Below are 72,089 nucleotides of genomic sequence, written 5' to 3'. Positions count from 1 at the left end.
GGGGGCATTGAACAGGTATTTCTCGATAATTTCCAGAGTCTCCTGACATTCACTATTCCATACCTCAGGATTATTCTTCTTAAGCAATTTGAACACCGAATTGCACTTATCGATCAACTGATAAATGAATTATGATATATAATTTAGTCTTCCCATGAACCCTCGAACTTCTTTCTGTGTGTGAGGTACTGGAAGGTCTTGAATTGCCTTGACCTTATCTGGATCAATCTCGATTCCTTTATGGCTCACCACGAAGCCCATTAGTTCCCCTGATTTTACTCTGAACGTGTATTTGGCTCGATGGAGCTTTAGTTTGTAGTTCTTTAATATTTGGAACAATTTTCTCAAATTCTTTACATGCTCTTCTTCCGTTCAGAACTTGGCAATCATGTCATCTATGTATACTTCAATTTCCTTGTGAATCGTGTCATGGAAAAGAATCACTATGGTTCTCTGATAGGTTGCCCCAGTATTTTTCAAACCAAATGGCATCACTTTATAGAAGAAAGTTCCCCACACGCTTATAAATATAATTTTGTCCATCTCCTCAGTGTTCACTTTGATCTGATTATACCCTGAGAAGCCATCCATGAAGGAAAACCAAGAATGGCCCCGAAGTATTATCTACCAGAGTGTCTATATATAAAGTAAGGAAAAATTGTCTTTTGGGCTAGCCATGTTAAGGTCTTGATAATCCACGCACATGCAGACCTTTTCATCCTTCTTAGGTACCAGAACTATATTGGCTACCCATTCGGGATATTTTGCTTTCTGAAGAAAACCTGCATCGATCTATTTTGTTTCTTCCTTTCCAATCTTTAATAACATCTCTGGTTTCATTTTTCTAGGTTTTTGTTGAACTGGCTTGCATTCTGGTTTAATATGCAATGTGTGGACTACTATATCAGTGCTCAGTCTACGAATATCTTGATACGACCATGCGAAGATGTCTTTAAACTCTTGGAGAAAACTTATCAAATCTAGCCTTATTTATGTGGATAGAGTAGTTCCAATTTTTTATTTTTCTCTTTACTTCCATTGTTCCCAAATTCACGAGCTCTGTGTCTTCTTTGTAGGGTAGAATCTGTTTTCCTCTTTTTCCACCAATCTTAATAGCTCATAAGGAACTTTATAGTCTTCCTCATCTTCGCACTCATTGACTTCTTCCAGAAACAATGGTCGCTCAAAATCTATCTTGTAACTGGCCTCAGGAACATTTATGCTAGTATTATTGTGACATATGCATAAAATTTGGCTCAGATATATTGGAGTGTAAAGAATAAAGAATATAGAATAAGGAATATGATGCAAAGACTGTAATGCAAAAATGCAAAAAATTAAAGTGATTGTCATTTGAGAAGAAAAGTATCTTTCATCAATTGACTTGATAATCATTGAATTTTACAAAAAGTTCCATTAGAAACATTCAAGATGCTAAACACAAATTATTTATAGGCATTAATATGGGTTGACCGTAAAAACTATGGGGAGGTCTTCGGCTGTCCAGTTGTCGAGCTTTTCACCAGGAAAGCAAAGACAAATTCCAGCTAGAAACTTTCCAAGTCGGTTGCCTCTGGTAATCATGTTGATTGATAGTCCTTTCAGAGCTTCTCATATCCATTCTTCTTCTTTTGTCAGCCCCTCGATCCTGATAGTACTGGCCAACTGTTTCTCTACGTTGTACACTCATCTGAATTTGAAAGAGTTCTTTCTAAGAGTGTAGGACATGCATTTTTCAGGGATGTCATCTCCTTTTAACCTGGCTTTTCTCGCTTCAACCTTTTTCTTTAGCTCTTGGCCATGCTGCTAGAAGGTGGGCTTAAACCTAACCCCAAAATGATTTGTCTTCCGTTAAATAGCTATTGGTCGTACTAACCCTTGCAAATCCTTTCCCAGTCCCTTGTCGGTCCTTTCTCCACTTCCCAATGTAACACACATTTCTTGGATGCATTTCCGTACACAAGTCACAGGTGTCACATAACTTTTAAAAACATTTTCTTATTTGTAAACCCATAAAAATTTGTTTCGAAAATAAAACAAAACATTTTTAACAGGATAATAATAAAGCGTTCGTTGTAACATATTACAAAAATTATAACTTTAATACATTCCAGAGCATTTTCTTTAGTCCAAATACATGCCAAATAATTATCAAAATAGACATAAATATCCTACAGTTATTGATGAGGCAACATTTGATTGATGATGTCCACTACACTCATTCATTTCCTACATGCGAAATCAACACATGCTAAGTATTTACTTAGTGAGGCATAATAATACAAAATGAATTGTACTTAAATATAAGCATATCATAAACTATCAAAAAATGAATGAAAATCGTATAAATCATATTAATACAAAACTGGCTTGGCGAACCAAGTTTCATTCACATAGTCTGATAAACTATATTTAGTATGCCCAACATACCTATCAATCAGTATTTTCCAATTTATCCTTTATTTTCCCAATATATGCCAAATGAGATTGCAAGGTACATGCATTGCACCGAAGTGCCGAAATGGAAATTCGCAAACTTATTATGAATTCCATGGATTCACATATAATGCCAAAAGTACACACAATACTGATACAAAAATGCATCGTTATGCATTAAACAAAATCAATCGATAACTTTTGTATACATGTGTATATCGAAATGGTGATTCATAAACTCATTATAAATACCATGATTGCATATTTAGTTTCGAAAGTGCACATACAATGTGTATGTCAAAATGCACCTATGACTCTCAATGCACATACAATGGGCTATTAAATCAACTTAACATATTACACAACATAAACGTTCATCTATTCATTTTAGAGAAGTTTATACTCTACCATTACTCTGGTATCAATTCCATAAACATTATGAAAACATATCGAAATACTGTAAAACATACTTTAAGTCAAACATTCGAAGTTGACACATCGCAAGTCATCCTCATCTCATATAAGTACAATAAATGCACTCAACTGGTATGCCTCACTATTAAGCCTTACTGATGTCCAACTATTTGACAACTTTATACTTGCCCTTTTGCTTGTTGGATTAAGGAGCTTGTTTACGATCTTTGTTATGGGGCTCCGGACGTGAGGAATAAGAAGGAGAAGAGAACACTTCAGACTTATCCCTTATTTCTCCTATTCCTTTTTATTTAATATCCCAACTGAAATGAATATTAAATTCATTCATTTAAAAGGACTAATTGCCCCTCCATTCTTACATTCTTAATATTTAGTCTTAAACACAACTTCCTAAATCATTCCTTATGCTTATCAATTTACTCAATTTAACCCAACAAATTTTAAATCCTTTCATTATGGTCACCGATCTAATATTTGGGGTATTACACCTAGGGTTTTCCTTACTGTCGTCTTGGTAAAAACTGATAGTGCGGGGTGCAAAATCTTGCTTTCTTCAGCCACATATGTCGTGTTAATAAATTATAAAGCCCTGAAATAGAATTCCAAGGCATCCTCGTTGACGTCAATGTAAGGGGTAACATACGTTACAGAAGCAATGATTTATTGTTTAGCTTCGATGCTGACCAACCTCCTATCAAGTACAAATTTCAACTTATGATGTAGGGATGAAGAAATTGCCCCTGCAGCGTGGATCCAGGGTCTCCCTAGTAAGAAGTATATATAGGGTGGATGTCTATTATCACGAAGTCAATGTTGTAGATGGTAGGCCCAATTAACAAGGGTATTTCCATATTCCCCATTACGCCCTTTTGGGTTCCATCGAATACCCTGATGACATTATGATAAGCTCTAATGTGTGAGCTTTCTACGGGCATCCTTTACAGTATAGCCAAAGGCATTACGTTTAATGAAGATTCGTTATCTATTAAAATCCCCGACAAGACATAGTTGTGGCAGTGTGTCGTGATATTTAAAGCCTTGATGGACCCCATTCCTCTTTCTGGGATCTCATCATCAGTGAATGTGATATAGTTATTTGTAGCTATATGTCTCATGATTCAGTCCAACTTATGTGTCGAAATAGCCTCAGGGACGAATCTTTGGTTGAGTACTTTCAGTAAGGTGTTTAATGTTCTTCTGAGTTGATCAACAGATCCATTATTGAGATTTTGGCCCATGGCTTATGTAACTGCTCCACTATGATGTATTCACTGTGCTTTAGGAAACTCTGGAATTCGTGACTCAGAGCTTAAATCACTGGCTCGTTAATGATAGGTGTGTTAGAGTATGCACAAAGACCAATCATATGATGATTGTAATAATACTTTTATTCACTGATTTTATTGAATAAAGGCATTGCCATTATTATTTTCAGTTATATGTATGTTTTTAACATAAACTGAAAGGTAATAAAGTCCATATAATAACATTATTAAAAGATCCATAGTCAAGTATTATTATGGGCATAGACAATAATAATACGCTTAAGACTAACGTGTTATTGATTGATGACAAGGAGTTGTCATTGACAAAGGGATGCCAGAATTGATACATGATTATATTGTTAGAGAACAATGTATTGGATTGACCCGTCATGAGCATATGTCTTGGACTATTATGTAACAGTCATAACATTGCTCATGGTGATGACTATATGTATGATCCTCATACTTTAGATCAATGTCATCCCAACATATATTGTTGTATTTTTTGATACAGTTAAACATGCTCCGTAACTAGTTGCACTATAAAGACTGTTATTGAATATATCTCGATATATGTAGTGGGGTGTATATAGTTAAGATAGGATTTGTCCTTCCTACATAATAGGAAATATATCATGGGCCACTAGATTGAGTGAGACTAGAAATGTATGGCCATGCTCGAATAAGTTGATATGTGATATCATAAATTATTCGTTAATTATAGTCTACTCTAGATGTTAAGAAACAATAGATGGGCTATACAAGTGTGACTATTCTAAGACTCGTGCCTATTCTAGATATAAAGGACAAAAGGATGTAATACATAAAAGAGTTAATCACGAAGATGATATCTCAAATCATAATTTCTTGTAACTTAGCTTACAATGATATATTGCTAGATGTCACTCATCGTATGTAATATTAGAATTGTTCTAATAATTACTACTAACGTTACAAGAACCTACATGGTCACACCCTAGGATTGAAATGAGCAAAAATGTACAATTTGCTGTATGTTACTAAATTATATCTAGAGTTAAGATACGTATATTTGATATACATATAATTTTAATTATCCCAAATATATAGTAAATAAGCATTAAAAGAATGTAATTTAGATTACAACTCTTTTAATTGGTTTATATAATTTGAAATAATTAAATAAGTTATTTAAATAAATATTAAAGATTATAATTCAAATTATAAGTCTTTAATGTATAATTAAATAATATTTTATTAATTAATTCAAAATAACTTTAAAAAAACCCTAAGATGTTAGGGTAATGGATATAAAAGGGTGTGTTAGGTCGAGCAACCATTTTAACACACAAAAAACCTTTAGCCGTTTTCTCTCAAAATAGTTTTGGGAAAAAAAAGATTGCTTTCAATCGAATGAACTAAGTAGAGGCCGAGACGTGATTTTGTAGAGGCTTACGATTTGAACCGATCTACACCACCAGTATTCACTGTTGTCCATGCTATTTTTCAAGGAACCCGCTGTAAGTATTCGCATCCCTTCCTCCCGATTTTGGTTTTTCGTACTTGGATCGCTGGTGAGACCGTCGAGTTTTGTTTCCACTGCGCTATGGGATGCGCCGACGGTCCCAACAGTGGCATCAGAGCCACTTGTACGATCTGAATTCGGGTTAAATTCTTGTTGATGCGATATGTATGAGATGCATTTTCTAGTTTTATCGATTTCGGTAAATATGCTGATATCATTGTTCGAATTAATAACCGCAACGATTAATATGTTAATTTGTTAATATGTTTTTCAATCGATTTGTTGCTGGATGATCCGTGGGAGTGCGATAGTAGATCGCGTTTGGAAGTGGAACAATGGTTGTTCCAATGCAGAAAACCTTCAGGATTAAAAATCCCAAAAACATGATTCTGTTGATAAATGTTATCAAATCGTGATATTTTTCTGTAGAAACGTAAGTACTATTTTTCAACAAAAAATAGCCCCTTGACCCCTCATCAGTAGTACAAATTGAAGGCCCATATTAAATTTTATTTTAAACAAAGTCGTAAGAACGTGTATATATATATATGATATGTTTTTTTGTATGGTGTTTGACATGCATGGTTATAGCCCTTGTTCACTTTATAATGGTTTAATTTGAAATACGGTATACGAGCCATGCCTTTCTATATCTCTGTTATATTTCTCTTTTCATCTTACTTTCTCGTATGTAAAATGAGTTTCTTTTAAAATTGTAAACCTATGAAGATTCACAAGGAGCAGAAGAATGGAGAGAAGATACCTAGAGAGCAGTCTTAGGCTTTAGGGTTCTTAGTTCTCCCATTGGCTTGGGATGGGCCACCATAGTTATTATTTTGGGCTATAACCATTATATCTTATTTATTGCTATATTTGTTATGTATGCAATGCATCAAATGATAAAATAAGAATGAATATTGATGAGATCAATAAGGGTCTAATATTAAAACGAATAATGATGAGATAATTACGCAAATCCCTCTTTATAATCTAAGTTAACTTAACCGTCCAATATTTACCCTCGTTAAGGCTTCAATCGATATTGTGTGGGCTTTGCCAAAGCATTGGCACATAAATCTATCTTGGTTAAATTAGAAAAATAATCAAGTGATATTCACCGGTTGAAATATTGGTAATAACTTAGTTAGGTTATTTTAATAGGATTAGAAACCTAGAGGTTAAATATTTGGATAAGTCATGAGATGACTTGAACAAAAGTTGTTCACCAAAATGATGAGTTACATGAGATGTAACTAGTAAAGTGTTACTTACCTAAATAATCACTATCCTAAAAGAAAAGCCAAAGTTGATTTAAGAAATTGATGTATTATGGATCCAGACCCACTAGAAAAAAATTTCTAATGTTCTTTTCTGAAATTAAAACAGAGAGGGTTTTTAATTTTGAATAAAATAGTGGGAGTAATTTGTAAATAAAGTCTTATTTATAAATTTTAATTCGGTAAATTTACTTACTTTAATATTTTCATTGTTGTAGACTTAATGTAAAACAACACTTTATTATTGCGATCACTCTTTGAGAATGATAAACTTAATGGCATAAACTTCCTTGACTGGTTTCATAATTTGAGAATTGTTCTCAAACAGGAAAGGAAGGAATATGTCATTGAGGAACTTATTCCTGATGAACCGACAACTAATGCTTCAAGAGCTGACAAAGACAAATTCAAGAAACATATGGATGATATGTTATATGTTGGATGTCTAATGCTTGCCACCATGACTCCCGAGCTTCAGAAGCAACATGAGGACATGGTTACATATGAGATGATTCAAAATCTCAAAAAAAATATATGAAGGGCAAGCACGTCAAGAGAGATATGAGACCTATAAAGCTCTATTTCAATGCAAAATGGCAGAGGGAACTGCTATAGGAGATCATGTCATCAAGATGATGGGCTACATCCAAACGTTGGAAAAGTTAGGATTTCCTCTCAAAGATTAATTGGCTACCGATGTTATCCTGCAATTGTTGCTAGATAGCTTTAGCCAATTTGTACTTAATTTCAACATGAATGAAATTAACAAGACTTTGCCACAGTTACTTGGCATGTTACGAACTTCTGAAAGTAACATGAAAAAGGTTGGACCTAAGCCCATTATGATGATCCAGAAGGACAAAGGAAAGGGAAAGAATAATGTAGTGGAAAAGTCTAAGGGAAATGGTAAGACCAAACCAAAAGGGAAGAATGCATTGAAACCTAAAGGGGGAGTTAGCAAGGAAGTAAAATGTTTCCATTATGATAGGACCAGACACTGGAAGAGAAACTGCCTTGTTTACCTTGAAGATGTCAAGAAGGCAAAAACTAACGGAACGTTTGTTTCAGGTATTTATGTTATTGATGTTAATTTGTCAACATCTACTTCTTGGGTATTAGATACCGATTGTGGTTCTCATATTTGTACTTCTGTACAGGGACTGCAAAAGAGAAGGAATCTGGCTAAAGGAGATGTGGACCTAGGAGTGGGAAATGGAGCAAGAGTTGTTGTATTAGCTATATGGACATATGTTTTATCTTTGCCTAGTGGACTTGATTTAAATTTAGAGGATTGTTATTATGTGCCTAGTTTGACTATGAACATTATTTCTATTTCTTCTTTGGACAAGATTGGTTTTGAGATTATTATTAAGAATAATTGTTTTTCTTTTTATCTCAATAGTGTTTTTTATTGTTCGACACAATTGGTTAATGGTCTCTATATTTTGGATCCAGAAAACACCATTTATAACATAAATACTAAGAGATCAAAAACAAATGACTCGAATCAAACTTATCTTTGGCATTGTCGTTTAGGCCATATAAGTGAGAAACGCATATCAAAACTCCATAAAAAGGATTCTTAGATTCATTTGTTTTCGAACAATATGTTGTATGCGAATCTTGCTTGTTGGGAAAAATGACTAAAGCTCCTTTTAATAGTGAAAGTGAGCGAGCTAGTGATTTATTGGGGTTAATACATACTGATGTATATGGACCAATGAATACACAAGCCAGAGGTGAATTCCATTACTTCATTACTTTCACCGATGACTTCAGTCGGTATGGGTATATTTATCTTATGCACCATAAATCTGAAACCCTTAAAAAGTTTAAGGAATTTAAAAATAAAGTACAAAATCAACTAGGCAAGTGTATTAAGGCACTTCGATCAGATCGAGGTGGAGAATACCTAAGCATAGAGTTTGATGAACTCCTAAAAGAATGTGAGATTATCTTACAGCTTATACCACCTGGTACACCACAGTGGAATGAAGTTTCTGAAAGAAGGAATCGAACACTGTTAGACATGGTTCGATCGATGATGAGTCATAATGATCTTCTGACTTCTTTTTGGGGACATACACTTGAAACAACCACTTTCACACTAAATCATGTTCCATCTAAATCGGTTCAAAAGACACCATACGAGATATGGACTAGAAAACATCCTAGTGTGTCTTTTATGAAGATTTAGGGTGTGAAGCTTATATAAAACATCAGCTGTCTACAAAGCTCGAACCTAAATCTCATAAGTGTATATTTGTTGGATATCCTAAAGAAACTAAGGGATACTATTTCTTCAACCCTAATGAGAACAAAGTGTTTGTTGCTCGAACAGGAGTTTTTCTCGAAAGAGAATTTTTCTCAAAGAAAGGGAAGGGTATAAATATTGAATTTGGAGAAGTTCAAGAAAAATAGTTAAATGAACCTGAAGTTGAGCATGTTTCACAATTTTTTTAGCAGCATTCAATAGATTTAGAAACACAACCAATGTGTAGATCCACAAGAGAACGTCGTGCACCTGAGAGATTTGTATTTCTCATTACAACACATGGAGATATTCTTCTTATGGATCAAGATGAGCCCAATACTTATCAAGAGAAAGTGTCTAGCTCAAACTCTGAGAAATAGCTTGAAGCCATGAGATCTGAGATTGATTACATGTCAGTAAACTAAGTATGCACTTTGGTTGAACCACCTGAAGGGGTCAAACCTATAGGGTGTAAATGGGTTTTCAAGAAAAAAAACCCGACATGGATGGTAATGTACAAACATACAAGGGGCGATTAGTCGCTAAAGGTTTTTGACAAGTTCATGGTGTAGACTATGATAAAACATTCTCCCCTGTAGCTATGTTTAAGTCCATCCAGATCTTGCTCGCTATAGCTGCATTCCATGATTATGAAATCTAGCAAATGGATGTCCAAACCACATTCCTTAATAGAAAACTTGAAGAGGATGTGTATAGGACACAACCAGAAGGTTTTGACATTCCAGGAAATACTGGAAAGGTTTGTAAGCTATAGAGGTCTATTTATGGACTAAAGCAAGCTTCTAGAAGCTGGAATCTTCGTTTCAATAATGCAATCAAAGAGTTTGGTTTTATCAGAAATGAATATGAGCCTTGTGTTTACAAGAAGACTAGTGGGAGCATTGTTTCTTTCCTAATCTTGTATATAGATGACATACTCATCATAGGAAATGATATACCTACTTTACAGTCTATTAAGACTTGGTTAAGTAGTTGTTTTTCTATGAAAGATTTGGGTGAGGCAGCGTATATCTTAGGAGTTAAGATATATAGAGATAGATCAAGATGACTTCTAGGTCTAATTCAGATTACATATATAGATAAAGTGCTGAAAAGGTTCAGTATGAAAGAATCCAAGAAAGGATTTTTGCCTGTGAGACATGGCATTTCTCTTTCGAAGGAAATGTGTCCTTCAACTCCACAAGAAAGAGAACGGATGAATAAGATTCCATATGCTTCGGCTATTGGTTCTATCATGAATGCCATGATATGTACTCGACCAGATGTATCGTATGCTTTAAGCATGTCGAGTCGGTATCAAGCAAATCCTGGTGAAAGTCATTGGGTTGCGGTTAAAAATATCCTTAAGTACTTAAGAAGAACTAAGGATAAATTTTTTGTCTATGGAGGGGAGGAAGAGCTTTGTATAAAAGGTTATACTAATGTCAGCTTCCAATCTGACAAGGATGACTCACGATCGCAATCGGTTTTTGTGTTTTGTCTTAATGGAGGTGTTGTGAGCTGGAAAAGTTCGAAGCAAGACACAATAGCTGATTCTACAACAGAGGTTGAATACATTGCAGCCAGTGAAGTAGAAAAAGAGGTTGTTTGGATCAAAAAGTTCATAATGGAATTAGGGTTGTTCCCAGTATATCATATGTTGTAGAACTCTGTTGTGATAATAATGGAGTCATTGCACAAGAAAAGGAACTCAGATCTCATCAACGATCCAAACATATTCTTAGGCGCTTTCATCTCATTCGAGAGATCATATATCGAGGAGATGTGGAAATATGCAGAGTACACATGGATGACAACATTGTTTATCCCTTAACGAAGCCTCTTAAACAACAGACGCATGATCGTCACACTGAGTCACTCGGTATTAAATATGTGAGTGATTAGTCTTAGTGCTAGTGGGAGATTATTAGAGTATGCCCAAAAACCAATCATATGATGATTGTAATAATACTTTTATTTACCGATTTTATTGAATAAAGGCATTGCCGCTATTATTTTCAGTTATGTGTCTGTGTTTAACATAAACTAAAAGATAATAAAGTCCATATAATAACATTATTAAAAGATCCATAGTCAAGTATTATTATGGGCATGGACAATAACAATACGCTTAAGACTAACGTGTTATTGATTTATGACAAGGAGTTTTCATTGACATAGAGATGTCAGAATTGATACATGATTATATTGTTAGAGAACAATGTATTGGATTGACCCGTCATGAGCATATGTCTTGGATTATTATGTAACGGTTATAACATTGCTCATGGTGATGACTATATGTATGATCCTCATACGTTAGATCAATGTCATCCCAACATATATTGTTGTACAGTTAAACATTCTCCGTAACTGGTTGCACTATAAAGAATGTTATTGAATATATCTCAATATATGTAGTGGGGTGTATATGGTTAATATAGGATCTATCCTTCCTACATAATAGGAAATATATCATAGGCCACTTGATTGAGTGAGACTAGAAATGCATGGCCATGCTCGAATAAGTTGATATGTGATATCATAAATTATTCGTTAATTATAGTCTACTCTAGATATCAAGAAATAATAGATGGGCTATACAAGTGTGACTATTCTAAGACTTGTGCCTATTCTAGATATAAAGGACAAAAGGATGTAATACATAAAAGAGTTAATCACGAAGATGATATGTCGAATCATAATTTCTTGTAACTTAGATTACAATGATATATTACTAGATGTCACTCATTGTATAATATTAGAATTGTTCTAATAATTACTACTAACGTTACAAGAACCTACAGGGTCACACCCCTAGGATTGAAATGAGCAAAAATGTACAATTTGTTGTATGTTACTAAATTATATCTAGAGTTAAGATATGTATATTTGATATACAGATAATTTTAATTATCCCAAATATATAGTAAGTAAGCATTAAAAGAATGTAATTTTGATTACAACTCTTTTAATTGGTTTATATAATTTGGAATAACTAAATAAGTTATTTAAATAAATATTAAAGATTATAATTCAGATTATAAGTCATTAATGTATAATTAAATAATATTTTATTAATAAATTAAAAATAACTTTAAAAACCCTAATATGTTAGGGTAATGGATATAAAAGGGTGTGTTAGGTCTAGCAGCCGTTTAACACACACAAAAAACCTTCAGCCGTTTTCTCTCAAACCAGTTTTGGGGAAAACAAAATAATACTCTCAATCGGGTGAACTAAGTATAGACTGAGACGTGATTTCGTGGAGGCTTACAATTTGAACCGATTTACACCACCAGTATTCACTGTTGTCCTTGCTGTTTTTCAAGGAACCTGCTGTAAGTATTTGCATCCCTTCATCCCGATTTCAGTTTTTCGTACTTGGATCGCTGGTAAGACCGTCGAGTTTTGTTTTTGCTGCGCCATGGGGTGCGCCGACGGTCCCAACAAGGTGGAGGTTCTTCGTTGAAAATATTTGGTACTACCACCGCCTTGGCTTTGGCTTCTGCCTTATCTGCCTCTGTGGACATCTCACGGGATTAGCATCTTCCACTCCTTATGAAGTGGCCAACCTCACTTACTTCTTCTGTGAGTGACTTCTTTTCCTTACTTATCTTTTCAGAAGTAGTTGACCCTTCTGGTATGGATACACTAGTTGCGTAACTCCAAGAAAATTGTCATGTGTCCTTAAATGGAAAGGGAGATGGAGTTGTAATCACAACTTTAGGAGTTGTTGACAATGAACTCTATTTTCTTTGTCTAACTATGATGATCATCGATTTCCTCATTCCCGGTATCTTGTTAGAGCAATCAGTCATACAAACATCTATCTTTCATGGGTTCTTCTCTTCATTAAAGAATTCCACTTCACCATTGTTCATTATCTTCTGAAGTAATCCTCAGAATTCGTGGCAATATTAGATGTCGTTGTCCTCCTTTTGGTGATATTCACAGTATGTTTCACATCCCATTGGTTTCATCTTGGGATCACCCCTGATTATTCATAATGTACATAGATATCTGAACACCCAGCTAAGAGGAGATTTGAATTATGATATATCCATATTTATCCTCTTATTCTCCCTTTTATTAATCATATTGACTCCCTGCCCCCATGATTGGGTAGGGGTGAGTGTTCAGAGCTAGTGTTTTGAATTCTTGGTCTCTGGTGTTGATGAGATTTTGTACAATCTTCTTAAATGTCAAGAAGTTCTCAATGTCATGCCCGACGATCCCTACTTGGTACTTGTAGTGGGTGTTGGCGTTTTACTAGTGAGGGTAAGGCGACTGTAGCGGAGTCAACTTATAAGGGCATATTAAATCTACTTTCAAGAGCGAGGCATAGATTTCTGAATACAACACTAGCATAGCTGGGAAAGTTAGTCTCGTAATATCCCTCTGGCCCTCTATTCTCTTGGGTATTTATTTTCTCTTCCCTGGGCTGGGTGATTGTAACACTAGCCGTGACGTTTTTATGGTAAATGTTTGCATGATTCACCTTGCTTTCCTTTCTTTTGAAATAGGGCTTCTTTGACCCTTTTCCTATCTCAATCTTGCCACTCCTAATGGTATTTTCAATCAGTTATCCAGAAATGACCAGGTCATCAAAGTTCTTAGTAACATTTCCTAACAGATGCCCAAGATACGGTGCTTTCAAGGTATTTATGAAAATGATAGTAGCCTCATTCTCCAGTAATGGGGGTTGCACTTGTGCTGCCACATCACACCATCTTTGGGCGTACTACCTAAAGGTTTCACTATGTCGTTTCTCCATATTTTGTAGTGTCCATCTATTAGGTACCAAGCCAGTGACATGATGGTACTACTCTAAAAATGCCCTGGGAAAATCCCTCCATGATTTGACGTGGGATTTGGTTAGCTGGTTGTAGCATTTTGCAGTCGATCCGGTCAAATAATCCTAGAAAAAATGTATCAATAGCTGCTCATTCTCGGTATAACTCGCCATTATTCTACAATACACAATGAGGTAAGCAGATAGACAAATGGCCCCGTCGTATTTTTTGAAGTTCGATGCTTTGAACTTCGAGGGAAGTATAAGATCATGAACTAAGTTTAACACCCTTGCATCCATCTCATAAAAAGGCTCTACTTCTACAGACCTCACTCTTTCCTATAGACTTTTCATCTGTTGAGTTATCTCACTATTAACCTTTTTCTTTTCTGCTAATTTATTAAAGTCAGGTGATAACTCTTCTGTGCCTGATTCGATAGGCCTTACCCTAGCAGCGGGTATGATGTTGTTGATTGGCCACGTAGATTCCAAGGCGAGTCTCCTGTAGAGTTAGAGATCAAACAGAAACGTGCACAGGCGTAAAACCAGAATGATGCATACCCAGCTGGGTGCGACAATCCTGGTCCAAAACCTGGGGGATGTGAGGGCTCTTGATCGGTCGACACTAGTTGGTCAACATGACTTTTTCGGCCGTCGAATGCTTCTTAATATCTTCAATTTTTTTAGTAGATTGAGCTATGAGTTTTCCATTTCTACTTCCATTTTACTCATTCTTTCTCTCATTTTCTCTTGTACGTCCCTGTGTTTTTGTTCGATTCGGGCTAGTCTCTCTTCTATTTTTTGGTCGACATACTAGTACTATAAGGGTGTGGGTGTATGCCAGGATCACTATAAATGAATGGAAATCATATTTATTATTTTTGTCTTATTAAATGAATGAATTGTTGTAATGCAAATATAAAGATTTAAACATTATAAAAACATGAAAATACAAATGCAAACGATATTGATTCCAAAATAACTAGTTCATACAAAAAGTTCTCAACAACACACAATGTCTAAGCACTTAGGCAAATAAAGTACATCCATAAGGAACTAAATATAATGTCTAGCCCTATCTCCTAACATCTCAAAATTTATCATCATCTCTATAATGCTCCTGATCCATTGCTTCATGTTGCCTCTAAATTGTATCATTAGTCTGCCGAAGTGCAATTTCCAGTTCTTGATTAGTCAATAGTCGGCTTTCTTCGAGCTGTTGGATTCATTGATGGAATCTTTGTACTATTGCTTCTAACTCAACAATCTTAACTTTTAAGGCTTTATTTTTCTGCCGTGCGGATGAGTAAATCAACTCTCCCCCTTCAACTCAGTTATCCTCTTCTTCAATGTCTCATTCTTTCTTCGAAGAAAGATTTCGGTACTAATATAAGGGTTTTGAAAAGCCTCTTCTAAGCTAATCAGTTGTGTTTTGAGCTTCTCAATTTTTCCTCGCCTCTGCTCTAACTCTTGATTAGCCTCATCCCTTTTTTACCTCAATCCCTGGGCATGCTACATGGCTCATTTCTATTCCTCATGGCTTCCTCTCACGCTTCTCTCTACTTCATCGAGCTTCATCTTTAAGGAATTAGCAGTATGATATATACCTTTTTTATATTCTTCTCCAAGTCTCTGAAATCCTGATCCATAGCATTAAAACTTTCTTGGACCTTCTCTTTTTCCTTAGCTAACTGTATTATCACCCCCTCTTTCTTAATCAACTTCAGTTCCCACATTGTATTTTCATCTGATAAGCTTCTTTGTTCTTTCTCTCTTTCAAGATTCATCAACCAGATTTATTCTCTCAAAAAGTTTAGCCTCAATCAGTAGCCTTCTTAATCACTCCTCCATGGTTAACCCGTCCTCCAAATTTGGCTTTGAGGTGTTATCATTGATTCTCTCTGACCTCTAAATCTCATACGCTGGCATGAATGCTGGCTCTATCATCTTGAAGCTCATAAAATAGGGACTTTTCCAGGCATTGTAAATCTTCAAGATCCACTCTCGGTAACCTGGGTAGAGAAAAAAATTATGCCTCTTCCATCCCATGAGTAACTGGTATGAATTATCGGGTATTGAACTATCAAAGTGCTATTAAGGTAGTATAACCAACTGCTCCCCACATTTCATGCAACATCACAAAGCTATCATTTTCGCATATGTACAATATGTCTTCTTTGGGCAACCAGTAAGCTTTCTAAACTATCTCGGTGTCTTTCATGTTCTGGAGGGCCTCAACCCAATCTTTTCTTTTACGATGCTCTGGGATTTGGCACTTGTTGAGGAAATCCACTAGAGGAGAGAAATTTGATTGATTCTTTTGATCCTAACCCTTTTCAACTATCCAGGAATAACTCCACCATTATACCAGTAACAGTGATGCACAACCGGTAAACTGACCTCCCCCTGATCGCCTACACTTGTTTAAAGCCAAGAAAGTTTATTCTAGGATGATCAGTACATGATTCGTTTTTCTATCAATGACTTCGAAAGAATCAATCACGGCAATGTCGAAATGATCCTACTTCCTCGGAAAAATCAGCAAGCCATATACGGCTATCACAAAATGATCTCTCTCTTCTTGGATGGCATTTTCTCGTAAATTAAGCTTTTCAACTGAGCCCAAGAGATCACATCATCTTGTATGTACTCTTTGACCCATTATTTAGTCTTTCCTGTCAGAGTAACCATCTTGGTTGTGAACCCCTTGGGTCGGATCACATTGGTGTAAAGGGAGTGTCTTTTGACATTTGGGATGTTTAGTCGAACCGTATATTCTTCCAGGGTAGGGGTCATGTCAACTTTTCTAAAAGTGAAGCAACGATAAGGCAGATTCCAGTATTCAGTCAAAGCTCAAACTACCGCTATATCTATCGGTACCCTCAGTAACTCGATGATGTCGCCATATACTTCTCTAAATAGTATCTTTTTGGTCTCATCCCAACTAGCCCAAATCCTCGATAACTCAGACCAATGTGCTTGCTTGGCACTGGTGATCACCTTCTCTGGTAACACTAATTCTTCAAAAACTGTAATATTATCCCCAAACTGTGCTTGCCCATAGTTTGACCAGGTCTGAACATTTATCACATTCTCAGTCCTATCAAAAGACATTGCTTCCTTAAGCTCTTTTTACAGTAACTAGGCAATCCAGGAATTAATATCTTCTATGCAATGATATGACATAAAAATGCAAATAACACATGCAATCAAGAAACAAAGAGACTGGTCAGTAATATTAGATTAATTCATAGAAATCAAAGAATAATTAGCAAAAATTTAAAAATTTGGATGTAAAATACACGAAAGAAAATTAAAATCCTAACAGCATGCGCTCTAGTACAACTAGGTTATCCACATCGCTCTAGCGGGGTAGGTTTACTAAATTCTCTACACGTGGCTGGGTTCTAGCAAAGGTTCCCGAGCCATCTTTACAACCTGCTAAGGTTGACTCTGATTCTGGCCCATTACAGACTTGCGAATCGGATTCAGCCCAAGGGATCACACGGCTAAAAGAGTGTATCATAACTGATATCCGGACAGACAACTTAGGATGCTTTCTACAGATACTATATTGGACCTACACAAGGAAGCCCAATGCTCCTCATGAGGTGTGAAGTTTCTCCCTACTTAGTTAAATCGAGATTAAGCTTGGATTTAAAGCTATGATATGCAACAGTCCTAAATAATTTCACGGAAGTGTAAGCATTAACCAGAAAGAAAATCTCTTTTTTCTTTTGAAATAACATAATGAATCATAAATTAAATAAGACCGAAGTCATAATTTCCATAACCTAAATATAAGGTAACCAACTCGTGCCTCGACTCTCAAGTTGTTTAAAAAACAAAACGTCCCCAGTGGAGTTGCCAAGCTATCGACACCGTTTTCGCCCGGGTGGGGTGAGATCAATATCGACTTGGGGGTTTTTCTTTGAAAAGAATTTTGAAATGTGAGGAGTCACCACCAATCAATTAAGGTGTGATTAGGACACCATAAAAATCAGGTATTTTAATAAAACATTTTATTTTTATCAAAATACCATGTTTTAAGGTTTGAAAAAATCCAGAAATTAGGTTCGGGAGTCAGTTACGCAAAGGGAAGGATTAGCACCCCCGCAAGCGCCCAAAAATTGGTACCTAGTTGATTACCCTATATTTAGAATCAAAAATTTTGAGTTCAAAGTTTCTTTAATTAAAAAATCATTACGGATGCAAAGTTAAAAAGCGTATTCATTTATTAAGATCGATAGCATTATCCCCTAGCATAAATACGAGAGATCAACTATTATGCCCGATAACCGAATATTGCCTCGATATTTTAGAAATCAAGATGCGATTTTGAAAAGATTGTCGACCTATTTCGGGAATCACCAATAGTCACCCCCTGAGCATACTTGCGGGAGATATACCATTAATTCCCTAATAAATAAACATTTCTTTAAATTTAAAAATAAAATGCAATCAAACAAATTTTTATTCATCTTATTTAAGCTAAGGGTAAATTAAGGTTTTTTCTAGCTTAAAGTGTTGAATTATGAAAATTAAAGAACCTAAAGTCAAACCTAGAACTGTAAGTTCTAATATTAACCCTATTTGATTTTTAAATAAATTATTGAATCGAATAAACGAGATGGTCCCTTGAGCATTTAAGCGATGTTGACTCGAATTATTCCCTAAATTAAGAGGGTTGTATTCAAATCTAGCTAAAAGTGGAGGCTCTATGTAACATATTTGATTATGTTAATCTTAAAGGTCTAATCGAAGTTTAGGGACTAAAAAGTTAAAGATCTAAAATACCGAGTTCTAAAAGACTAGAAGTTTAAGGACCTAAATCAATAATTTCTAAAGTTTACGGACTAATTAATAAACCAAAATTCTAAGTATTATCTATATTAACCTCTTAAAAGGAATTAAGTCTAAAGTGTTCTTTTTAGAAAATATTGATGATTAATACATTTTAAAAGGTCGAGTAATCGATTCGAGTAATCAATTCGAGTAATCGGGCATTTTATGCGAAAACACAACTCGAATTGCTCCCTAATTAAAAAATAGGGTGTCGTCCTAATTTCTAAGTCCGATTTGAGTGTTAACCTAATCTAAGAGCGAAATCTAAAGATTAAAACTATGAAGTGTCGAAACGTTTAATAAACCTAATTAAAATAAATAAAAAAAGGAAACACAACATAAAAATAAAATAAAATAAGCATAAATACAAGGACCAAAGTGCATGAATATCGAGTTACTAAGCTAAAAAAGAATAAATTATTAGACATACAATAGGGCTAAATTAAAACAAATTGAAATTAAATGGCTAAATCTAAACAAAAAAAAAAATAGTTTTGGGACTAAAATGTAAAAATATGCCTAAAATAATAGTTTAGGGGCTAAATTAAAAAAATTGAAATTAAATGAGGAAACTACAGGGACCTAAAGATAAATATCCATTTTATTTAAGCCTAAAATAACCTAATAAACTAAAAAAGGGAAAAATCAGTCCACACGAATTAAAATAAAATTAAAAGGTCACTACATATGAGTAAAGTGTAAAAACATGCCTAACTAACATGGACTAAACAGAGAATAACCTAAAAAATAAAAATAAATAAAAACATGCAAGAAAGGGAAAATTACAATTTTAAACCCTACAGTTGACCAGAATACAAAACGAGCTAAAGTTAAAACGACTAAAACACAAATAAAAAAAAAATTAAAGGCACGCAAAGAAAAGGGAAAATAGCAGTTTTGGTCCCTACAAGTGACAAAACTGTAAAAACATGCTAAACCTAAGGGGACCTAAGCGTGATTATACCTTAAATTTCTCTTATATATATCAAATTTTTTTTTTATTTCATTTTCAAACCAAAACTAAAATGATCTCCATTTTCCCTCGGCTAGCCTACTACTGGCCGCCTCGAACCCCCTCCGATCATCGTCTGACTACCACACACGATGGTCGAAAAATCCAAAACACCCAAAAACTCTACAAAATTGTATATCTACCCATCTATAGCCTATCTTAGGGCTTAAAACCACCGAAACGCCGTTAAACTACCTGAAACCGACCTAAACTCCTCAAGTTTCTCAGACTCCGGTGACACCTTTCCAAATCTTGTAATACTCTGATCTGTTATTTTATTTTTATTTTAGTGATTTTACTATAAAATGGTTAGCTGTGGTTATTAGCCTAAAAAGATTTCATTTTTTAATGTTATTCAAAAATAAAAAGAGCTTCCACTGCATTGTTACCCCTTTTTTAAAACGTAACTAAGAAAACATTGTTCAGTCAAAAACTAAATAAAACCTTTTTTATTTACGGAGGTTCGAAACTAATAACATAGAGAAAAACAAAAAAACTACTTGAAATTAAAGAAAGGAAAAATAGTAACCTTGAATACAGTTTATTGATTTGAAAGAACCAGAGTTACAATATTTTTTCAGACCCTTTTTTAGTCTTTAATGATTTGGTTTTATATCCATTTACACTAGAAATACAAATTATTGTTTCTTGTTTCTTCTTGGTTGTTTTTTATGTAGGGTTACGTGGAGTGTTGGGGATTCCAGCGTGCGTGGGTGGCTTTGTTGACATTGGGATAGATAAAGGTGGCCACCGGTTAGGGGAATTGGGAGGCTACCTTAGGGTTAAGGTTAGACTCGGGTCAGGTCTAGTTTGAGCCCCAAGTCAGGTTTGTTATTTAGGCATTTGGGTCAGGTTTTGGGTTCTAGTTGGGTTTTATGTTTTGGTTGGGTTTTGGGTCTGGGCTTGAGGCTCGGTTGTATTTTATATAGGGTTTGATTTTTATTTTGGGGGTTTGGTTTGGTTTGGACTTGAGGCTTGGTTGTAAAATAAGAAACAAAAAATGGCGATTACAGATAATTAGTGTGGAGCGAAGTTCCAGCTTGATATTGTGGTGGGTTCTCAGTGGTGAAGAACATTTAAAGTCAAGATTCCTGGTGTACAGGGGTATCCACAGTAATGTGATTGAGTGTAGAACCCGAAGGATGTATAGTGTTTTGGCTAGGCGATGTAGGGGTTTCAGCAGGAACTTTCTCAACACTAGTGTGTTTCTTGAATATATATTCTTTAGTATATCGAGTTGTGAGTTTGTAATGTCGATCTTGATCTTAGCTAACTACTTCTCATGTCCTCTTCAATACCCTTTTGTTATGGCTCAACTTTCTTTAGTCAGTCTACCATTTCCTTAGTCATCTTCCTTTTATTGTGAGGGCATGAAGTATTCTTGCTACTAGCAAGGTTCGGGATCATTATGATCAGAAACATCTCCTTATTATTCGATGTTTTATTAAATGCATGAATGTTATAATGCTTTTATATATTTAGTTGCATATAGTGTTGATCCCAACGATGAATATCATAGAAAATGTCTCAATGGAGATAAAAGTCTTTACTTTACAAGGTAGTCCATTTTACAAATATGTCTTTGGTTGGGCTCTTGATCTAAAGTGTGTCGATTCTATATCTTGGTCCTTCATCCTTAGAAACTCGATATCTCAAGTGTTATATTCCCATGATCTTATGTAGAGGTTCCTTCAATACCATCCAATCTTGGATGTCATTCTATCCATCAACATTGACGCCTAGTTCTTCCAACGAGCTTCCTCTTTGTAATCTCATCAGTATATGTTTGTGTATACGACTACATGATTAAAAACTTCTTTATCCCTTTGAAACATTTTCACTTAGATATTCAGTTGCGGATCAACACATTTTCATCATGTGATGATGATATTACACAAAAGGAAAAAATGACATAAAAACAAGAAATAAGTTAGTACAAATAAGATACTCAAAAAGATAAAAGGACTATTCTGAGATGAATTAGTACCTACCCCATATGTTTTTATTAGATAACAGTTCTACCCATACATGCTCTCTACCTGATATGCTTTATTGCAAGAAATCAATCTTAACCGCATGGTATCTAGTTCGCATGCTTTCATTCAAAAAAGTAAATCTATCATATAACCTTAAAGTAAAGAGAACAAAGGTTAGAGTACTCTCCTCCTTCGAGTATGCCTATTTTAATACCTACGGACGGACAGAGGTTCGACATGACTCTACCTAGTGTGATCAATCTACGGTTCATTACATGCATGGTTTCAGTACAATGGGAAAGGGTACTCAAATTGTCCTTGATGTTTGTAACCCATTGGGCTACCAAACCCTCGATCCTCACCCATTACAAGCTTCAGAGGGAACGAGTTCAAATCGAGGAGATCCATTTCCCTATACCCATACGAGGAAATAAATTCCCAATGAGGCATAAGACATGTATCTCAGAGGCTAGTAGCTATAGCTCATAGGGGGAATAAATTCACCATGAAAGCATAACGTTACCTCTACTTAATTGGGATGAAGCTCAGGTATAAACATTATTGCATGCCAGTGTACGTGATGTGTGAAGAGGAACTCAAAAACCTTTGACAAAAACAAAACAAAGATAGAATCACTTTCAATATGAAAAAATCAATGAAGCTGCAACCATGAAGTCAAACATCATTACAACTATTTACATAAAGAATGAAAAATAAATTAACCAATGTTCAATGAAAAGGATCACAAGCTAATTTTAGACTCGAATCCACAATTTACGCCACTAAGACAACTTATAAATGATTAATGGTCTATCTTTTTAATTTGTCCCCAGTAGAGTCGCCAAACTGTTGACACATAAATTTGACACAAAATTAGTCTACATTAACCAAATATTTGTTTTTAAAGGGCTCGAGAGTCGGTTATGTGTGGGGAAGAATTAGCACCCCCACAATGCCAAAAAATTAGTACCTGATCTCTTAAATGTTGTCGTAGTGGTACCTTTTATCGAACATTTATTCATTTCATCATTTTTTATTAAAGCATACTCGATTGTTTAAAGTTCACTTTTCATTCGATTGTCGTATTGAATCGTGCTACCTCTACAAATTGCAATTTTCATTCCCATTCTACAAAATGTGTTCTTGAAAATTGATACGAGTATACATATAAAAAATTTGACACATAAATGAAACACACTTTAATTTTTCAAAATATTAATTCTAAAAATGTAAAATATAAAATAAATTTATACATACATTTAAAAAATAAGGGCTAGAAATGGAACAAACAAACAAATAAAGAAAAATTCATATACATACATACACACATACACAAAATTTCAAGGACTAACTTCAAAAATTTTTAAGTTTAGGGACAAGATTAAAAATAAATTAAACTAAAAGTGAACCCTAAAATATAATGAATTAAAAAAGAAAGAAATTTAGAAAACATAAATTAAAAGTATCAAAATAAAATGCAAATAAAAAATAATTAACAAGCATATGAAATAAATATATGAATATAATAAAATTAATAAACTAATGAGTATTAAGGTTAGTGATTCATATTTAATTAAAATACTAGTTAATGATTTTCAAATTAAAAAAAAATTTATTAAACTAAATTAATATTATGGTTAATTAGTTAGATAATTAATATAGGGACTAAATCAAAGTCAACAACATAATACAAGGACTTAATTGAAACTAAGCATACAAATTTTGAATAGTGACTAAATTGAATAGTAGCTAAAATTGAGTATGAAAATTTATAATTAGAATAGTGACTTAAGTGTAAAAACACGACAACATTAAAGTGTAAAAACACGACAACATTAAAGTGTCTAAAAGGTGATTCTCTGTAAATTCATAACAAATTAAAGAACAGAAGATAAAGGCAAAAATACATAATTAGGACACCGAATTCGAAATAAACCCAACTGGTTGTCAGAGAGCCTAAAATGAACAAAAAACGCTCCTCTCCCTTCGCTAAACCCGAAAATGCCCCCTAAATGACCACTCCCTTGCCCTAGATCTAGCAAGTTCGAAAGAGATACCTTCGGCGTACGACGAACTTCTTGCTCTGACGTTAAACTCGAACGCTCTCGGTAAGTAACCCCTCTTTATTTTCGTCTCTCTCTTTGTTTTTCCCCCAAGTCCTCTAATTTTTTCTTTTTCAATTTTTTTTTTCTTTTTTGATTCTCAAAAACCTCCCTGGTTGTTGTTGGTTCTTTTTATATCGAAAGCCACATTCTTTCCTACTTTTTTATGTTGCATATTATGGGAATAAAGATTTCTAACTTTCATTCTTTGTTTTTTTTTTTGCTTCTTTCGTCTTTATGATTCGATTGAGGACAGGACATCGTCGGGAATGACGCTCAATAGGCGGCGATGACATAAAAAGGAGGGGTAAATTGTTTTTACCTGAGTCCACTTTTCGCATGTGATGATCGACATGAATCACGGTGGTGATGACATCATCAACATGCATGGGGAACTAGCGAGGAGCATCGGGGACTTGTAGGTCAAATCTGATCCAACAGTCGTGGCTTGAGCGACGCAGGTTGCTAATGATAGGATTTGGGAAATCCTAGATCTCCTTCAATCTGGACCATTGGATCATAACTGATCCAACTGTGGGGATTAAGAGGCGATGAGTAGCTTCATCAGAGTTAAGGGTGAAACCCTAATTTAATGGGTTATTAGCTGGGCCTTGTAAAAACGTTTGGGCTTGTATTTGGCTGCTTTGTATTTTGCTTACATAATAATAATAATAATAATAATTGTACACAAAAAAAGGTGATTATAGAAGACATTCATTATAGAGGAAAGGTTTCCCTTTAATTCTTAAATCGAGTTAAAATCGAGCAGCTTCAATTGAGGTGACTGGTTGTTTTTGTTGTAATTTTTGTTGGTTTGATAATTACCATATAAGTCATCTTTCGATAATTATTTGCTCGTATAGAGCACAAAGAATGTCAGCCATTGTGATTCTATTGTTATTGATTTATGCTATGATCATTAATATATATATTAAAGATGCCTTTCAGATAAAATCGGGTCTATGTGACTATATACATGCATCCTAGAGCTATCAGCTCAAAATTAATTATTGATAAGTTCTAGTATTGATAAATGATGCTTATGGTTAATTTGTCAATTTTGAGATACAATTGATATGCCATAGAATTCATAATGTTTGTACATATATTGTTAAGCTTTAATTTTATTAGAGACGGAGAGATAACAATTTAATCTAATTATGTTCAGATATAACGAAATTCAACACTATCCTCATTTCTCTATTTTTTTAACAACATTATTCCCTAAATTTGCCTAATTATTTGGTGCAAGATAAATAAATACTTTATTACCCATGCATGCTTGTTACTATTCAAGCAACGGTTTTCAAATAAAATTATGTAAACAACAAATTCTAAAAACTAATCATAAAGTTTTTATATAGATAATTCAAAAATGATTTTGTCAACTTAATAAAGCATCATTATTTAAAGAAATTTTATATAATGAACTGAAAGTAGTAGTTAGTTTTAATTAAACGAATTCATTTTTCAAACCAGAGAACTCATTTTTGACTTAAAGCAATTCTTGAAAGTGCATTATGTGTTTGAGGAGAAATTATTTCATGGATTCGGTTCATCACGTTATCTATAGTTCCCGTGAATTTGATTTATGAATTTTAAAATAACTACTTACTCCTAATTTACACGTAGGAAAGAGGTGGATATTCATCTTTAAAAAAATGAAATAGACAAATGTTATTAGTTGGAATCACGGATGACGTGGTGAAGTCCACCTAATAATTTTTTATGTGAGAGTACACAAATCAGAACCCTAAAAAGTAGACATTTTCCATCCGACATTTCTCTTTCATTGTGTGTCCAAATCTCTCAATCATGTTCATATACATATTGGAGTGGTTGATATATTGTGTCATTATTGGTGTAAAAATGGGAGCTGGTAAACAAACTTTCCCACCAATATTTGCCAAAGAAACCTAATGGACCCAATTCTGCACATTAAAAAGTCGTCCTTGTAGGAAAGTGTAAAGGCTTCCATTAGACTAATCCAACACCCTTGGTCATTAAAACAACCTTAATCAAATACTTAATTTTAACCCTCTCGTTAGTTGGGACAAGTGTAGGCTACACATTCTTATATAAACAATCAGCCCAAATTAAAACATGTGATTAATTAAAGGATTTAGCCTTAATAATGAATTAATTTTAGGGTATTATTTAATTTTTGAAACTTATTAAGCATTCTCATTGATAAGAGATAATATAATTCTCCCTAATTGATTTAAATTCAAGCAGTTACGTTAGAAGAATGTGTGTTGTCAATAATTAAGAAACAAAATTAAAGTATGAACAAAATTTTGAGCAATAAAATTCAAATATGAGAAGAAGCTAGCAAGAGGGAATAAAATGAGGGCAATGCCTTGCCTTTTATGTAGTGCCCCATCTTTATTCATGGGCATTATTGTATTATTATGTCTCCACTTTATCAAAATCAACTTTTTCTATATGTGTGTGTGGGCTTTGCCCTAGGAAACGGCAAACTCAAGCATGATACCAAGATAATTACAACTCCTCCTACCCTTGCCTCCTCTTTTTCTGCCTTTCTCAATCTCAACTTTTGCCCTTAATTTACCTACATATATGTATTATTGTAACTATGTATTGAGTATTTAAATTTTTAGAAATATTTATAAAAGAAGTTAAACCTTTATCAAATAATATAAAAAAATCACAAAACAAAATTATTTTATCAAAATAAAGTCCAAGATTAAAAATTAAAATTAATATAAAAATCAAGAATCAAATGAAATCGAAATATTACGAATAATTTAAAAATTCAACAAATTTAATCTAACCGATCCAATCTTACCCCTAATAGTATTATTATCTACTTAATCATGAATTCAAACTGAAATTAAAGAAATTAAGGGAGTTGAAGTTAAATGACGAGTAAGCTGTAGCAAGTTTGAAATTGAAAAGTTTTGGAGTCTATTTGATGAAAATTATACCCAGGATTGCATGCCAACCCAAACAGTATTTAGTGGGGGATTTTTGCTGATTGTTTTAACCTTTAAGATAAATTAAATCAAGAAATAGAGTTGAAATGGGATTCGTTTCTTTGTGATGATTGATTATGCAAAAGAAACTCTAAACATATCTTCCAAATATTCACTTGCTTGCCTAAGGCATTTTTTCATTAGATAATTATAGTTAATCAAGCTATTCATAATTATTGTAATTATTATTTTAACAAACCTGATAATTAAAAAAAGGAATATATATAGCTAAAACCCTTGATTTATCATTATAGGATTAACTTTACCATCATAATGCCATGCTTTAAAACCATTATATATATGTGTGTAAGGAATTTGGAGAGACCCATTTCCTTATTTTTGTAAAAAGATACAAAGGAACGTTCATTTCACATCAATTCCGGTAACTTTAAAGTTGTAATGAATTCATAAAAATGTAAAGTACAAAATGAAGGTTTTATAATATATATATATATATATATATATTAAAGGTTTAACGAATTTTTTTTAGTTTTAGTATGAAAGTTGAAAATTTTTTAGGATAGAAAATTGGGTTAATTGAAAAATAAGTATTTAAACTATACTTTTTTCATTTTAGGTGTCTAAAGTTTTGTTTGTGCATTTATAAAATTGTAAAATTTAATTTTAGAAAACTAAATATTACTGTCTTTTAAAAATATCAATTTTTTCTAAAATATAAAAAAAAACTCTAAAATTTCTAATTTCAAAGCATAACTCCATCTTCTACCGTTGTTGTCATCAACAACTCACTCATTATTGGACCCCACTGTTGGTCATCCCTTTTTTATCGCCTCAATACCTTAGATCGTCCTAAATCAAAATTTCTAAATCCCCAATTCTCAAATTCATAATAAGGACAACTATGGACAAATGACGTATCCCCTCTAAAGATGAGTTAATAGCTTCATTCAAGTTACTAATCATATGAATATCCCTTATCATATGCATTTGTGCACAAATCTTTCTTTATTATAGTGATACAATTATAGGTATCAGAATTTTGTGCTTCTAAATCTTCTAGCATATACCCAAATTCTTATGATAAGAGTTAACAACCTAAGAAATATAAATTAGTTAATAAAATGAAAATATTTTAGAAATGGAACTGGAAATTATATGTACTCATGCGTGCAATAAGTTGTCGTTCATAGTTCTTTTTATATTTTTCATGATAACTTAATGTAATATGTCGGATGCAATAACAATATTGAGTATTTGGAGGTAGCCATATGTTGCCCATAGAATCTATTACTGTTTTTGATCTAAACTCAATATGAAATAAGACATATATAATATTTCTTAATAAAGTGCACATTGTTTTACGTAGTCATTTACTTGTAGTTTGTATTTTATGTTTGAATGAAGTGTTTCACTTACGTTTCATGTAAAAGAAACAGAAAAATCATCTATAATGATTACATTTTGAAAGGTAAAGACATTATACCTAAAATATGTGATATCGATAACCAAGGTTAAAAATTATCAAGCTTAAAGTTAGTCCTTAATTATACAATTATGCCGTGACACGTTTGTTAAAGAGTTGATTATAAGTACATTGTCCATTATTGAAGTAAATATCTTCTAAATAAAATTAAATCAAATTTATTGTACAATTTTTTTTTATTTTTGAATAATTGTATTTAAGTCCTTAAACTTTTGAATATTTACATTTTAATCTCTAAAATTTTTAGAAGTTATAAAATTGATTAATGATTGTTAATAACATTTTCTATGGGCTATATGATGATTTTATGTTCGATGTATGATTTGTAAATTTCGGTTCTCAGTTTTTCAATAACACATGTGATATAATTTTCATTATAGAACTAGTCGAGGGTGTTACACATATCATAAAATCTTCATTATAGAACGAGTCGAGGATGTTATATATGTCATAAAAAAAAGGAGCTCAATTTTTGAATAACTATTTTTTTATTTAAAAATTAAATTATAAAAGGAAAAAATTGTTATAAAGATATTTTTTTTGAAACGTGGAAGGTCGTACTTTATTGATGCAGTCCAGCAAAGCCATAGTAAAAAAACAGTAGCAATTTTATTTTGGATAAATCAAATTTTATTATTCGAAGAGCATAGTTCTTCTACAAAATCAATCAACCAATCTGTAACAGAAAGAACAATAAACAACCTACTTACAAAAAAACAAAGATTGGTTAGACTATACCCCAAGCATTACAAAGGTTTCCGTTTGTGCTATCTATTCTATTAATATTTCTACCCTTAAGTTGGATCACCACAGCTTCTTTAATAGCCTTTATCATGTCTTCAATAGTTCTATTACGACCTTGAAAAATTCTGTAATTCCTTTCCTCCCATAGTATATAAATATAAGCAGTCCATGAGATCTTCAATATTGTGGTGAGTAGTGACTTCCCTTTCCATGTTTTAGTATCCCGAGTAACCATATCATCCCATGTTAAGAATGCATTCTTTAACCCGTTGAGCGACATAATGGAATTCCAAAGCCGAACAACAAGAGGACATTGAGAAAAAAAAATATGGTTTCTTGTCTCCTGCTCAATGTTGCAATTAACACAAGTTCCTTCAGAGTTGATTCCCATTTTGAGTAACCTATCTCTTGTAGGAAGTCTGTTCAGCAAAACCATCCAAGTAATGAAACTGAATTTTGGAATGGGCATGGGGAACCAGATTAGTTTGTGCCATGAAACTTTCTCCCCTTTGTTACGGATTGCATCCCAGATGTCCCTAAGCTTTAACGAACCAGAAGAAGAAATGATTGACTAAGCTATTTCTCGCATTTTAAAAATTCTACTTACAGTCCAGCTCAAGTTAGAACCTGCAACATAACTCCAAAACTCATGGTCCTTAAGAACATAATTTTTAAACCAAGCAACCCAAAGAAAACCATCACCCGCAAGGATTTTCCTAGTGAGATCAATAATACAAGCTTTGTTCCAAGTTTTAGTGTTCTTCAGATCGAGGCCTAAGCAAATAAATTCCCAACTGACACGAGCACCTGCAGCTGCCTTATCTTCACCTTTCCAGAAAAATCTGGAACGAATCTGGTCCACTTTTAATAAGACCGATTGGGGAAGGATAAACTGTCTCCACCAGTAATTTGAGACACTGAAAAGGACATAACGGATGAGCTCTAGTCTGCCAGCATAGCTCAGATTTCTAGTAGACCTATGGTGAAGCCTTTGTTTAATTTTATCGATTAGAACTCCGCAGTCCTTCTTAGAAAGTTTACGAGTAACAAGAGTGATACCTAAGTATCTAACAGGTAAACTCTGTGTTTTGAATCCAGTGATCTGTTGAAAAGACTCCATAGCTCTTGAAGACCAACCAGCAGCAAAAAAACTCACATTTGGATGAATTAAGATGGAGCCCAGAAGTTTCATAAAACTGATCAAGAACACTTAAGACACCCATAATAGAATCAGCATTACCCTTACAAAATATCATAACATCCTCAGCAAAAGAAAGATGAATAAGGCCAATCTTCTTGCATTTTTGGTGGTAACCAAACACTCTTTTTTCAGCAGCCAAGTTAAACATTTTAGAGAAAACATGCATAGCAAGAACAAACAAAGTAGGTGAAAGAGGATCACCCTGTCTTAATCCTCTTGCTCCCTTAAAGTGTCCTATAAAAGAACCATTGAAAGAGATGAAATACCTAGCTTGAGTAAAACAAGTCTCAATCCAAGTTATGAATTTAGGAGGAAGAAGAAGGGCTATGAGAATAGAAGAGATGGAACCTCAATGAAGGGAATCAAAAGCCTTATGAAAGTCAATTTTCATGGAGCATCTAGTGGAGATTAATTTCCTACCATAGCCTTTGACCATTTCCTGAGCAAGAAGGATATTATCAACAATGCTCCTACCAATGAAAACCCACTGTAAGAAAACGGCCATCCGAATCCTTGCTAAGAAGAAGAAACACCATGATCGAGCCAACAAGAATTAATACAACTCTAAATCGATCCTAAAACTGTAAGTCCCTGAAGAGGCTGATGCCTATGATGGATCCAGCCACCGTCGATCCTCCACTACTTTGATGAGGACTCTCGAAGGGGCATCTTCAATCCAGAATGCGTCCCCTACCTCCACTGTCATCTCCGCCGCTAATATGTGAGCTACTTGGTTGTTCAGACGAGCCGTAAAGCGAAAATCGATTGCCTCCATAGCTTGTGCCTTTCGCTTGGCTTCCCATGTGAAAACCCCAATCTTCGATCTGTCGTTGACAAGAGAAATTATGTTCTGAATCACCGCTCTCGCATCTCCCTCTATCACCAACTTCATGAAACCCATCTCTACTGCAAATTTCACCGCAGCCTCCGCCTCAAACACCGAGGTAACATTCTCGACTCTTATTCTGCATGCACCCATTAATAATCCATCTTCGTTTCGAATCACTACTGCTGACCAGGATGTATTGTTTGCATGGGCAAATTTCGAATCAAAATTTACTTTCACAAAGGAGTTAGGTGGGGGAGATCAACAACTATGAGGATCTGGAGTGGGGCACCGAGAGCTTTGATTTTATAGCCTGAAATTCCATACAAATGGCCCCGATAAAAGGTAATAATAAGTTCACTGGCTTGAATTCTTATACCTTCATGGACTAAACGATTCCTAGCAAAACACAATGCCCACACCACACAGAATTTCTCAATGATTTCTTGCATTTGTGTTTGCTATGAGCCACCCAAACCAATTAACGAAATCCCATTTCTTAGTTTGACTCGGCCAAGAGAAGCTTAACCCCTGCCAAACTATTTTTTCCAGGTTGCAATCGCGAGAAACATGCATATGCGACTCTACTTCAGTTTGACAGCTCTGGCAAAACAGATCCGACAAGTGGTGATGGAAATGAAAAGCTTTTCTGGTTGGAACATAGTCATGGGTAAATTTCCAAACTTACCTTAATCTGTCTTTGACATTGCGACTGTTGGGATCGTCTGTATACCCTATGATGCAGCAAAAACATTATCTGAAAATCTCACCAGTAATGCATGTACGGAAACTTGAATTCAGGAGGAAGGGATGTAATACCCCAAATTTTGTACTAGTGTCTAAAATAAAAATTTTGAAAGTTTAATGACCAAAGTGTAAACTTAGGAAACGTTTAGGAGCCAAAGTTGTAATTTTCTCAAGAATAAATTTTATCACGTAAATGAATATTTTATTAAGAAATTAATGTTTTCTTGGAATCAAAATTTTGATTCAAGATTTGTATTAAAAATTATAAAGTAGTAAATCTGATAAGGAGTCGGATAATCAGATCAAACCGAAATTTCACAAAAATTTACAGGATGATAGAGAAGGGCTAGAAATATTATTTCCATAATTTAGAACATTGAAATTTAACATGGATCAGTGGAATTAAGGTTGATTTTTCATGTTAAGTTGAAATTGGAAAATTTAGTAACTAAATTACAATTTTAGAAAATTTAATGGGAAAAGGTGGAAAGTCAATTTTTTTATTCATCCTTGACTTTAGAATATTAAAATGGAAGATATTTCAATGACAAGTTGAAATTATCAAGAATTTTAAAGGACAAATTTAGATTTTTCATTAATTGAATTTTAAATTCAATTATATTATATTAAGCCAAGTGTAAAAAGTTATAATTCTAGAAAAATCAAGAAAAATCAGCTCTTCTTCTTGCTCCAAGCCATGAACTCCATTGACTGTATGGGGGTTTTCAATTTTATTTTTAAGGTGACATGATTGATTTTTGGATTAAATTATTAGATAGATAACTAATCCCCTTAAAATTATCTATCATTTGGTATAAACTTTTCATGGAAAACATGTTTGGATGATGAATTTCATGGTTTGGGTGGATGAAGAACAAGTTTTATTTTGATGATTTAAAGTTTGATTTTTATGTTATTAAGGTAGTAGATTAATTTCCAAGCTTATGTGATAAACAAAAATTGATTGGAATAGCACATATAAGCATATATAAGTTTCGACCAAGCTAGGGTTCATGGAGATTAGTTGAATTTTGATTGAATTTGATGTTAGGGTGATTGGAATTGCATGAATCTAATCATAGGATCTTAACTTTATGCTTGAAATTGAATGAAAATTAAGCCCTAATTTCTTAATTAGGTTCGACCATGAGGAAGTTATTAGGGGAAAATTGTTCAAAAATTTTCTATGGTCTATAATTGATATTAGATGAGCTCTAAATGCTTTGAAGTTGATTTGGATTAATTTGGAACCTTGAGATAGTAAAAGGACTATTTTGTAAGTTTTGGGAATTATGAGACATTGAAGTGAAATTGTTAAATTATGAGTATTCAATGTTGAAATTTAATATTTGGGTGTTGAATTTTAATTTAGAATGTTGATTTGGGACCAAAGTGCAGATTTGTTAAAGTTAAAGGTTGAATTTGAATAGGTTTGGAAAATTGGGGACTTAATTTCAAGTTTTTAAATATGAGGGTACTAATTTAGTATGTTATTGCAATGCTGGAAAATTTAATGTTTGATTTGAGATACTTAAAAATGATGAAGGACCATTTTTAGTTAATTAGAAAGGTTGATGTGAATTCTAAAAAGAATTCATAAATGGCGACTTAAATGCAAAGTTTATGGAAGTTGAGGGGTTGATGATGAAAATGAATAATTATGGAATTGAAGAGTTATTTTGGAAGGATTGAAGTTTGTTTTGTATTAGTGAGTTGATTTTTATATCGATCAAGTGTCAATTATGTTTTATAGAATTTTTATTATTGGAATTAGATTATGTTAGTATAATACTAACATATATTTTGAATATTGTGTTATCTATATGATGTTGTCCATACCATGATAAAATATTACGATCCTAGTGATTTAAAAGCGAAGGACAAAGTACGTGAGTAAAAGAAAATCGTATAAAAGGTTTGATAGGGAGGCAAATGTGAGTCCATTTTATTTATTTAATTATAATTGATTGAGTACGACTTACGATAAGGCAACCTCGTATGATTTTTAAAGAATGATTTGAACTAAATTATGGAACATTTTCATAATGTTTACTGAAATGATTTTAATTAGGGTATAACTGCCCAAAATATTATTTTCTGATAAATGATATATGAATATACTACTAAATGGAAATGATTGATTTATAATGATATGATTTTGTTGGAAAGCCCATTGTATGTTGCATTGAGAGTCGTAGGTACAATTGACATGTCATGAGGTGGAGTGATCTCTATTTATTGATGTTGATATTGTACATTCGTGTACATTATATATAGCACCGTTGGTCCAAATGATATGAGGCACTTGGAATGCATATTTCTATTTTCTGATGATAGCACCTGGAGTGTTTATTGTGCACACTCGTCTGACCCATGTACCTTGTATTCTCTTAAATATACGTTGGACTATGAGAATGAAATGCGAAAGTACTGAAATGTGATCGAATGGAAAAGAATATGGAATGATTAATGTGATTGATATTGATTATCGTGATTTTTTTGAAATCACAATATGATGATTTTCAGGTTCCTGATGTGGAAAAATGACTTAAATAAGTCGGTTTGGAAATTCAATTGTTTTATTTGAATTAAATGTTATTGTTTTGAAATGTTATGATATTTGTATATTCTATCTCACCTTAATTTGTTATACTGCCTCACTAAGTTTTAGTTAGCATATGATGATTTTTATGCGTAGGTTCAGAGATCGTACCTACCTATAGTATCAGTAAGATATCTATGATTTTTTTTACTTTTAGTGGCATATATAATATACTTGTTTGGTTGCTCTGATGGATTAGTTAGAATGATCTGTAATAGTAAATTAGAATTATTTTATTTTGGTTAGTATTAATTATGCCTGAGAATTTAAATGAATAAAATAAATATAATATTATGTTTTTGAAATTACTTAAATGATTTATAAACATAGTATTGTTTAGGCAATTTTATAAAATATTATGAAACAACATCGAACTGTCTAGTTGCTGCAAAAGATCGAATTTGGATTGGGTGATAAATTATTATTTTATGATTTTATGCGACTAGTTAAATTGATTTTTAATTGATAAACTGAAGTTTTGAAATGGAACAAAATTTTACGGATTTTTATGTAAGAAAGGTCAAAAGTGAATAGTGTAACATCTTTAACTCTTATTTAGGACGTATATGGGTTAAGGGTGTTACAAGAGATGCGTGATTTACCTTGGATTCATGGAAAAACAACATTTTGGTAATGCAATCACGAATGATTCGAATCTTAAGCCTCCACGAAATCGTCTCGACCTCTACGCAGTTTACCCGACTGAGAGAAAATATTTTCATTTCTCAAAAATAATATTTTTGATAATTTCGGAAAAGAACGTCTTCTAGACCATTCTTTTCTTTATATATGAGTTACCCTAACCCTTTATTTTTTTATTCTAATTTTTAATATTTTTAAATTTAATTATTCATTAAAAGAATTATAATCATAGTTATATTATTTTAATATTCGTTTATTACATCTGGGTTAATTTAAATTATATATATATATGTATTAACTTTAATTATATTCTTCAATCATGTACAATTAAAATTCGTTTAATATTTGCTCATTTCAACTCTAGGGTGTGACCTTGTAGGTTTTTGTAACAATAAGAGTAATTATTAGAATCATTCTAATATTACAAACAATGAGTGACATCTAGCAATATATCATTGTCATCTAAGTTACAAGAAGTTATTACTTGACATAACATCTTCATGACTAACTCTTTGTATGTATTATATCATTTTGTCCTTTATATCTAGAATAGGCACAAGTTTTGGAATAGTCACACTTGTATAACACATCTATTATTTCTTGCTATCTAGAGTAGACTATAATGAACGAATAGCTTGTGATATCTCATATCAACTTATTCGAGCATGTCCATTCATTTCTAGTCTCACACAATCAAGTGGCATGTGATAGTGTTCCTATTATATATGAAGGACAAATTCCTTATTGATCATTCACACCCCACTACATATATCATGATATGTTCAACATCAGTCTTTATATTGCAACCAGTTACAGAACATGTTTAACTGTACCAAAACATATAACAATATATATTAAGATAATAATGATCTCAAGTATGAGGATTATACATATAGTCGTCACTATGAGCAATGTTGTAACTGTCACATCATAATCCAAGACATATGCTTATATCGGGTTAATCAAATATTTTGTTCTCTAACAAAATACACATGTATCGATTTTGACATCTTTATGTCAATGACAACTCGTTGTCATCAATCAACTTCATATTAGCCTTGAACATATTATTATTATCCATGCCCATAATAATACTTGACTAAGGATCTTTAATAATAATCATGTTATTATATGAATTTTATTATCTTTTAGTTTATTTGAGGCACAAAAGTATAATTGAAAATAATAATTACAATGTCTTTATTCAATAAAACCGGTAAAGAAAATGTATCATTACAATCATCTCATGATTGATATTTAGCATACTTTAACAGTGCACCCCAAATCCATCAATAACTGTTCGGGAATTGAGGTTGGTCAAATGTGTTAGTTAATAGGAGTTTGTACCCATTTCTCACATTGTACACTCTCGAACGCTCTCCACTTTCAAACCAAGATGTCCTCGATTTCGATCACAGTGATAACTCTCCAAAATACTTATTATTTAGAGTAAGCTTGTACTTTAACATTTTTTTGAATCATATTTAGTTTATTTTTAGCATATTGACTTAGGATTGTCGAGACGGTTCTGCAGTAACTGCTGAGTCACAAGGTGATTGGAGAAAATTTAGGAATTGATAAAGCAGCGAAAAAAGGCTAGAATTTAAATTCAAGAACGAGTTTTCAGAAAAAATGGAACTTTTCTATTAGTGGAAAGTTTGACTTTGAGGAGCTATAAATATAGTATTTTATACACACTTTATTCATCCTTGGAAACTCAAATTTTCATAGCGCCTTTTATTTTTCTCTCATATTGTCGCCATGGTAGACTATAAACCATTGGAAAAATAGCACTTGGACGTGAATCATGTTGCAACTGTGAGAGCAGTGGTCGACGATCGATTGGGCGTCATCTTATCGATTTAGATCGAACTTGAAAAAGGGGGATTTATTTTATTAAGATGATTTGTTTTTATTATATTTTGAGGTGTTAAACTTAGATCTTTATTTTGAATATATTGTATGAATTCCATGTTTATTCACTTTGCCTTAGTATTATTGATTGGTGTTGCTTTTTAGAGATATAAACTACCCAGTAATGCTGCGAGAGTTTGTTACATCATGAATAGCATCAACGTCTGTGAGAGCAGCATTTAACATAAAAGAGATTTTTGTTTATTATTTTGTCGTAGTATTCTTAGTATGCTTATTTGGATTGCTATAGTGATGTAGTCCTTTTTGGTAAGCTATTGGTGAATATTTTCGAGAGAAGTATAACCTGCTAGGTTAATGCTAGACACATCAATCGTAACGCTATAACATTATTAATTGCATGTTATTGTTTGGCATCCTACAACCTTTGCCTAAATCGACCATTACTTTATTTACTTGTTCTGTAATCCCATTTATTCTATTTTTTTCTATTACATTATTACAACATTGCTCCCTACATCAACAAACACAATTTTACATTTGCTGCATAATAATTCTACAAAGTAATACTAATCTCTGTAGATATGATTCTCAATGAACTTGTTGCGTCCACTTTTACTACTTGATAAACGATAGTGTATGCTTGCACTTTTGCTATTACATTATTCGAAGCATCAAGTTTTTGGCATTGTTTCTGTGGATTAGTGTAATTAGTTTTATAGTTGTTTTATTTATTTATTTACTAATTTTATTTATATTTTTTGTAGGTAGTTTTAGTAGGGCATTACTGGTGCATGACCTGCAACAATAACTAGGACTTAACACATTTTGATCTGGAGATAGAGAGGACTTTCCACCCAAACATGGATCAGAATGTTGTGGGCAACGATGGTGAACTACCATTGCCAATCCAGGATAATCAAAATCTTCCAAACAATAATGGGAAAAATAACGAAAGTATTCCACCCTTGCACAAGGAACTATATGGCCAGGTAATCATAATATTGATGACAAAAATAGGCCAATTCGAGAGCCTGTTGTGCCTATTCTAGACGACTTAAATCTTGACATTATTCAGCCGGCTATACATGTTGTCCACTTTGAGTTAAAGTTGGTGGGTGATGTTTCAAATATTGCAATCAATGGGGCAATATAATGGAATACACACTGAGGACCCTAGAGAACACTTGTGAGCATTTATGGAAGTGTGTGATTCATTCATACAACAAGGAGAGCCCGAGAAGGCTTTGAAGATGAAATTATTTTCGTACTCGCTTAGTGACAAAGATAAAGTATGGCTTAATTCGTTGCCACCTCGTGATATAGCATCATGTAATGAATTTGCCCAAAAGTTCTTGATGTGACTCATTCCTCCTAACATGAATGTAAGGCTGAGAAACGACATCACATCTTTCAAGCAAATGAAAGATGAAAACCTTTATGAAGCTTTGGAGTGTTTTAAAGATTTGTTGTGAAAATGTCTGATGCATGGTTTCTAACATTAGATGCAAATGGAGATATTCTACAATGAACTTAATATGCAAACAAATATGGTTGTGGATGCTTCTGCCAATGGAGTATTGTTGGACAAGTCTTATAACGATGCTTATGATATCTTGGAGATGTTTTCCAACAGTGACTACCAATACCCCAATACAAGGATTATACCAGGTATATATATTTCTGCAAAAGTGGACAACTATGCTCTGAACACATTGGCCACATAGGTAACAACATTGATTGAAATGATGAAAAACATGCAAAAGTCTAGTGGTATGCATGGGGTAAAAGCTAGATCTTTTTTCAATTGCGTTTATTGTGGTGATAACAATAACTTTGAACAATGTCCATAAAACCCTGAGTCCGTGTATTTTTTTGAGAAATTATAATAGGAATGACAATACTGATAGGAACACTTACAATCCAAATTTTTGAAATCATCCCAACATATCTTGGAGAAGTCAAAATGTAGCCAACCCCAGTAGGCATTACAATCAAATTTTGGGAATACACAACAACATTATTCGTAGCAACATTATACTCAACAACAGTGTCACATCATCGGGCAATGACACATCAACAATGCAACATTCATTAAAATATTCAAGGTAATCTTTCAACTAAGCCTCATCTTCAACATCGACATCGCTGAGTCTCTACTGAAGGAGTACATCTCGAGAAATGAAGTTGTGATTTAAAGCCAGTCAACATCGCTAAGAGCATTAGATAATCAAGTTGAACAGCTAGCCAATGTACTCATACCACAAGGAGCGTTGCCAAGTGACACTGAAGTTTCGAAAGCTTAAGGGAGAGCTCATTACAACGTAGTGAACTCCACCTTGGAAAATCAAATGATAAAAACAAGAATGAAGATGATGAGAGGTACGAATAGTAATCTAAAGGTAATGAGTTGGAAATAGAAATTGAGACACCAACAAGGGATTTCATAGCAAAAGATGGAGGATAAAGTAGTAATTTTGGAACATTGCCTCCAGCAATGCTAATAACACTGCCTGTGATGCTACCAACATTGTTAGAGTAGTAGAATGCAAGACCTCCACCTTTATTTCCTCAACAATTCAAGAAGACCAAAGAGGACCAACAATTCAGAAACTTCATTAATGTGTTAAGACAAGTAACAATCAACATTTTGTTGATTGATGCATTGGATAAAAATTTGAATTACATCAAGTTCATAAAGGAGGTACTTTCGAATAAGCGAATACTTGTTGAGTTTGAAACGGTTGCACTCATTGAAGGGTGTAGTGTCATGGTTGCGAGTAGATTGCCACTAAAATTAAAGGATCCAGAGAGTTTTACTATCTCTCGTATTATTGGTGATCGATTTGTTGGTAGAACATTGTGTGATTTAGGTGTCAGCATTAACCTAATGCCTTTGTCTATTTTTAGGAAATTTGGCATTAGAGAAGCAAAGCCTACTACTATGACACTTCAACTTACTAATCAATCCATTGTTCACCCCGATGGTACAATAGATAATGTGTTTGTCCAAGTGGATAAATTCATTTTTCCCGCGGATTTCATTGTTCTAGAATGCGAAAATGAAAAAGAAGTACCAATCATATTAAGAAGATCATTCTTTGCTACAGGCAGAACTTTGATTGATGTGGAAAAGAGAGAGCTTACAAGTCGTCTTAACGACGAGCACATTACTTTTAATTTTTTGAATAATGTTATACATGATTATGATAATGTTGCGTGTCACTCTATTGGCATTATTGATGATATTGTTCAGGAACATTTGGATGAATACCATAACATTGATGCAGCCGAGTGTAGTGTTGGTGTAATAAAGAAATGCATGGATGAGGAGATTTTTGAGGGTGAAGGAAATTATGTTCAACTTGTTAAGTCATTGGATCTTTCAATGAGATCAATAAAGGTTCCTAGCCCATCTATCGAAACCCCCACCGTTGAGTTAAAACCTTTGCTCGATCATTTGAAGTATGCATTTCTTGGAGAAAATGAGACTTTTCTAGTTATTGTTGCAGTAAAGCTCGAAGCATCACAAGAGGTAAAATCTCTCAATATTTAGAACTAACATAAAAAGGCTATTGGCTGGATCATTACTAACATCAAGGGAATTAACCCAGCTTTTTACATGCATAAGATATTACTAGAGGATCCAAATAGCAGTTTTGTGGAGCAGCAAAGGAGACTCAACCCAATTGTGAAATAGGTTGTTAGAAAAGAAATCATCAAGTGGTTAGATGTTAGAATCATCTATCCTATTTCAGAAAATAATTTGGTGAGTCTGGTTTAATGTATGCCGAAGAATGGTGGTATCACTGTTGTTTTGAATGAAAAAATAAGGTTGTTCTCACTCGTACCACTACTGGGTGTCGTATATGCATGGATTATAGGGAGCTCAACAAAATTGTGAGAAAATATCATTTTCCATTACCATTCATTGATCAGATGCTAGATAGACTTGTTGGCAAAGCATTTTATTGCTTCCTTGATGGTTACAGTGTCTATAATCATATAGAAATTGCACCGAAAGACTATGAGAATACAATATTTACATGTTCATATGGTACATTTTCCTTTCAAATGATGCCTTTTGGTTTGTGCAATGCTTTAACAATGTTTCAGCATTGTATGATGGTCATATTCTCTGACATGGCTGAAGACTTCCTTGAGATATTCATAGACAATTTTTCTATATTCAGTTTTGAATTGATGTGAAGAAACCAATATTGTGTTCAATTGAGAGAAATGCCACTTTATGGCAATAGAAGGCATAGTGTTGGGGTATCGTATTTTGCACCGTGGCATTGAGGTGGATAAAACAAAAGTTGAAGTCTGAAAAGTTACCACCTCTTACCAATGTCAAGGTAATAAGATGTTTTCTAGGTCATGTTGGTTTCTATCGAAGATTCACCAAGGATTTCTCGAATATTGCTAGACCACTTTGGTCATTTCTGGAGAAAAATAGAAAATTTGTCTTTGATGATGAAACTCTTGTTGTCTTTGAATGTATTAAGTTGAAATTCATAAATGCTCCCATTATTATAGCACCAGATTGGAACTTTCCTTTCGAGTTGATGTGTGACACAAGTGATCATGTTATTGGTGCAGTGTTAGGGCAAAGAAAGCAACATATATTTCATGATATTCACTATGCCAGCAGAACCTTGAATGATACATAGGTAAATTATACAACAACTGAAAATGAGATGCTTTCTATAGTCTTTGCTTTTGAAAATTTAGATCTTACACTATAGCAAAAATGTTCTGTAGCGGCGTTTTTAGCGACTTTTGGAGAGTAAACGCCTCAAAATTTCGGGATATAGCGGCGTTTACATTACAAACTCCACAATATGATACATTAGCGGCGTTTTTACAACAAACGCCATAATAGAGTGGTAATTTTGCGGCGTTTATAGCAAAAATATCGGTATAGAGTTCTTTTTAGTGGCGTTTAGTAATTTAGCGGCGTTTTTATGAAAATGCGGTAACAAAGTAGTAATTTACTGGTAATTTAGCGGCGTTTATGAATAAAACACCACCATTGTGTTGTTTTGAGTGGCGTTTGTGCAACAAATGCCGCTATAAAATAGTAATTTAGCGGCATTTTTTTGGTAAACGCTGCAATATGGTTGTTTATAGTGGTGTTTTTAGAAAAACGCTACAATATGACTGATCAATAGTGGCGTTTGTTACTAAAACGCCGCAAAAACATGTACTATAGTGGTGTTTTATTTAAAACGCTGCAAAAGGGTAAATATATGTTGGACCATTTTCTCCTTCCCGATCCTTAAAATAATTTCAACGTTGCTATCTTTAAAAGCGATTTTTATGGTACAACAACGACCCTCAAATGATCCCAAACGACGTGATCTTTTGTCTTCTACAGTGACCAAATCGACCATCTCACTGACGAACAATTATCTCACGATTGCACGGTTTGATCCCTTTTCTCAGTACTAACCTTTTTCATTTATTTTTTATTGGTATTCTAAAATTGAGGAAAACCTTGAAAGATAACGTAATCGATAAAAATAATAGCTTTCTCATATCTATACATGGTGTTTTACTGGTTTACTGGTTGGGAGCATTGTTTTTACGGTTTCGAATAGAAAAATAATAGGTTTCGAAATGGAAAATAATAGCTTTTGAAAACATGAAGAAATGGTTGTGGTAAAAAAACCAGGTGTTGCCTTGCGTAAGAGAAATTATCGTCGGATTGTCCATGTGGTGTATTCGTACTGACGATGGATCCAATTATCGTTGGGAGGCTATCAGTCCGAAATTACCGTCGAAAATCGATGATGAGTCAAATGGAACTCCGATTGCTCTATACCCTTCTATGGTCGATCTCCTAATTGAAGGTAATAATCGCTGAAAGTTTCTGCAGCTATTTTTTCATTTTGTACTCTAATATTTCATAGATGGCACGCATGTAGGATGTTTGAAGCTTATTCAGAATAATGATAGAGGAGTACATAAATACCCGATGTTTACAACCGAATTTGGTAACTCTGTGGCGTTGAAAGAATCTTCAATTGCAAAAGCAAGAGCTATCCTCAATGAAGACGATGTTTCCTCTACTGTTACTCCAAGTAAATATTTCTATCATCTATTTAATTATTTTCCAACAAGTAATTCACTTCCCAAGCCACCTCCAATCAAGTTTCATAATGTAGGTGGAAGTTCGTTATATGTTTCAAGTGAAGCATTGAAGCGCGCAAGGAGTCTTCTTGGTGACCCCGAGGTAGGGGATTTATTTGGTGAAATGGATGAAGAGTTTCTCCATATAGAGTTTACAGGGAGGAAAAAATTAACGATGTGTCGTCAAACAAGGAAAACAGCTTTCATACATCATTTCCCCGCGAAGGAGCACAACTAAATTGTAATGAACAATATGGTGAAGACTGTTTATGCATAAGTTAAATGTTTCTAAATTTTAATGTATTTTGTTGTTAAGTATTTTTATGCATAACTTATGTCTTAATCAAAATGTATGGTTGTTGTTAAATAGATAAAACGACATGATAGTAAATTTAGTTTATGTACAGCAGAAATTAAATATTTAAAATCTGTTAATCTTATATAAATAAAGGTATTTAGCGGCGTTTGTATCCAAACACCGCAATAGGTTCATCCATAATGGTGTTTTTACAAAACAAATGCCACAATAGATTCATCCATACATTTAATTTAATGTTTATGAAATTGTGGTGTTTCTTTAAAAACGCCACTATAGATTGTAATATAGCGGCGTTTGTATCACAAACTCCACAATAGTGTTAGTTTATAGCGGCGTTTTTATAATAAAAGCCGCAAAAACATTTGCGATCGTAGCATTTTAGTAAAAACGCTGCTAAAGGATCTACTTTAGTGGTGTTTGTATCTAAAAATGCCGCAATTGGTTCATTCATAGTGGCGTTTTTTAGAAACACCTCTATAAAGTGTACTTTAGCGGCATTTGTAGACAAACGCCACAATAGGCTTTATCAATCATGGCGATTTTGTTAGAAAATGCCGCAAAATAAATTATTTACCCTTTTTCTTTTATATCACAAAACCTATTGATCCCTTTTTCCTTTTTCATGAGTAGCGCCCCCAGCCTCATGTTTTCTCTCTTTCAACCCCGACACTGGCCACTCATCCCATCTCTATCACCATTCGTTGTTAAGGGTAATGATGCAGAGGGATCCAAGACAGATGATGCTGAGTTGTCAGATTGCACCTTGATGGCGCTGAGATACCATGAGTTGGCAGATCAGCGCAAAGGCGGGAATTGATTGTGATATGTTCCTCATTGGGGCCGTTTTAAGTGTGCTTCAGTCTTTTGGCCATAACTTTGGCTACGGGTGTCAGAATCGCGCATAAGACCCTAATCCGGAAAGCTCTTTTCGACGCACACGCTGTCCATATGAGCTATGGTCTATGTGGCCTTTTTTCGACCTCAAATTCTGCCGTTTTCCCCTCCGAATGACTAGATTTAGATATTTTTTACTATTTATGGTAATATTTCGATTGTCAATTAGGAAGTCATTTTAAATCCGATTTCGGCCGGATTTTTTGCAGATTGCTTATTTTATTTTGAATTTCAATTTAGAGCGATTTTCGGGATTTTTCTATTTTTGGTAAAATTCCGATAAACAAGATTTTTGGCTATAACAGTCCGGCTTGTGAACTGATTTTGGACAGATTTGATTTTATAATATTTTATTAAACTCTAGAGACTTTTTTTCTATGGTTTTTGGGCGAATTTTCTCTTATGAATCATCTGTTGGAACTAGCCTACAGGATAATCGTTATTCTGTCTAGCGTCAGGTTAGGTCCTCCATCTTCTTCCCTCAAGCCCGGTTCCAAATCCCTAATTTTCTCATTGTTATTTTTATAATTTCCTACCCAACGCACAGCTATCACAATGAAGATTTTCAAAACCATTAGCACCACTACGTCTCCGTCAGCTTCCGGTATGTCTCTCTTCGCAGTCGCACTCTGTCTTTTTGTCAATCTTAAAAACCAAGTCGGTTAGATACTGCAGAAGATCCTTAAACACCATCTTTCTCTGTTCAATGTATGAAGATGATTGTGATTTTTTTTTCATCATTTCAGTAATGTCAACATTTTAGTCTATCTATTGCATGTCCATCTTGTTTTGATGGTCATTGGACTATTGCACTTAAATGGCAAAGGTAAATGTCATTTTTTATTCGATAATTGATGCCGCAATTTTTTATTATATGCATCCAACCATCTCCTTTAAAGTTTTATATTTGTCCTTGTGAGATAATTGATTTGTTGAGATTAAAGTTTTATGTAGAAGAGAATAATATGTGTTCAGTAAAACGCCGATTCATATCTAGAATTTGGCAGTTGTTGAGAACCTACCCATTTTTGTCTCTAATAGTCATGTTGAGGTTTTCTTAGGACTTGAGAAGTGAATTGCCTTTAAATTACAATTAGTTACTCTAATTTTTCATATCTCTACGATCTTCTGCAGTTTCCTTAATTTTTCATAACATGAATTTGCTATTTAGAAGTTAATTGCATTTAAATTAATAGAAGTGAATTGACTTGAGGTTTTCTTAGGACTTGAGGTTTTTCTTTTCTTGATATAGAAAATGGCAGATTAAGATGGGAGGGAAGTGGAACAAAAATCAAAATAGGAGGGCATATTTAGATGGCAGATATAGAAAATGACAGATTTAGTACTTTTTTATTTTATTTATCTTAGAGTATATCTATTGTGTTAAACTACCAACTAAATTAAAGTATTAAAACTGAATGTATTCTTTGTGTGCAGGTCAAATAGGACCATTGATTGTGTTATGTGCTTTGTTTCAACTTCAACATTAAGACAGAAACCCATTGGTAATTTTTCTCTTGAATTCATTCATAACATTTCATTCCTTGTTGTTGATTATTGGAATTGTCTTGGTGAATTCATCACATTTAGATGTAATAAATACAGTACTAAAGTTTTAACAATTGAAATAAAGGATTCATATGCATTGATTAATTAGTTTATTAGTTAGGGATTCACCATCAATATTGAGTTATATACGAAATGGATAAATCTCTTATATATTATAGTAATTATTATATTTAGTTTTTCAATTTCTCTCCAATATTAGGAATTAACATTTGAAATGGATATTCCAGAAATACGAAACGTATAAATCTACTGCTATTTGTTGTAAAGAACTCAGCTTGTTTTCTAAGAGGTAACCGATTCAATTTTTGTTTTTTTAGGTAAAACATAATATTCGTATATTGAAAATGAAAAATTTTCAATTTTTATGGAAGAAAATGAAGTTCTTGATGAGTTTGATATAGATGAGTTTATGCATCTAAATGTTTCACAATAACCTACAGGCAATCATACTTAAAATTTGTCCAACAAACTGTTCTTTTGGATACTGCAAACTTATTATGATTACATTATATATAAAGGTCCAAGCCTGTTATGCCTTCTTAACAAAATAGGTGTCTTTTTTGTTCATTCTGTGAATTTTACATGCAAATTCTTCAAGTTATAAATTACTTTAAATAGAAATCTTGAAAAGATGTGAAGTCAGAAAAAGATGATAAATAAATTTAAGATTTAAGTATAACAAAAACCATAAATTACAATATTCCTCTAGTGTGAATTTATTATGATGTTGATTTATATTGAAAAGTTAAAAATAAAATTAAAATTTCTGTTTAGGTTCTTCTTTTCTCTATAGTATTAGCAATAAAATGTGAAATTAAATGTAATGCTTCTGTTTAGGTTCTAAATTTATCTATAATATTAGCAATTAACATTTGAATTTGAAACTCCAGAAATATGAAATGAATAAGAGTTGGATGGATTTCTTAAGGACAAGCGTCGAATATCCAAATGGAGTTGAAAACTTTCGAAAACATTCGTGAAGTTATGTACGAGCATCTAGTTGTTTTTGTATTTGTTCGGGGGTATATAAAATGGATCTTTCATGCAGATTTTGTATCAGATAGATCTACTTCCACGAGTTATTCGACTTATCCTGCTCCTTCTCACCATCCAACTTTTAAAGAAGAAGGCATGGAATGGATGTTACGAGATGCATTTAATATGCACAATCATCAGTCGTATGTTACAGAAAATTATTGTCAGAATGATGTTAATGATTTCATTGAGATTGGAAGAATTGGATGTGATGAAGAGCCAAATGGAGAAGTGACAAAGTTTTACAAGTTGTTGAATGAAATGAAAGAACAACTTTATGAGGGATCAAAATTTTCAAAGCTTTCTTTCTGCATTCGTCTTTTCCACTTAAAATGTCTGGGAGGGTGGACTGGTAACTCCTTTATGCAATTGTTGGAATTACTAGGAGAAGTGTTTCCTTTTGCAAAAATCCCTCAATCATGCAAATATATGAAGAAAATGATAAAAGATTTGGGTCTTCGATATGACGAAATTCATAGTTGTTCGAATGATTGCATGTTGTATTAGGGTGATCAAAAAAATTAGGAGTCTTGTCATGTATGTGGAAAATCTCGATGGATGACTAGGGAGGCAGAAAATGTTACTGAGGATGAAGCTCAAGCACGATCAAGAAACAAACCGGTCAAGATTCTACGATATTTTCCTCTCATACCTAGGCTACAAAGATTGTTTATGTCCTCCAAGACTGTTGAGTCTATGAGGTGTCATCATGATGGCAGAACCGATGATGGAGTATTACGGCATCCTGCAGATTCTTAAGCTTGGAAGTCATTTGATAACAAGTATCCAAGTTTTACAAGAGATCCTCGAAATTTCAGGCTCAGTCTTGCAACTGATGGCTTTAATCCATTCAAAATAATGAGTACTTCGTATAGTACTTGGCATGTTGTACTTGTTCCATACAATTTGCCTCCCTGGATTTGCATGAAACAATCATCTTTCATCTTATCCATGATAATCCTTGGCGAGAAAGGCCCCAGAAATGATATTGATATTTACATGCAGCCGCTAATTACAGAGTTGAAATAGTTATGGAAAGGGGTCGAAACGTACAATGTGTTGACGAAGGAGAACTTTAATTTACGCGCGACTTTATTATGGATAATTAATGATTTTCCTACTTATGCAAATTTATCTGGTTGGAGTACCAAAGGTCGTTATGCTTGTCCTTGTTGTGCTGCGCAAACAATTCGAAATGGTTGGTTAATGGAAAGAAGTTCTCTTATATTTGACATCGTCGGTGGTTACCAAATAATCATATATTTAGATGTCAAAAGAATATGTTTGATGGTGATGAAGAGTTTTGAAATGCTCCTGACCAAACAATCGGGTCTGAAATATTCAGCATGTTGAAAATATCAATTTTACTTATGGAAAGATGAATCAACCAAGTAGTACACGATCAAAGAAAAAGGCAAAACAGGTCAAGGAAGAGGTTGAAGTTGACTAACAGAGTGATGAAGAGGATGATCCAAATAAGGTAGACTTGTGGAAAAAGATGAGTATATTCTTCGAGTTTTCTTATTGGAAAAAGAAGATTTTGAGACATAATCTTGATGTAATGTATATTGAGAAGAATGTTTGTGAGAATATTATTGGGACCATTCAGAATGATGGCATAAAATCTAAAGATAATCTTAAGAGTCGACTTGACTTAGTGGACATGGGAATTCGGCATGATCTTAATCCGCAATTACATCCGAATGGAAGATATTTTTTGTCGCCTTCTATTTTTTCTCTTTCAAAGAAAGAAAAAGAAGTGTTTTGCACGGTGTTGAAGGAGATAAAGGTCTCAGATGGGTATGCATCAAACATTTCTCGATGTGTCAGTGTTAAAGATCGAATACTTTATGGTTTAAAGTCACATGATTATCACATATTAATGCAAGATTTACTGCCAATAGCTGTTGGCGGGTGTATATCGAGTAAGGTGACGTCTTGTATCATTGAAGTTTCTAATATAATGAAAGCCATATGTGGGAAAGTTCTGATGGTTGAAGAACTTGATAAACTACAAGATCGAGTCGCCTTGACTTTATACAACTTGGAGAAGATATTTATGTCTTCATTCTTCACAATTATGGTTCATTTCTAATTCATCTTCCTCACGAAGCAAGAGTTGGTGGACCAGTTTTCTATCGATGGATGTATCCTATATAGAGGTGTTAATTGAATTATACGTTTGAAATTACTACTGATTATACCTTTTAATAAAATGTACTTATGTAGTATGTTGTTTTTTGTATAGGGTTTTGGGCAAGTTGAAGTCTTATTGTCATAATAAGCGTTATTTGGAAGGATCAATTACTGAAGGGTATTTGGCAGAGGAATGTATGACATTTTGCTCTAGATATTTGGAAGATGTTGAAACAAGATGGAATAGACCAAATCGAAATGATGTGTTAAGTACTAATGACTTACCTGAACATTATTTGTTTGGAAGTTATGGTCAGCCATTAGGGAAAATTGAAATTGCACACTTAGATGACACGTCTTGGGTACAAGCACACCTATATGTTCTTTTCCATCACGATTCAATAGATCCCTTTCACATGTAAGTCTTTCGGACCCAATCCTAATGAAATCTCTATTCTTTTATATTTATCTTTTCTTAATGAAATAATATATTTTATAGTGAGTTTAAAGAAGTCTTGAGATCTCGTGCATGCTCCCGAAGATTACATCAACGAGAGTTACATAAGTTATTCATAGAAATTTTTCATGACTGGTTAGGCCAAACGGTAAGCAACTAAATCATTCCACATACGTGTAAATAATATATGTTATGCTTTTTATATCGAAATCAACGCAAATTAATTCACCATTCATGTGTACTAGGTTTGGAGTGGGAGAGAAGTTAGTAAAGATATTAAATGGTTTTCTCAAGGTCCGAATAGAATAGTTAAAAGATATAATGCCTTCCTCATTAATGGGTTCAGGTTCCACACAAAATCTCATGAAAGATTAAGGAGGACACAAAATTGTGGAGTCGTAGTTACTTCGTCAACTACAAGTTATGCTAGTGTCAGGGACAATAATCCACAGGAGGGAGAGGTAGATTATTATGGAAATCTTACGGACATTATTGAGTTAGATTATTATGGAAAATGAAAGGTTGTGTTGTTTCGGTGTGACTGGGTTAATGTAAACAGATCCATAAAAATAGATAAATATGGGTTTAAAATGGTGAATTTCTCTCGATTAATTCACACTAGTCAACGGTTGATGGATGAACCATATGTATTTATTTATAATGTTACAACCTTTAACATGTTGTCTTTCAATATATTCATTGATTAATTTTTTTTGTTACACATGTTTGTTTATTACAGATATCATGCCGAGGAGAAAAATAACTAATTTGCGGGTTGTTCGAGCTTCTCAATACCATGAAGAAAGAAATAATGAGGAATCGAATGCAGCTGAGTCTTCCAAAGTTCTTGATATTGTTGAAGAAGATGTAGAAATTCAAGGTAATCTTCGAAACTTTATTTACAATTTTTTTCATTTTTAAAACTTACATTTAATAATTTCTTATATAGTTGAAAAATACTGAAACGATTAAGATTCGAGGACGTACAAAGTTAAAGGAATTATACCAACTTCCTCCTGGGTACCGTGTCAAAGTTTCAAGAAACGATGTCGGTCAAGCTATTGGCCCAGAAGCACGTCTTCTATCAGGTTACTTAGACATAGTTGGACGTAATGTGAATCTATTACCAATCAATTATGAGTCATGGCGCGAAATACCTAATAGTAACAAAAATCAAGCGTTGGATTTTGTTAAGGTAATAATGTCATTATAATAGATACTCTATAGAAATTCAATACTAATTTATACTTACGGTGCACACTTATTTGCTGTATAGGAGAAATTTTCTTTAGAGGTCTCTGACGATTATGTGAAGCAAGCGTTAGGGAAGAGATGGAGGGACCACAAGTGCTCCTTAAAGAAAAAATATTTCAAGAATGATCTCAGCCTTGGAGAGAAGCTGCAAACAGTCCCACCTGGAATGATCAGGTACCAATGTGAAAATGCAGTCAGATTTTGGAGTTCACAAAAAGGACAGGTATAATGTATTTTTCATAAATAATTTTAACGAATTATAAATCATCCTTAAAAGTGGTTGTTTGACATTATAGGACCGAGAGCATGTTGGTGTTGCTAGCACGCAACAACAAAAGTTTACGCACATGGCTAGATCGAAGAGCTTTGCTTGTATAGCTAATAAAGAGGTATTATAGATTATTGACATAGTTTTTTGTATTCCATGTACATACTATATGGTATATTGTAGGAAAATACATCCGATTCTAAAATTAGCCGAATCCAACTCTTCGACATGACACAGACGAAAAATGATGGCACTCCTATGACTACTGAAGCTGCAGAAATTATGGTACGTTTATTGGGTATATGTTTTAAATTTACCTGACTTTATTTATATTTGTACCATGACATTTTTTATTTTAATTAATTATTCACTTTATTATTAGGAAAAATTGAGGGAGAAAAGGGCAGAATATCATGCTACTGCTTCGAGTCAAGGTATTGTTAATGATGATGACATTGAAAATCAAGCTATTAATGGCGTTTTGGATCCTGAAAGATATGGCCAGGTGCACTGCCAAGGATCATTCGTTACTCCCACCAAATATTTTGGATCCAGTTCATCATAGTACATGTCATCACAGTCTCAATCTTCCCAATTAGAAGTTAGTCGTTTAAAACAAAAGTTAGCTGAGATGGATCAACAAATGGCTAACATGAAAGCAGAAAATGAAGCAAGGGAAGCAGAGAGATCAACAGCGGAAGCAGCCAGAGAGGCAGCGGCAGTATAGAGAAAAGCAATGGCAGCACAAAGAGAAACTGCATATCAACAGAGGTGTGAAGAATTTGAAAACTGACTCAATGATATGATGCAGATGATACAAAAAACGCAACCTCAGAATACACCATCATAGTCTCATTTATGTTATCAGCATTTTGTTAATGTTACTGAACCGTGTTTAACTAAACTTATATTACGTTAATGAAAACTTTTATTTATTATATTGGATTTGATGTTGCTTGTTATGGATATAGAGTTTGACGTTATTGCTGTCATGTTTGCTGGATAATGGAACAGGTTGAAAAAATAGATTTAGGGTAATCGAACATAATTTTTAAATTGGTTAAATTATGTGTTATTTAGCGGCGTTTGTAACAAAAATGTCGCAATATACCATTCATTTAGCGGCGTTTGTATCCTAAAAACGCTGCTATATACCATACCTTTAGCGGCGTTTGTATCCTAAAAATGTCGCTATATACTAGACCTTTGGCGGCGTTTGTATCAAAAAAAGGCCGCGAAATCTCAACACCTATTGCGACATTTGTGAGAAAAATACCGCTAAATCTCAACACTTATTGCGGTGTTTGTGATAAAAACGCGCTAAATCTCAACACCTATTACGGCATTTGTAGGGAAAACACCGCTAAACATCAACACCTATTGCGGCGTTTGTTTTACAAACGCCGCTAAATATCAACACCTGTTGCGACGTTTGTTGAACAAACACCGTTATATATCGTTACATATTGCGGTATTTTTCGTTAACAAATGCCGCGAACTTTAGCGGCGTAATTTCCAGCAGCGCTTTTTGCGGCTTTGTCATAACGCCACAGGTGTTTTTTGCGGCGTTTAAAAATGCCGCCATAAATCAAGAAAAACACTGTAAAAAGCCAGTTTTACTGTAGTGTTATCTTGTGGAAACAAAAGTGATTTTCTATACATATCATTCAGTATTAAAACACTTACTGACAAAGAAAGACACCAAATCGAGATTGATGTGATGGGTGTTGTTGCTACAAGAGTTTGACATTGAGATTAAAGATAAAAAAGGGCTTTAAATATCAAGTGACTGACCACTTATCTTGATTTTAATCTGGTGTGAGAATGGAAGTAAAGTGTTGATTCCTATCCATTTTCCGGATAAAAGACTTCTTACTTTCGAAGGTTTGTCGTGGTATGTGGACATTGTGAATTTCTTGGTGAGTGGATTGTTACCACCAAAACTTAATCACCAAGGGAGAAAGAAATTCTTGAGAGATGTGAAGTTTTATCATTGGGATGAGTCGTACTTGTTCAAACAATGCAATGATCAAATTATGAGGCAATGTATTCCAAAATGCAAGTAACAAAGTATCTTGCATCATTATCATAATGCACCCTATGGTGGTCACTTTGGAGGGATGCACACTGTAGCCAAAGTCTTTCAATGCGGCTTCTTTAGGCCAACTCTTTTTAAATATGCAAATAAATTCATCTGGCATTGTGATTGCTATCAGTGTACTGACAACATTTCTCGCCACAACAAAATGTTAATGCAACCAATACTAGAAATTGAGTTATTTGGTGTTTGGAGATTAGAGTTCATGGGACCCTTCCTATTATAATTCGGTAATCTCTATATACTTGTTGTTGTAGATTATGTCTCCAAATAGGTTGAAGCTATAGCATTACCTACAGATGATGTTAAATCAGTTTTGAACTTTCTTCACAAGAACATCTTGACATGATTTGGAACATCGTTAACTTTTATTAATAATAAGGGACCCCATTTTAAATGTAAGCAGATTACTAATGCTTTGTTGTAGTATGGAGTGAAGCATCTCATTACTACATCATACCATCCTTAGTTCAACAGGCAAGTCGAAGTTTCAAACCGTGAAATCAAGTAAATTTTAGAGAAGGTTGTGAACCCATCGAGGAAGAAGTGATCTTTAAGATTGGATGAAGCATTGTGGGCATATCGTACAACATTCAAAACCCCATTAAGTATGACTCAATTCCGTTAGTCTATAGGAAAACATGTCATTTATCGGTAGAGTTGGAACACAAGGCAATGTAGGCACATAAGAAATTGAATTTTGAACTTGATGTTGCGGGACACAGTAGATTGCTTGAAATGAATGAATGGAAAGAACTTTACAATAATGCTTATGAGAATGCGAAGATCTATAAAGACAAAAGCAAGCGCTTGCATGACAAACACATAATGCCACAATAATTCCATGTTGCACAACAAGTATTGTTGTTCAATTCAAAGTTAAGTTATTCCTAGGGAAGTTAAAATCCAGGTGGTTGAGACCTTTTGAAGTAGTTGAAACATTCCCTCATAGAGTAATTGATAACTCTCCAAAAGAGTTATTATTTAGGTTGAGCTTGAACTTTAGCATCATTAAGATCATATTTGGAATATTTTTATATATTTTTCATCATTTACATCATAAGATTAAGTTGGTGGAATTTGGGTTGATTTTAATGTTTTATGCTAAAAATTGGTATACTGATGTTGTGGCATTGCTTGAAGATATAGGTGATGTTGTGCTGTGATGATGCACCGAATTGTTTAGCAGAACCTGCAACAACTGGTGACTCAGCAGACAGTTATAGAACTTTTTGGATTCGGATAACTGTCCAATACGGTTGTAAAATGGCTGAAAATATAAGAAAAATCATATTTTTCCTATTAAATGATGTTTTGACCTTTTGGACTTATAAATATGGTTTCCCTCCACACATTTGATAATCTAATTTCTTTATCTTATATTTTTCCACCATTCATGGACGTCTAATCTTTTATTTGGGGAAGTGCACCAGTAGAAGTGGAGCAGTCGTGTAGCAACAGTGGCGATCGGGGTTCAGCTTTGTTTTCGTGTTTTGAACATAAGAAAAGGAAAACATTATTATGGTGTTGCATTTTTATTGTTGTTTTATTGGGTATCAATCATAAAGTGTTCGATTAAATGCTTGAATAATGGTTTTGTTGTTTGAACTATGTTTATGAATTGTGGTTTTAATACGATGCTGATTAGAGATAATAGCATCTAATGCATATGATTTTTGGTTATTTTTAGAGATAAAATTAATTAGTATTACATGCTAGCTTTGTTATAGCATAGGTGATTACGAGAGTAACATATCCGTATAGAGATATAGGAAGCTTATGTTATTCTTTGTTAATTATGAACTTATTAATTTGGTAATGAGAGTTGGAAATTAATAGGTTGTAAATTAATCATTGCATGACTCATGAAACTTAGTGCGACAACATGGTCATTATACTAACAACCCATTATGACAACATCTTAGGTCCATTGGTCTAAATGCCCCCTTGATTACTGCAGCATTTCCCTGCTCTATAATATTGATAATTCTATTTTTACTTTTTGTTCACCAATTACCAACTTCAACTCTTCTTTACACCTGGACTCTATTGTAATCACTTTACTCCCTGTGGGTTCAACATTCGTAACACTCTTTTGTTAACACTTTATTACTTTTTTGAAAGTGTATGCTTGCACTTTGTTGTAGCATTTACACAGCATCATCAATATTGATGAAGAATTTAAAGGATGAAAGTATGTTCAAAGTTAATGGCCAACGTTTGAAGTATTATTATGACGAACTACCTCACAACATTGCTTCCATTTTGCTAAGTAAAATTTCTTACTCTGTCTTTTTATTGCTTTCAATAAGTCAAGTTTGGCATTAGATTAGTTTTTACTTTTTATTTTTTCTTTATTTCATTTTGCATTTTTTAGGTAATGTTCTTACATTGATCGTTGCACCATCAGTCACCACATGTTGTCTCTCCTTCACATCATTAGTTGGAGTTACAAACAATCATTACTTTCCAACATCTTCTAGAATTCCATACTTCAATTGCTACACAGAATCTTCAACTCACTAGGGTAGTATTGTTGTCCTCGTCACATTCTACATTTACATTCATATTTTTATTTTTGTCTATATACGTTGAGGGCAATGCACATCTCAGGTTTGGGGTGTGTTGCTCATTTTTCTTTTACATTGTATTTGTATTTTGTCATGTTCATATTGCATTTGTTTTTCATATTTTCATTGCATTAGGATTAGTATGCTTCTTTAGTTGATGAAAATTTTAAATTATTTTTGATGAAGTTCGATGAAGATTTTTTTTAGTAGTGAAATTTATGAGGAATACGTTAGATTCTTGCTAAGGTTAGGATTTTATGAAAAACTCTAACACAATGGGTGTATGCTATCAATACATAGAGACATCAGAAACTGTTGAACCCTATAAATCTCATGACATTAGTATGTACAGTAGCAAACATTCGAACTAATACTCCTACATCATTGCTACAACATTGCTTCCTACATCAATAATACACAGTTTTACATTTGTTGCATAATAATTCTACGAAGTAATTCTAATCTCTGTGGATATGATACTCGATGTACTTGTTACGTCCACATTTACTACTTGATAAACGATAATGTATGCTTTCAGTTTTGCTATTACATTATTCGAAGAATCACATAGGCAACAGAATACTCATTATAAGAGCATACTCCTCATTGTTCAAGATGTTAGACACCAACTCAACCCTCCACGATCTGCTAGTCAGATCATTTAAATCAGCTACCCAACTAACATCCTCGCTTTGATTCGATTCCATAAGTGCTGGAATTGCTTTTTTGAGCCAAAATTCATTCCAAATGGAGATATCAATGCCCATTTTACTCGCCATTGCAAGCCTTTTTGAAGTATCCTCCGAGCACTCCACACACTCCGCCAAATGTAGGATGGATTCCAACCTAACCTCGCATGCATAAAATCGGTTGATGGGTACTACTTTTCCTTAAGTAGGTGACTAAGCAAAGAATCTGACATTGTAAGCAATCTTTAACCTTGTTTGACCAATAAAGCCACATTAAACTTTGTGAGCATATAGAAAATGAGACCCCTATTTCCTTTTAGCATGCTAAGTTGTTCCTAAGTACACCAATGAATGCCCCTTACTAACTCTCCGCAAAGGCTCTTAGGAAGAAAAAAACAACCCATAGCATAAAGCGGAATTGCTTGAAGAACAAATTTGATAGACTTTTTTTCCACCTTATGACAGCACACGGGAGCTCTATGAATTGATGCGCTTAGAGAACCAATCCTTTAATCCCATACAAGCTCACTTCTTATTTCTCCTTAAGATCGTAGGCATCCCTAAGTACTTCTTAGGATTTAAAGAGTTAGTCACTATCAGGATCCTGTGTACATTGTTCTGATTTTCTTCAATGACATTTGAACTAAAAAATACTCTTGGTTTATCATAATTTATTTACTGCCCTGAGCTCTGCACATAAATATCTCGTAGAGCTTTAATATCTCATACGACATTTGCCTTGGCCTCTCCAAAAATCAAACAATCATCCGCGAATAGAAAATGTGTGATAGCTGAAGCATACATGTTAATCCGCACTCCATTCAAACTTATCGTTTCCGAAGCTTGCCTAAGCAATGATGACAAACCTTTTCCGCAAATTAAGAATAGTTAAGGGGCTCAAAGGATCCCCTTGACGCAAATCGCACTAAGGTAAAAATACTACCATTCACAATCACTAAAAAGAAACCAAGCAAACACAACATTTAAGAAAATCAATCCACCTACTCATAAAACTTATCTGTTCCATCATTGACCAGAGGAAAGGTCATTTACCATTTCGTAAGCTTTACTCATATATATTTTCAGAGCAAAAAAAACCCTTTCGACCCTCCATTCGATGTGCAAAACAATAAGAGTTACTCGTGTGGTTATATTTTCAGTTATCAGCCTTTCCAGAACAAAAGAACTGTGCAACTCGTCAATGCAGAGGTGAAGGAAACATTGTATTTTGTTCACAAGCACCTTGGAAACAATTTTGTAAATCACATTACAAAGACTGATAGGCCTAAATTAAATCAAACTTATCAGATCGTTTACTTTCAGGATTAAGATGATATGGGCGTCATTCACCAAATTCATCTTCAACCTTCCATGAAGTAAGCTTATATAGAAATTAGAAACTTTGTATCCCACAATATGTCAGAACTGTTAATATAATAAAGCTCCAAGGCTGTCCGGACCTGCTACTTTTAGTGGACTCATGGACTTTACAGCTTTATATTCCTCCTTGGTGAACTCTATCAGTAGAGTTCTATTAATGTCTTCAGATATGCAAGGTTGAATACCTTCTAGAATTCTTTCGTCGATCTAACTGAGATTGGATTTAAACAAGTTCTGAAAATAGGTTTTAACAATCTTCTATAATTCCGTCTTGCCCTCCACTCGAGCTCAATCCTCTGTATCCAAAGAGATAATTTTGTTCTTTCGCTTTCGTTGGGACGCAACATAATGAAATAACACAGTGTTGTTATCTTCATGCGTAAGGCAATTAGATCTTGTACGATACTCCCAATATAATTCTAATTTATCCATCTTGAGGTTCAATTGGAGTTTGGTCTTCAATATGTCACCCAACAATTCATCCAAGTGAGACATCTCGATCAGCTCACTCAAACGTTTCTTCTTATCATTCTCTGTCCACCTACGGTCGTAAAAAAACTTACGGAACCAACGATCCAGTCCTACATGAACATATTCAAGTTTACCAGTCATTGAGCCCTCTATTTGGGGCCATAGTCTTTTGACTTCCTTTACGCAAGAATATTCAAAGACCGATGTAGCTTCGAACCTGAAATGTCTTTTACTCCCTGAAGAATAGATTTCCCTCATATTTAACAAAAATGGGCAATGGTCTGATAATGAATGAGGTAAATGAACCAAGTTAAAGCTCAGAAATGGAAAACCTCGAGTGTCATTGGCCACACCCTAATCAAGTCACTCTCTAATATTTGTTTCCTCCCGTCGACCCCTTTCCCACGTAAACCAAGGCCCTCGATAACCTAAATCAGTGAGATTATAATTGTCTAAAGCATTCTGAAAATCCTTGATTTGTCACTCACTATGTAGCAATCCACCCTACTTTGGAAAGCAATATCTCGTTGAAATCACCTATGACAATCCAAGACATTTGTGTCGCTATAATGTAAAGAACACAACAGACTCTAGGACTCACTCCTTTGACTCACGTTAGGAGCACCGTAGAAACCATTGCAACACCATCTTTTCCCATCCTCTTCAACTATCTTAGCATCAACATGAGAAGTAGAAAAAGATCTAAAGGATACATTGCAAAAGCTTTTCCAAGCCAAGCTAAGACTCACTACATCTACATGCATCAACATCAAAACCATCAATAAAACGCAAGACCTTCTAACCTTATTTTATCTCAAATGTAAGAGTCAAAATACTATTTTATCTAAAATCTAATATTATTTTATCTAAAGTTCATGATCAAATAAAAATTAACTCATTTTGATTAATGTGTAATGTCATCAAACTAATCGTAATTAACAACTCAATGATTAAAATATGATAATGAATAATGTAAATGACTAAAATTTTACAGATTGATAATATATGTAATCGAAATATAAGTTTTCCAAAATTAATGATAAAGACTGAACAAAACTAAAAAGAAAGCTCAATTTTTGAATAATTGGTTTTTAATTATTATATAAAAATTAAATTGAAAAATAAAAAATATTATAATAATATTAATTATTATGTAAAAAAAATAGTTTTTATAATTTATTAATCGATTTGACATCCTATTGATGAGTGATATTAAACCAATCAACGATTTAATAATATTATAAATTATAGATGAATATTATATATTTATAATAATTTTATTTAAATAATATCATTTCTTTTTTCTTAATCAAAATAACATCCAAAAGACTTTTTTTTTAGAATGACACTCATTTTGATAATGTAGAATAAAGGTGAGCCTTTCAAAACACGCCTTTTGAAAGGCCCTCCCACGTTAAGGCGTCTTTGTCTACGTGGCAGGTCATTTGATAGTTTTTCCCATATAAATGTCACCAGAGATCAAAATAAATGAAATGACAAATAACTAGCGAAAAATTATATAAATTTTATCCAAATTGAAATAAATGAAAAATAATATGTGAAACGGACATTGAATTCACGTTCAAGAGATTAAAAAAGAGTGAATTAAAACTTTTGAGGTGCAACAATTATTGGGGGTGACAACTGGTGGCGATCGATGGTGACAATGGAGTGATGGCTGACGCGACAGGAGACTTTGATCGAATTCAATGATCAAATTGATATTTTATCTAAAGTTTAAGAGTTAAAATAAGATTTTATGTGAAATCTAAGATAAAAATAGTATTTCATATAAAGTTCAAGGTCAAATAAAAATTAATCCATTTTAATTAACATTCATGTCATCAAACTAACAATAGTTAATAATTCAATGACTAAAATATAATAATTAAAAATATAAATAACTAAAATTTAATAGATTAATAACATAAGTGATTAAAACATATTTTTTCAAAATTGATAATAAAAAAACAAAACTAAAACAAAAGTCATCATTTTTATACACAATTTTCTATCTGGGCTAATAAGTAATAACCCACGAACCACGGATGAGTGGCTCTCTCGAACACAAATTTTCCATTTCAATATTAACCACAAAAATGTTCACTGATGCAATAAAAGTGATTAATTCACTGTTAAATCCTATATCATAGGGACTTGTCAAGCAATTTAACCAACAACACAACCACAAAGCAGAATCAAATGACAAAAATTCTTGGGTTCACCGTCATCATCTGATATCTTACAAAATGACAGTTGAAGATTTTCTCTTCTGATTACCATTCAGTGGTTAAATAGGACAAAACCCAGTTGTTGCTGGCAACAGCAAGAACCTAACAATATTGGTGGGATGGGATCAAATTAGCTTTAATTTAAACACTCCATTTCTTTCTGATTAGATGTTTGGCCTAAAATATTCTGGCCAATATTAAAATTACAATATAATCATTCCAACACACACAAATGCAAGTTCCATAAACAACAATACAGAGGTTACAATAAGAGGAATGGGGTGCACTGCATCAATATGTTCTTCTCATTTTAACATTAAGTGGGAATTCTTTGTAGGACTGCACCTTTTCAGCTGCTTTGCGCAATGGTCTTCCAATTGAACATCTTTCAGATGAAACTATTGGAGCAAAACCAATATCATCGAGCTCAAATAGGATTTCTGGTTCTTGGGATTTCAATCTAGCAGTTTGTCTCCTCAAGCATCGCCTGCAATAACCAAGAGTTGCAGTGCTTTTAGAACCCTAATCTCATCAAGCTAAATAAATATGTTAGCTGACCTTTTGCTTTCAATCTTCTCTTTATCTGCTCCATCTCTTTGGCTTGTAGTTGAAGGGCCCATAGCTGCACAATTGGCTCACAAATCCCATATGTCAGTTCAACGGATTTGGAGGAACAAAATATGAAAAATGAGAGGCAGCCAGTGTGGAACATTTATAAGATTACATTGACTTCTAGCATTTCGTCTTCTGTTTCGAGCTCGATGCTTGTCGTCGTTAGCTTTAGCCACGCATTCTTCTGCTCCTTGGTGTCCCACATGTGAGTTATTTTGGCAGCTGCTATCCACTTCTTTTCCCTGCTCCCATAGGACAAGAAAACCAGGAGGTGAACTCTTTAGGGGTGAAGAAAATGTCAGTTCAACAATGTGGAATGTGTTCCTAAGCTGTTGTAGCTCTATTAAATGTGAAAGTTGTAGATTTATTAGTCCTTGAACTATATATTTAATCATTGTACTCTTGACCCGAACAATAGTCATAAATCTGTTAAATTAAGTTATGCTATTAGTTCGAATACTAAGTGAAAGCTGCAGCCTTTAGTTTCAGTTTTCAAATTGATCTGTTTTAGTCTTTATATTGGTTGTGTGAGACTGAAATTTTAAAAATAAAATAAAATAAACCAAACTAGAGTACAAGGATTAAAGCCATAATTTATGCACAGTATAAGGACTATAGTAAGATTATAATGTTAACCTTATTTTCCTGGTTTTTCGCTTTAAGTAGAGCATCCTTGCATACAAGCTCATGCTGCAGAGCCTTCATCTGAAATGATTGGATCCCAAATTAAAATTAGAATAGTTTTGATTCTCCACTATGTAACCAAAGCCAAAATACCAAATCTCCTTTCCTAGAGGATTAAAATGTTCCAAACAAACCAACATACCTTATCTTTCCCTAAATTAAGCTCCTGAAAAACCACACAATGGAAACCAGTATTAATAATAGCAACAAAATACTTGAGAAATTAGAAAGAAAGAAACCAAGGCTGGAAAACAGACCGCTAACATCTGAGTATTTGATTGGGCAAGGTTCCAATTTTGCAGTTGTAATTTTTGTAAACAGGTTCTCAGATTCTGCAACTCAGTTCCACTCAATTCAATGATCTTACTGTAAAATCGCAATTAAGGAGAAACAAATTCCATCAATTCATTCAATGCCAAAAATCTGAAAAGGATACTTTCTCTCCTCGATAAGTTCCATCAGCGTCATCTTTTCCTGGTTTATACGTGAACAAAAAAGATTACATGATTATTAAATGAAAAACCTTAAAAATAAACAAGACCCGGAGTAGAAAATACCGTAATTAACTGATTAATGTAGTCTTCAGCAACAGGAGAAATTTGTTGAGGATTTTCGTGTTGGGTTGAAGGCTTGGGTTGTGACTGTAAATTGGTGATATCAGACAATCTCTTCCTCATCAGGTTTCCTAAAGATGGTCTTTTCGCCATTTTTTCACCTCCCATTGTGTGAAAACTGCCTCAAAGCTTCTAAAACTAGACAGGTTGAAGAAGCTTAATCAAAACGGAAAAATGGGGAGGGTGATTTTTATGGAATTGGAAAAACTATATGTAGAAAAGAAGTGACTTTGTTGTTCACAATAAAGAGTGAAGAAGCAAATTTGATTGTTTTCCTTTTGGTCTATGAAAAGAGACGGATTGGATTCCCAGAGAATAAAGCCGTGAAAGAAACCATGAGGGAAAATAAACAGGAAACAAAAGGCAAACGGAGGGATCTATAACGGCTTCCCAAAGCTAATCCCCTAAAGCAAAAAAGGCGGTTCAGTGGCTCCCGAGTCTAAATTCAAATTTCCGAACCTTGTTCCCACCCGTACCTGTCTTCCCCTTGTGCTTTTACCCTCTTTAATCAAGAATTCTGTTTTCTTAATTTTTTTTGTTAACGTCAAATATTTTAATTTTAAGGTTCGGAACATAAACAAAAGCATGCATTCGATTAGACCGGGTTCGAATTTAGATGGAAGGTAAAAACGATAAGTTAAGAACATTTGATTAATTGGTACATTAACCGCTAATCAAATTACACCCTCATAATATCTGTCGTATGAGATTGCAGTCATTGTTAATCTTACATGCTGCATGAGTAGATCCGCTAGACCGGAATCATTTTGGAATAACCTCATCAACTAAAAATAAATTATTCCAACACACACATCATACGAAGCATCCTGATTCTGAATCTCGGTGGTTCTATCAACATATGCACCCTTGCCTGCAAAAGATCAAATTCCATAAATATATTATAATTAAAAATATTAACATTTACTTTGAACCATGTGCCACATTTGGAATAACCTCAGTAACTTTCATTTCTTTATCACATTAGCACATTGGCCATTTCCCGTTAAAACAACCTGACATGGTCAATGACTGTCAAATATGTACGTGTAAACAAATAAATTGAATATTCTAAAAATAAAATCATAAGAAATATGTAGAAAAGCAAAATTTATTTAAAAAATCTCATTTTTATATAATTTCTATATTCTCACAACTTTTTGGGAATTATTTTATATATTTACTGTTTTAAAGATTTTTTATTGTTAAAAATACATTATAGATTCAGATATATATATTACAAAAATTCTTTTTTTGATACTTTTTCTGAATTTATTACATTTTTATAATTTTATTAAATTATTCTTTCTTTTTTAAGAATTTTTTAAAATATTTATTACATGTGACAACTTCCGATTGGATGGACCACATAAGATTGCAAAATTAGAGAAATATTCGGTGTCAATTTGACCCAAAAATAATGTGTTAAAAAGAGAGATTTTCACTAGTACATGAGAAAAATAGGTATTAAGCGGGAAAAAAAATCCATCAAAGTGAAGTCGAAAAATTAGCAGCAAAAATGCAAATGGGTTTGAAGCTCCTTTATTCAACCGTTGATTATATTACTGCGAGGGAGCGAGAGAATATAGCCAACTTCTAATAGTGCCTTTCTTATCAAACATCTCTACATTATTTATTGAGGATGAATTAGAATTCTTACTTGATTAACTGCTGCCAATGTCTTGTAGAAGATATGCAGCTTTGTTTCGAACCTGCCAGGTAGAATGGAAATTAATAAACCGAGACATGCCGATTCAGAGTTCGATAAGAAGAAATTTCTGGTTCCATACTTTTGATGCATGAGGCCTCAAATCTGTGCTGCCTATTTGGCAAGAACAGTTTCGGAGAAAAAGACCCCACATTTCACGGATCACCGGCTTCTCGCTAAACGTTTCATCGTATCGAAGCCAATTTTCAGTCAGAACCACATAGATGTACAACTTGAAGAAATCACAGGCCCTTTCTTTCACGTTTATTGAGATAAGCAAACTCAGGATCCCTTCTTCATTAGCAACCTGAGAAGAATGACAAAGTCAAGCAGTAAGTGACATAAACTTATTTCGAACACGAAGCTGTGGTGTATAAGATGCTCAATTCAGACTTCAAAGTCACAAATACTATTAGCATATTGTTTTAAACAGATCAGTTCTTATTGTCACATGCTGTGTTTACCTTTTAAATTCATTGCATAATATATTTTTATTTCATAAAATTAATATAATGTATAATTATTTAAATTGTTGAACATAATTAAAACATTACAACAATAAAAACTTCAAATCATGATTAAGTGAAAATAATAAAATTCAAACTCTCTATGATTTTCTTTATCTACTAATTGAATGAAAAAATCTTAATGCTGAATGTTAGTACATCTATCTTATCATTGATTACTTAGATTTATATATATTTAAATACCAGTAAAAGCGTAACTCAAAATTTGAATAATTCAAACTATATAGTGAAAGTGTGATTTAATATTGATACAAAGTATATAAGTTTAGCTTTATTAAAATGTTTGTCTAATATTTGAAAAGATAATAATAAAACTAAAATATTATTCAAATATCAATATAGCAATAGAATAAACAATGAAACGTTTTGGCAGTTGAAAAGATTCTCCAAACTCGTATTTATATATAAAATATATATTATAAATTACAGAGAGATAATGCATTATGATTACTATTTTTGGATGCCGCTGGTATGAAATCAAATGAAAATTAGCATCAGCAAATGTATTAATTCCTGGAAAACAATATCTTATAACTATGGAAACCTCAAGTTGGAAGAAACTTGCAAAAAAGAAAAATAACTTTCAAACAGAGACCTATATAAAAGAAAGAATATAAAGCATACCTTAGTATCGAAACAATTGACTAGAATTTCGAAGGCCACAACACTTTTGAGATGCTTTGTACGAGGATCAACTCCTGAAAGGCATTGGACTGCTCTCAAGCAGTTCAAGTCAATAGGGACTCTGCATTCATGTGAGGCAGGCATAAGAAAGAGAGTACGAAAAAGGAAACAGCAAAATGGAAGTTACTGCAACCGATAATGTGCACTCAAGCATAGAGCAGGCAGCATTGGAGTTGGTGGGGTTGGGCTAAGAAACAATTACTAAAGAATAACCTTGAGGCAATAGATTTTGCTATTCTAGAGTAACTGTTAATCCATTCTTCGTCTGTGAACGAACTTATAACCGACTGCATACAGTCCCTCATAAGAACAGAGAGACCTTGAAGTTGCCGGTCTAAGAAAAGACAGATGGTAACTTCTGCTAGCTCTTGACAGTCTGAAGTCAGGACTGACTGCTTACACCTGCAAAGAGATAAAAATGCCATACTGATCCTCAAAATCAACAATATTTGAGAAGGGAAAAAATTTGTATTGAGAGTACCATGTAATTACAATGACTGAAAATCTAGCATTGAACATCCAACATGTATGAAATCCAATACACATCTGGTTTCTACAGGCAGTCTTTTTTCAATCAGCAACAAAACCCTAAGGGGCTATCTTTCAAACTATATATCACAAAAAAAATTTAACCTCAAACTCTAAGGAAATATGTGGCAGCCTTCAACATTTTTGGATCACATGTGGACCATTAATTATCACTACTAGTTGCATTCCGCTTACAGATCAACCACAAGGTCCTAAGCAACTTTAAATAAAAGTACTCTCTCTTTGATATTAAAACTCCATTTCCACGTACCTTGTTCGGCAATAAACAGTGGTAAATTTGATCCAGGTTATGATATTTTGAGGTGGCCCTTTACAACCAGAACCTAAGCACCAAATTTTATGTGAGAAAGGTATGAAAATTAAATATTCCTTAATGACCTGTAAAAGGAAAGAGAGAAAAACCACAACTCCAATGAGGGATGGACCCCAAGCTTGTTAACTAATGATATAAAACATCAAAATTCAAATTCAATATATTGAATAAAGGAAGACTGAGAATTCACAATGCATAGTGTACAAAAAGTCAGACCACAAGTGTTCAAAAATTGAAACATTGAATGTAAAAACAGGATTGGAACAAAAAATAGAATGTAAAAACAGGATGGTAAAGGAAAAAGGCAGAAAAATATATCCAAAAAGAGGAAGGCAAATAAACTTATCATATTAGCTGTTAGAAGTAAGGGTGTTTGGTTAGAGGAAAAGATTATTATTGAGGGTAATAATCTTTTCTGGAATTGCGAGGAGGGGAGAATTCCCTCAGGGGTAATAATCTTTTACCAACAGTAGCACTTTCCCCACAAATGGTGAGAATATCATTCCCATCAATTTCTTAGGTATTGAACAATTCCTTCCATTTGGGACCAAATTGTCTTTTAAATAAGGTGTTTTTTTCATATGGATCATTTGTTGCATTTTTAACCAGATAACTAATTTTTGTTGTGTAAATTTATTTAATATTTTTATTTCCTATTAGTTTAGTATTTAAATAGTGCTTTAGTATTTGATGTGTTTTTATTAATATTGTATTTATGATGTTTCTAAGGTTGTATGGTGGGATTACATTTTTTAGTAGGTTAAATTGATCTACGATTTTTATCACTATTTTATTACTTTTAGATTTTTTTATTTACTATAATTTATTTGACAAAATAAATTAATCATATTAACCGTTAGCATTTGGAAAGTCAAAAATATTTTTAAAGAGTATATTTTTAAAATCTGTTTAATATACTAATTATATTAATAATATGACAAAAATATAAAGTTTTTGCAAATTTTAGGTAGTGCAACAAAATTAGTTCTATGAATTTTCATGCAAATATTTTCAATTTAATATTGAAAGCATATCACAACCAAACATTGTAATCTTACATTTTAACTAAACAAACCAATCAAGGTAATGTAACATTCCCAGTAATGTGTCAGGTAATGTTACATTCCAAGAATCCTATTCCCAAAGTTAATCCTTCATTTTGTAAACCAAACACCCCCCTTATAATCAATTTTTAAAACTGGATTGTCTCCTTAAGAAACAAATTGAATAATCAGATATCAGACAGCAACGCATATTCTGAAAAAAGTCATAGCATTTTCATGATAAATAAACTATAAAAGCAAACTTTCTGCCAACAACATCAATAAACTTGGCATCTAAATATCATGCATGCAAAGTAGACATATAGAATGTGTGTTCATAGCCTATAGCAGATAAAAGATGAATCAATTTTGTTCTAAACGAAATGGACTAGAAGCTGGAGAAGAGAAGAAAGAACTTACACTTATCAGCAGATATGCTGGATAAAGAATTGAAAAGAAAACCATATATTTCAAGAGCACTCTTTAGTTCAGAATAGTTGGGATACCAGTCAATTTCAATGGGCCGTGCACCAATCTGGATAAGATTATGGCAGACAGACAGCAATTAATTCAAAGATCCAAATAAAAAGGAAATACTTATTTGTATATCAAAATCTTTTTTCATTTCTTCAAGTTAAATATTGCTCACCTGAATTTTTGATGAAAGAATAGCACACCAAAATTCACAAGCAGATGACCTCAACTCTTCTTTGGGCGAATATAGCACTGACAAAACCAAGAGATATGTAAATAAACATCCACTGATCATTAAAGGAAGAAGTTGGGGTCAAGTATAAAGGAGATACTCACTCAAAGAAAAGGTCCACATAGCTATTGTTTTTTCTACACGGCCACATTTTAGGATCAATATTAAGAGCCATCCATTTTTTAATAACCCTTCAAGGAAAGTGCACTCTGAAAGAACACCAAGTGAAAGAGGTCAATGATATATACAGGAATATTGCTTCTCACGTAAGACAATGCATATTATGGAAACTAGAATTGATGCAATCAGCAAACCAAACTAAATGGAGAAACGTATTTACCAAAAAAATGGTAAGAGAAAGCAAGTACAAGAAAGTGAATGACCTTGCTCTGAAGTAAGCCCCACCAGAGAGTTGAGCTCATTATTCAGGAATGACTGCAAAATTGACCAACTTCCAAGCTCAGGAAATGATAGAGTTGGTGTAGCCTTCTGTAATTTAAACAAATAAACCAAAAGTAGAGAATTTTCAGTCACTAGAAATATCTGGTCAAGCAGGATAAGTTAAATTACTCATGAGGACACCTGCTGTCCAAAGACACATAAGCCCCACTCAGACATCTCTTCCTCTCTGCTGATTGCTTTCACCTATAAAAGAAGAATGCATTTATTTTCAGTCAACTTAAAAAAGAACAAAGGCAGAATACATTACAATATCAGAATATATGATAAGGAATGAAAGGTTATTTTATGCCTGGTTTTGGAAATCATCAAGAAGATTTGCGAGTATAGCTTCTTTGCAATTCTTATCCTCATCAGAATCATAGCTTTTCTGAGCTTTTGCCTGTTTCTTGGCTTCATTCTCAATAAGTTTGCTTTGTTCCTTGTAGTGTTCAGTCAAAAGCTCATCCAGTCCCATAAGCTTTTTCCTAAATACGAATTTTGCAAAATACATTAGTACAAAGAATCATATAAAACTGCATCATTACTATAACATGGAAATCAGTTCAATTAATTGGAAACGCTCAAAGCAATTCTCCAACAAATTCAAACTAATTTGAAATAAATACGAAAACATAAGCATAATCAAGTAAATGGTTCCTAAAATCTGCTTGGATTCATAAACGAACTTTAACAAGGAACTGTCCTTAAGGAATTGACCATGTTCGAACTGATAGATCCTCATCAACTTCCTGAGCGTAAATCCAAACTGAAAAATAGAGAAGAAAAGAAAAACAAAACCCTAGCAACCCAAACCACTAAACTGTACGTAAATATATAGCAAAAACATGAGAAAAAGTACGAACATAATAAAGATATCGGAAGAAAATAAGTTAAAAATGGATTGCAAGATAAAGACCTCTTTTTGGAGACAACAGGGTTAATAAGAAGTGAATCTTCTAATTCGAAATCAAGTGGCTCATCGACATCCATCATCTCCAATGCTCTGTATCTCCAAAAAAAAAAAAGAGCAAACCCTAAGGGTGTTTGGATTGGGGAATGTGGGATTCCCATGGGAATGGAATCCACATTCCCCCGTTTGGTTAGCCCGGGAATCCTATTCCCGGTAATGTAAGATTACCAATAGTGGATTTTTTGGGGTATATTACCGGGAATGTCATTACCTCCCTTTCCTTAGGTATTGTTGGATTACCGGCGTTTTGGACTAAAATGCCCTTAAATTTTTATTTTTTTTCAAAATATATTATTCTGTCATCGAATAATAAAAATTTTACGAATGTTAAATTAAAAATTTATCCTTAAATTATTTTAGATTTACAAAAAAAAAAATCTATAATTAAAATTTTATATAAAGATCAAGGGTTTAAATAAAATTTTACCCTTTCATTAAACTTTTTTTTATTTTTAATTTTGTAAAAAATATATAAATATTATGAATTTAATTTTTTAAAGAAATATATAAATATTTTCCAACTTGTAATATTACACAAATATATAATTAGGACAATTTGGTCAAATATACATTCCAATAATCTTTTATTCCTTTAACCAAACACGGTAATCTTACATTCCTGCTAAGCCAACCAAACACAAAATACAACATTCCCAGTAATGCTATTCCTTGGTAATCTTACATTCCCACTGGTAATCTTATATTCCGTGAACCAAACGCACCAAGAGGGTAAAGTTCGTTTCTCTTTAAACTTTTTCCAATTAGTGTCGATTACCGCCAAAACCAGAATAGAGAAAGCTGTAACCAATTTCGAAGAGGTAATGGTTTCATCAAAAGAGTTCACCGGCTAGTGGACCAATATTTTCGGGTTTCTTTCGAGTCAAAACAACAAATGGTCCATAAAATAGAGCCCATCCCCTTCTTTCTTTTGAATAATTAGGATTTGTGGGCTTCAAGGCCCTAAAATGCTTTGATTAATAAGTATCTATTTGTTTCTTCGTAATTGATTTTTTTAAAAATGTTTTTCTCGTTTTTTAATGTTTAGTTTATAGAAAACATATAGTTAATGTAATTTTTTTTTTGATTGAACTTACTTTCTTTTATATTTTGAAAAAATGACTTATGGTCTGATTTTTTTTTTAAGTAATTTTACGAAATTTTCACCTCAAAGCATAAAAACTCAAAACATTATTATTTTATATAATTAATATTACTATATTATTTTATTATCATTTTAATAAAAATATTAATTATTAAATTATATTTATTGATAATTTTTATAATATGATATAATATTTTTATTTTAATAATATATAATATATATTAATAAAAACTAATATTATTTATTAATTTCATAAAAATAATATTATTGAATTGCTAAATATATAAAATATATTCCTTAAAATATAATATAGTATTCTTATTTTAATATTATAAGTTGTTATTGTTTAATAATATTATTATTTTAATAATAAATTAATATAGTTAATAATATATTATTTTTATTTTAATAAATATTTAATATAATTTATAATGTTTTTATTTTAATAAAATATAATAATATTAATATTTTTAGTTAAAATTATAGATATAATATTGACATAAATAATATTATATAAATCGTTCTAATATTTGAAAAATAATAATATTATTTTTTTAATAAATAATATTATTTATTGCATTTCATGTTTATAATAAAGATTTTTTAAAAAATTTAGCATCCAAAACACTATAAAATGATTTCCAAAAAATGTGATTTATTTTACGGAATTTTTTGGAATCTATTTTCCGTGATACAAACGGACCCTAAGGTTTTGTTTTGATTCCTAACATTTCTATAAGGCTTTATAGCTTTTAATTTAAAAAAAAAATCAATTGGGGACCAAGTAGGAATTTCCTTAGGGTATAAATAAATTATAAAAGTTTAAATATTGTTTTATCTTTTTATTATATTTTTTTAAATTTTTATTTATGAGATCAAAATATTTATTGAATACCAAGTTCTAAAAATCATTATTCTTCTCTAACCGGAAATTATTTGAATTTTAATACTAACTATAAATTTTCAATTGAGGATAATGTCATAACCATTTTTCTCGTAAAACAATTAAATATTTTTAAAAACGATTATGAGTTTTATTTTGAAAAATTGTGGATTTGGAATTAATTTGGATGAAATTGGATAGGAGTTGCCATCGACCTTTGGGTTAGGTAGGTCAAATACCTAAAAACGTCAATTTTAAGAAAAAACATTTTTAAGACAAAAAGTTGGTCTGCATCATCAAAGATTCGATTAAAACGAGTTCGGGAGTCGGTAACGTGTGAGGAATGGTAAGCACTCCCACAACGTCCAAAAACTAGTACTGAGTCACTTACGCATCGTCGTAAATGGTGGAATATATAAATCAAATATAAAGTTAGAATATGATCAATTCATTGAACATTGATTAATTTGCTTCGAATTAATTATTGTTAGAGAAAATTCTTTAACTAAAAAAAAACCTCGAAATTAGCAATCCTCCGTTGGGAAAACTATTTCAACTATTTCTTATCCATGAAGAATATTCCCTCTTTGATAAAATGTGAATCGAATATAAATTGAATATTGACAGTTACGTAAAATAACGAAAATTGTCATTTAAAGAATAATATATTGCATTATAAACAAGATTTAATTAGTAAAATAATCGAGATTTATTTCAAGTTCCCATGTCGTAAAATGTCGTGTCGGATCGCACCACTTCGACCAAGTGATGCTTT

The 72,089-nt window shown here is 33.1% G+C and overlaps 3 protein-coding genes and 1 non-coding gene across 4 annotated transcripts; all 4 read right to left on the bottom strand.

Moving 5' to 3' along the window:
* Positions 1 to 29,008: 29,008 nt before the first annotated feature.
* On the bottom strand, positions 29,009 to 30,791 carry LOC120179189. The gene is made up of 5 exons (XM_039184853.1): positions 30,707 to 30,791; positions 30,242 to 30,520; positions 29,693 to 30,144; positions 29,150 to 29,626; positions 29,009 to 29,017 (listed from the first exon to the last, which is right to left on the bottom strand). The coding sequence occupies exons 1-5, from the start codon at positions 30,789 to 30,791 to the stop codon at positions 29,009 to 29,011; spliced, it is 1,302 nt and encodes a 433-aa protein (XP_039040784.1).
* A 7,572-nt stretch (positions 30,792 to 38,363) lies between these two features.
* Positions 38,364 to 38,470, bottom strand: LOC120179208. The gene has a single exon (XR_005521591.1). It is a non-coding gene; the product is annotated as a small nucleolar RNA R71 (small nucleolar RNA).
* Positions 38,471 to 60,635: 22,165 nt separating this feature from the next.
* LOC120179176 (shugoshin-1-like) lies at positions 60,636 to 62,590 on the bottom strand. The gene is made up of 8 exons (XM_039184846.1): positions 62,335 to 62,590; positions 62,214 to 62,251; positions 62,035 to 62,143; positions 61,920 to 61,943; positions 61,730 to 61,798; positions 61,206 to 61,335; positions 61,040 to 61,103; positions 60,636 to 60,968 (listed from the first exon to the last, which is right to left on the bottom strand). Exons 1-8 carry the CDS (start codon positions 62,497 to 62,499, stop codon positions 60,773 to 60,775), a joined length of 795 nt encoding a protein of 264 aa, XP_039040777.1. The 5' UTR covers positions 62,500 to 62,590; the 3' UTR covers positions 60,636 to 60,772.
* A 474-nt stretch (positions 62,591 to 63,064) lies between these two features.
* LOC120179179 lies at positions 63,065 to 69,392 on the bottom strand. Its single transcript, XM_039184848.1, has 13 exons — positions 69,276 to 69,392; positions 68,670 to 68,844; positions 68,501 to 68,563; positions 68,302 to 68,407; positions 68,023 to 68,127; positions 67,862 to 67,938; positions 67,633 to 67,747; positions 66,107 to 66,179; positions 65,521 to 65,709; positions 65,248 to 65,368; positions 64,179 to 64,403; positions 64,049 to 64,100; positions 63,065 to 63,262 (listed from the first exon to the last, which is right to left on the bottom strand). Exons 1-12 carry the CDS (start codon positions 69,350 to 69,352, stop codon positions 64,053 to 64,055), a joined length of 1,374 nt encoding a protein of 457 aa, XP_039040779.1. The 5' UTR covers positions 69,353 to 69,392; the 3' UTR covers positions 63,065 to 63,262; positions 64,049 to 64,052.
* Between the last annotated feature and the right edge of the window lie 2,697 nt (positions 69,393 to 72,089).

The sequence above is a fragment of the Hibiscus syriacus genome, unplaced genomic scaffold (assembly GCF_006381635.1).
Source record: "Hibiscus syriacus cultivar Baekdansim isolate YM2019G1 unplaced genomic scaffold, ASM638163v2 tig00112407_pilon, whole genome shotgun sequence".
In the NCBI taxonomy this organism is placed as follows: Eukaryota; Viridiplantae; Streptophyta; class Magnoliopsida; order Malvales; family Malvaceae; genus Hibiscus; species Hibiscus syriacus.
The sequence above is the reverse complement of the archived record's forward strand: the minus strand, read 5'-3'. Positions and strand labels throughout refer to the sequence as shown.

What these genes read in the sequence shown, in the direction of transcription:
- LOC120179189 (XM_039184853.1), bottom strand. Translation starts at nt 30,791, where the DNA reads ATGGCCGTTTTCTTACAGTGGGTTTTCATTGGTAGGAGCATTGTTGAT. An exon ending in GGAAATGGTCAAAGGCTATG is followed by an intron (nt 30,521 to 30,706) that starts GTAGGAAATTAA and finishes GTTCTTTTATAG; the next exon opens with GACACTTTAAGGGAGCAAGA. An exon ending in CCATCTTAATTCATCCAAAT is followed by an intron (nt 30,145 to 30,241) that starts GTGAGTTTTTTT and finishes TTAGATACTTAG; the next exon opens with GTATCACTCTTGTTACTCGT.
- LOC120179176 (XM_039184846.1), bottom strand. Translation starts at nt 62,499, where the DNA reads ATGGGAGGTGAAAAAATGGCGAAAAGACCATCTTTAGGAAACCTGATG. An exon ending in ACATTAATCAGTTAATTACG is followed by an intron (nt 62,252 to 62,334) that starts GTATTTTCTACT and finishes CGTATAAACCAG; the next exon opens with GAAAAGATGACGCTGATGGA. An exon ending in CGAAAAACCAGGAAAATAAG is followed by an intron (nt 61,336 to 61,729) that starts GTTAACATTATA and finishes CTATGGGAGCAG; the next exon opens with GGAAAAGAAGTGGATAGCAG.
- LOC120179179 (XM_039184848.1), bottom strand. Translation starts at nt 69,352, where the DNA reads ATGATGGATGTCGATGAGCCACTTGATTTCGAATTAGAAGATTCACTT. An exon ending in GGGGCTTACTTCAGAGCAAG is followed by an intron (nt 68,128 to 68,301) that starts GTCATTCACTTT and finishes GTGTTCTTTCAG; the next exon opens with AGTGCACTTTCCTTGAAGGG. An exon ending in TCAATTGTTTCGATACTAAG is followed by an intron (nt 64,404 to 65,247) that starts GTATGCTTTATA and finishes CATTCTTCTCAG; the next exon opens with GTTGCTAATGAAGAAGGGAT.